Source organism: Ovis aries, chromosome 15 (genome assembly GCF_016772045.2).
Source record: "Ovis aries strain OAR_USU_Benz2616 breed Rambouillet chromosome 15, ARS-UI_Ramb_v3.0, whole genome shotgun sequence".
NCBI classification, from domain to species: domain Eukaryota; kingdom Metazoa; phylum Chordata; class Mammalia; order Artiodactyla; family Bovidae; genus Ovis; species Ovis aries.
The window spans coordinates 77,815,492-77,887,580 of NC_056068.1; the positions used below are offsets into that span (position 1 = coordinate 77,815,492).

Sequence of the window (72,089 nt, forward strand, 5' to 3'; positions counted from 1 at the left end):
TGGATACTTGGGGCTGGTGCACTGGAACGACCCAGAGGGATGGTACGGGGAGGGAGGAGGGAGGGGGGTGTTCAGTATGGAGAAAGAAAAAAAAAGAAAATAAAAAATAAATTTAGTTTTAAAAATCAACCCTCAGAGGTCCTAAAATGGTTGAGGGATAGGATGGGGATACCTCTTTCTCCCCCATGAATTCAGCAAAGGATCATTTGAACGCTGAGCAACTTCCACAAAACAACTTCTGAACACTGCTAGTGGACACCAGACACTCAGAAAGGCAGCCCATTCCCTGCGAATGGAGGTAGGACAAAATATCAAAGAGAGAAAGAGAGGCAAAAGAGTTATGGATGGAGACCCATCCCAGGAAGGGAGTCGTGAAGGAATATAATTTCCAAACAGCAGGAAACCCTCTCACAGACGGGTGTTTGGGGAGTTTGGGAATCTCAGAGGGCAACATAACTGGGAGGGGAAACACACACACACACACACACACACACACACACACACACACACATACAGAATATGCACCAAACCTCAACTCCCAGTGGAGAAGTAGCCCAGGTGCTTGCATCTGCCAGCAGTGTGCAGGGGCTGAACAAGGAGTCACAGGCTGCATTGCTTAGGGTAAGGACTGGAACTGAATGCCCTGAGGACAATCTGAGGAAGCTAACATGAGATAGTAACCCAAACTGTGGAATAGCCATAGAGAGGGAAAAAAATGAGAGAGAGAGAGAGACAAAACTTTCTAACCTAAGGCAAAAATCTCTAACCTAAGGCACAGGCTGGCCCTCTCACAGAACAAAGGACTGAGTGAATACCAGAGGAGAGCTAGCTGGCTGAGGACCAGCCCATTCCCCCTGCTGGAGGCAGAGAGGCAGGCGGGCAACAGCCAGAGCTGGAAGGCGAGGGGCAATCTCAGCCTCAGAAATGCCATCCTCCACCAAACTGTTAGCAGGCTTTCAGCTGCTAACCAAGTCTTCCTGGGATCCTGGACGGTTTACATCTGCTGGGAGAGTCGCAGCCAGGGATCAACTCCCCAGAGGAGACACACAGCACACCTGAGACAGTACTCTTGTTGTGCACCCAGGAAACCAAGCGGCTGGGACCGGGGAGGTTATAAGATGCACCGCACACCTGGGATAGTGCACCCGCCAAGCATCTGGTTGCCTGAGCTGCTTGGACCTGGGAAGGGCACAAAAATGCAGGCCTAACCGAGTCTGTGCCTTTGTGGAGTACCCGAGAACCTAAACCTGAACAGCTTAGACCTGGGAAGTGCACGCAACCCAGGACCCGCTTTAGACAGTTCCCTTGCAGAGTAACCTGGAACCTGAGCACTGTAGACCAGGAAAGCACACATGCCATGATCAGGGGCAAACCCTGTGGCTCAGACACTGTGAGCACTCCCCACACACACCAGTGATATTTGTTTGGAGTGTTCCTCCCTCCCCACAGTACAACTGAACAAGTGAGCCTAAATAAGTGACCACCACCTTCACCCCCTTGTGTCAGGGTGGAAATTAGACACTGAAGAGACTTGAAATCAGAAGAAGCCAAAAGAAAAAGAGGGAACCCAGTTTGGAAGTTGAGAGTCAATTCCTAAGCAGGTTGATAAGAAGTCCAGGAGTCCCCCAAAAGAAAGGGGTGTGGAATTCTCAAGGAGGAGGAAAAGACAAACATTTTTTCCCCTCTACATTCCTTAGTCTTAGTCACATAAAAGTTTTTTTTTTTAATCTTTAAGCCTTGAAATGATGATTACACAACAAAAAACTCAGTTTAAACTCTGTACTAAGGATTATATAACAACAATGTATTCTGACTGAGGACAGTCTGTCCTTCCTGAAAACATTCTGGCTAATTCTGTTATCTTAAAATGTAAAATATGGGAGTGGGTCTAGTAAGATTTTTACAACCTCCAGAGATTCTTTTGATTCACTCTAATAACTAATTCCAAAGTATATAACTCCCTTGCTAACACTAGGAGCGGGTACACTTTTTGCCCTCTTCTGGTGTCTATGTCAGAAGCTTTCTCTATACCTTTTATACTTTAATAAAACTTTATTACACAAAAGCTCTGAGTGATCAAGCCTGTCTCTGGCTCCAGATTGAATTCGTCTCCTCTGGAGGCCAAGAATCCCAGTGTCTTTCATGGTTCAGCAACAACCTTTCATCTTGGGGGCTCATCTGGGATTCTTCAGGAAAAGGTAAGGATGCTTTGAGCTCTAGTTCTTTGTTCTCCTAGCGAACACATTCTCTGCTGTACTTTACTAACTGTATGGTATGCTTGTGTGAATGAATGACATGCCCTGCACAAAGCAAGTGAGGAACCCTGCTCTGCGGTTCCATGGTGACCTCATAAGGCTAATGGCAGAAAACTGCCGTGGGTTTATACCAATCTGCGAATGCCAAGAGGAACCCAATGTCTCCTTCAGGGACTGACCAGAAATGGGCAAAGAGTGTGGAACAAACTCTCCTTTCTCAGTCAAACTTTCTGGTTTCTTTGACCATTTCATAACTTCTTGGGAATTAGAACTACTAACCCACATCCAAGGAGCGGTGGCTGCTCTGGCACAGGAGGGCCTAGAGGAGCTATCCCACATTGAAGGTCAGGAAGCGTGGCGGTGAGGAGATACCCTTCATCCAAGGTAAGGAGCAGAATCTGCACTTTGCTGGAGCAGCTGTGAAGAGATACCCCACGCCCAAGGTAAGAGAAACCCAAGTAAGATGGTAGGTGTTGCAAGAGGGCATCAGAGGGCAGACACACTGAAACCATACTCACAGAAAACTAGTCAATCTAATCACACTAGGAACACAGCCTTGTCTAACAATGAAACCAAGCCATGCCCGCAGGGCAACCCAAGATGGGCGGGTCATGGTGGAGAGGTCTGACAGAATGTGGTCGACTGGAGAAAGGAATGGCAAACCACTTCAGTCATCTTGCCTTGAGAACCCCATGAACAGTATGAAAAGGCAAAATAATAGGATACTGAATGAGGAACTCCCCAGGTCAGTAGGTGCCCAATATGCTACTGGAGATCAGTGGAGAAATAACTCTAGAAAGAATGAAGGGATGGAGCCAAAGCAAAAACAATACACAGTTGTGGATGTGACTGGTGATAGAAGCAAGGTCCGATGCTGTGAAGAGTAATATTGCATAGGAACCTGGAATGTCAGGTCCATGAATCAAGGCAAATTGGAAGTGGTCAAACAAGAGATGACAAGAGTGAACGTCGACATTCTAAGAATCAGTGAACTAAAATGGATAAGAATGGGTGAATTTAACTCAGATGACCATTATATCTACTACTGTGGTCAGGAATCTCTCAGAAGAAATGGAGTAGCCATCATGGTCAACAAAAGAGTCTGAAATGCAGTACTTGGATGCAATCTCCAAAACGACAGAATGATCTCTGTTCGTTTCCAAGGCAAACCATTCAATATCACCATAATCCAAGTCTATGCCCCAACCAGTAATGCTGAAGAAGCTGAAGTTGAACGGTTCTATGAAGCCCTACAAGACCTTGTAGAACTAACACCCAAAAAAGATGTCTTTTCATTATAGGGGACTGGAATACAAAAGTAGGACGTCAAAAAACACCCGGAGTAACAGGCAAATTTGGCCTTGGAATGCGGAATGAAGCAGGGCAAGACTAATAGAGTTTTGCCAAGAAAATCCACTGGTCATAGCAAACACCCTCTTCCAACAACACAAGAGAAGACTCTACACATGGACATCACCAGATGGTCAACACTGAAATCAGATTGATTATATTCTTTGCAACCAAAGATGGAGAAGCTCTATAGTCATCAAAAACAGGAAAGGGAGTTGACTGTGACTCAGATCATGAACTCCTTATTGCCAAATTCAGGCTCAAATTGAAGAAAATAGGGAAAACTGCTAGACCATTTAGGTATGACCTAAATCAAATCCGTTATGATTATACAGCAGAAGTGAGAAACAGATTTAGGGCCTAGATCTGATAGATAGAGTACCTGATGAACTGTGGAATGAGGTTCGTGACGTTGTACAGGAGACAGGGATCAAGACCATCCCCGTGGAAAAGAAATGCAAAAAAGCACAATGGCTGTCTGGGAAGGTCTTACAAATAGCTGTGAAAAGAAGAGAGGAGAAAAGCAAAGGAGAAAAGGAAAGATATAAGAATCTGAATCCAGAGTTCCAAAGTATAGCAAGAAGGGATAAGAAAGCCTTCTTCAGCGATCAATGCAAAGAAATAGAGGAAAAGAACAGAATGGGAAAGACTAGACATTTCTTCAAGAAAATTAGAGATACCAAGGGGACATTTCATGCAAAGATGGGCCTAATAAAGGACAGAAATGGTATGGACCTAACAGAAGCAGAAGATATTAAGAAGAGGTGGCAAGAATACACAGAACTGTACAAAAAAGATGTTCACGACCCGGATAATCACGATGGTGTGATCACTCATCTAGAGGCAGATATCCTGGAATGTGAAGTCAAGTGGGCCTTAGAAAGCATCACTAAGAACAAAGCTAGTTCAGGTGGTGGAATTCCGGAGGAGCTATTTCAAATCCTAAAAGATGATGCTGTGAAAGTGCTGCACTTAATATACCAGCAAATTTGGGAAACTCAGCAGTGGCCACAGGACTGGAAAAGGTCAGTTTTAATTCCAATCCCAAGGAAAGGCAATGCCAAAGAATGCTCAAACTACCGCACAATTGCACTCATCTCACATGCTAGTAAAGTAATGCTCAAAATTCTCCAAGACAGGCTTCAGCAATATGTGAACTGTGAACTTCCTGATGTTCAAGCTGGTTTTAGAAAAGGCAGAGGAACCAGAGATTAAATTGCCAACATCCACTGGATCATGGAAAAAGCAAGAGAGTTCCAAAAAAACATCTATTTCTGCTTTATGGACTATGCCAAAGCCTTTGACTATGTGGATCACAATAAACTGTGGAAAATTCTGAAAGAAGTGGGAATACCAGACCACCTAACCTGCCTCTTGACAAATCTGTATGCAGGTCAGGATGCAACAGTTAGGACTGGACATGAAACAACAAAACTGGTTCCAAATAAGAAAAGGCTGTATATTGTCACCCTGCTTATTTAACTTCTATGCAGAGTACATCATGAGAAACGCTGGACTGGAAGAAAATCAAGCTGGAATCAAGATTGCTGGGAGAAATATCAATAACCTCAGATATGCAGATGATAACACCCTTATGGCAGAAAGTGAAGAGGAACTAAAAAGCTTCTTGATGAAAGTGAAAGAGGAGAGTGAAAAAGTTGGCTTAAATCTCAACATTCAGAAAACGAAGATCATGGCATCTGGTCCCATCACTTCTTGGGAAATAGATGGGGAAACAATGGAAACAGTGTCAGACTTTATTTTCTGGGGCTCCAAAATCACTGTGGATGGTGACTGCAGGCATGAAATTAAAAGACGCTTACTCCTTGGAAGAAAAGTTATGACCAACCTAGATAGCATATTCAAAAGCAGAGACGTTACTTTACTGACTAAGGTCCGTCTAATCAAGCTATGGTTTTTCCAGTGGTCATGTATGGATGTGAGAGTGGGACTGTGAAGAAAGCTGAGTGCTGAAGAATTGATGCTTTTGAACTGTGGTGTTGGAGAAGAAGACTCTTGTGAGTCCCTTGGACTGCAAGGAGATCCAACCAGTCCATCCTAAAGGAGATCAGTCCTGAGTGTTCATTGGAAAGACTGATGCTGAAGCTGAAACTCCAATACTTCACCACGACATGCAAAGAGTTGACTCATTGGAAAAGACCCTGATGCTGGGAGGGGTTGGGGGCAGGAGGAGAAGGGGACGATAGAGGATGAGATGGCTGGATGGTGTCACCATCTCGATGGACATGAGTTTGAGTGCACTCCAGGAGTTCGTGATGGACAAGGAGGCCTGGCGTGCTGTGATTCATGGGGTTGTCAAGAGTCAGACACAACTGAGTGACTGAACTGAACTGACCTATTTTCAAAAATTACAAAAGATAATGATGACATTTTTAAAGTTTAGGGGAATAAATGGCCTTTTAAAATCAATGAATCTAAATAAAAATAAAGAAGTTAAAAATAGTAACAGGAAAAATCAAGAAAAATAGAAATCCTAGGTGTAAATAAGTCCAAAAGCATTAGTAAGGAAAATAAAAATGGACTAAACTCATTATTAAAATTCAAAGATTGTGTATGTGGATTTTATAAATATAAATCACGCCATTTGATATAATAGACAAAGATGGAAAAGAAATAAAACAAGTAAAAATTAAACAAATAATGTCATAGAGAACATCGTGCATTAATGAACATGAATTCACAAGAGCTACATTTTTCAACCCAAATTAAAAGAAATAATATTGAGGGAAGGAGCTTATTATAGTACAGTACAGTATAATACTGAGGCTTTACTGGTACTGGTGATGCTTTATATTTGGTGGTTATATGTGTTGGTTGCATATTCTGCATGTCTTTTGTAATATAAAATATTATTTATACCCCCAAATTGCCTTTAAAGCACAAGTTACAGATATACCACCTCTCTCAGCAAGTCAAAATGCTGCCAGTTTTACTAAATCAAAGTCACATCTCCTTTGCTAGACATTAAAAGGCATTACCATTTTCAAAATTAAAAGACAAGTTCATACTAAAACATATTTGGGATTATATAAACTAGAGATGTGAACAACCAGTCATGGTAACTCCAAACAGGACGCACAGGACTGCTGTCCCACAAAGTAAGGGCAAGAGGCGCAGGCACTCACATGTACAACTATGGAGCGTTGTTCTAACTGGCAGTAATTTCTATATTAATATACAACAGATTTTTCTTATATTTCTTTCAATGATATTCTTTGTTTTCCCAGATTTACTGATATATAACATGTAAGTCTAAAGTGCATAATGTGATGATTTGATACCCAAAAACATTGCCGAATATTTATAGTAAGATTAGTTGACACATCCTTCACCTCACATAACTGCCACGTTGTCTTTGTTATGGTGAGAAGGTACAAAATCAACGTTTACAGCAACTTTCAAGTATATGGTTAACTGTAGGTTAGATCCTCAGAAATCATTCATCTTATAACTGGAAGTTTGTGCCCTGTGACCAACATTTCCTTCACCCTCTGTTCCCTGGCAACCATCGTTCTACTCAAAGATATTCTTAAGTAAGGTAAATTATGGTTCTATAATTTACCCCTTTCCCCAAAGTGTTAACTGGTAACTAAGATGAATTATTTCAATTGCAAAAATTCCAGAGTATTGGCAATATCTGAGGTATTGTTTTAAATACTAATGTTCAAAGTGTTCCCAACTGTCCTGCTCAGCAGATCCTGCTACTCATTTCCACTCCTGATTTTCTGGAAGAGGATTCTTCTGGAGTCTGCAAAGAATCAAAGAGAAAATTCCTGGTATATTTTTCTGATATATAGGCTTGGATTTTCCCTCCAAGACATACAGCACGTGTCTGCTTAGAAAAATTCGACAAGAATTATTATTTTAGGAAGTCCCATTTATGTTAGAATATCCCTCTCTATATGTGTGGAAAAGCGATATTTTGCTTTTTCTACAAATGGGTGATTTATTTTTAAGAGCTGTTGGATTAAGGATCATTCTCATGAGAATCTTAAACACTGGGGACTAAGTTGAACATACCAGTATTGAGCTTCCCAGCTGAGACCATTTAATTTTTTTTTTCCAAGTCTGTCCATTAGGAAATTTGCACTCCTTTACTTCCAAGAGTTTGAGGGCCATCTGTTCCAACATGTAGCTGATCTTGGATTTTGAAACCTTGGCTCTGCATCCTGGATTTTCCACTTACTCTAAATCTCAGTTTCTCCCCTTACGCAATAGAGCTAATGACACCAGACATCCCTGCCTCGCTGTTGCTGAAAGGGCGAGTGTGCAATGCACATACATGTATACGCCTTTTGAACTGTGGAGGGTATTGCCATGAAAGGATTATCAGAATTATTCCTGTTAGAAGACATCTCCAAATCTGGGTGCTCCTCTATCTTCTTTCCCTGAATCTGTCACCTACCTGAATGACTCTTGGGGCCTTACACAGCCAGGATCCTCAACTTGAACTCTGTTCCCATCATGAGGGAGATTCACATGCCTCAGTTTATTAACATGATTAACTTCCTGCCTCACTTTATTAATGTTGCCAAAATCTTGGCACTGCTTCTGAATAGAAATATGGGGACAGGGTTTTGGAGAAAAGACATAGAGTAACTTTATTTCTTTGCCAGGTAAAGAAGGAACATAGAAGGCTAGCACCTCAAAAACTGTGCCTTTCTCTCAGGGAAATAGAGAGAGGTTTTGTAGTCAGGGCTCCTGGTCTGGAGTAGGTGAAAAGGATCAGAGGGATGAGAGCTGCATTTTTCCTCTCTTCTGCAAAATCCATGGTCAAGCCAGCATCAGTAACAGTCTAGTGCCTCTGAGGTTATCTGCCTGTGACCTTTCTGTTTTGAAATACAAGACTGTTACAAGGGAGCTTAGGGGGAGAAGAACGTCAGGTGCAGAACATAATTCATACGGAGTCAGACAATAATTAGCTTTGTTAAAGACTTGTCTACCTACAAGTGTTTGTTAGTAGCAACAGCCAAATAACAACCCAGATTGTTTAACTCTTGCAGACCTGTTTGACTGGTTTGTGCTTAAGGCCGTTTATTCATTTCTATTTTTGCTGCAACATTATTCTTGCGGTGGTCTTTAGAAGAAAGCTCACCAGCATTATTTTATGGTTCTAGATTCACTGAAGAGGGTGAAGCATGGTAAGTAATGCTGGTCACCACTCACTGGTTCAGTGTAAATTATTGGTTAAGTACAGTGAGGATTTGGTCAATCAAATTACGACTACTACAGTGTCTGCTTGCTGCTGCTGCTGCTGCTAAGTAACTTCAGTCGTGTCCGACCCTGTGCGACCCCATAGATGGCAGCCACCAGGCTCCTCCATCCCTGGGATTCTCCAGGCAAGAACACTGGAGTGGGTTGCCATTTCCTTCTCCAATGCATGAAAGTGAAAAGTGAAAGTGAAGTCGCTCAGTCATGTCTGACTCTTCACGACCCCATGGACTGCAGCCTACCAGGCTCCTCTGCCCATGGGGTTTTCCAGGCAAGAGTACTGGAGTGGGGTGCCATGGCCTTCTCCCAGTATCTGCCTACTTGGTAGATATTCAGGCAACAGCTTCACCCTCTCTCACTGAATTCCTTTCATGACTCCTTATTCTTTGGGGATAAAATTCAAACTCATTTTAGCGAGCTGTTTTCATGTTCTTGAGCTCAACTGCTGAGTGATTCTACAGAATTCAAATCCTTTCTCCTCCAGGCATTAGATTCCTGGCAGGGACTCTGGCTGAACAAAGAAGAGTTGTTATACATTCATATTTTATTGCCTCCTCTTCTTACATTTGGTAATCTCCAGGATTAAATGGCTGTATTCATCTTTTACCTAGGTGGATGGGCAATTCTGCATGTCACATGAATTTTTAAAGTAAGAACTCTCAGAGACATTCTGCCTGTGCCCAAAGCCTAGCTTTGCTACCCATTAACCTAGTGAATGTGGGCAAGTTCCTGAACCTCTTAGATACTTTGGGGTTTGTGGGCTTAAGGATTCTATCATACATTAAATGATATAATCCATGTTTACTGAAGCACTCAAGATATTTGAATCTGTTACCTGAATAACTACCAAGTCGGCAGACACTGTAGTAGTTGTGATTTGATTGGCCAGATCCTCACTGTACGTAATGAGTAAGCTACACTGAACCTGCGAGTGGCGACCAGCATCACTCACCACGCTTCACCCTCGTCAGCTGTCCCCCCGCATCTTGATCACTGGCTGAGGCCACACCAAGAGTCAGAGCTTGCCAGGAGGGAACTGATGCTCTCAGTCTGAATAGGAACGAGGCCCACAGTTCCCTTCCATTGGCCATATTTGGGTCCCTCAAAGTGGTCTTTTGTTTGAATGTCTCTTTTAAAGCCCAGTTAATTCTACTTCTCTTCCATAAGCTCCAAACTTTCCATCTTCATATCTATTGCCTTAGTTCATGCCTTTGCTCCATTAGCTCAGGATCACAAGAATAACTTCCTAATTGACCTCCCATTAGCTACTCTCAACTTCCACAAATCCTATCTTTCTTAAAGACACTTCTGGTGATGCATTTTCTCTCACTGAGTTCCTTCCATGACTCTTCATTCTTTCAGGATAAAGTTCAAACTCCTTGGCTCAGCACAAAAGACTCTTCACAATTTGTCCACTAGACCGTGAGGCTCTAGCAGTGAATAAGAAGATAAATTTTTGGCCCATAGGTAGTGGACATTCTGTTGGGGAGATAGATTAAATACTACTGAAAATATTAATAAAAACTTTGAGGGTATGTTAAAGAGTATACAGATAGGTGCAGGATAATCTACCTAGTCATGAAAACTATTAGAATATTAGAGCTAGGTGAAAACTTAAATATCATCTTAACTCCCTCATTTAATTTACCACATGAGTGATTCAAGGAACAAAGGCCAAAGCCCAGTAGACATTATTACCAGAGCTTTATTTTTCTGGAAGACTACACTTACTCCTTAGAGTCTTAATTATTGCTATCTCTATTGGTATTTTTGCTCTATTTTTTAAAAGAATTCTTATATTTTATATATTTTGAAATATTTATGGATAAAATGATATAGTATCTAGGAACTGATTGAAAATAATCAAGGATGGGGAACGGAAAGGGCTACAGAAAACAAGACTGGTTATGAGTTAAGCATTATGAAGCTGAGTGACAGTTACATGGAGGTTCATTATGGAAGCCATTTGCTTCTGCCTGTGGAAAGTTTTCCACAATGAAAAGTAAAAAACAAATAAACAAAAAAGAGTATGAGAATCCTTTGGTAAAACTTCTCTGGGTTCCATACCAGTTCCCGGGATTCTTCCCAGGAGACATCACCCTGTATGTCTTTCAATGAGTCTACAGAAAGCTCTACAGACTCCCTTGAAAAGGAGGCCATGTCTGCTCTGCTGGATTCATGTCCAAGAGGCTTGGAAACAATCAAACCAACAAACCCCTGGAGGTAAAACTGAAAAAGGACCAGAGGATGAAATAGGAATCCCAAAGATGATGTTGGTCCTCGCTTGCTGCCAGACTATCTTCTTAGTGCCAGCGCCTAAGCAGTACTTGGCTAGTCAGTACTTGCGGGCCAGTGGGGGGACCCTTCTCCAGCAGGCATTCTGGTTCTAGTACTACCTCTGTTGCCTACTATCTGTGTGACCTTGAGCAAGTTACTGAACTTCTCTGTGCCTCTGTTTTCTCAATTATAAAATGGGAATACGAGTATCATTTCTTTGGTGAGGATTATGTGTTTATGCCTGGCATAAAGTAAGTGCTAAATAAATGTCAGCTGACATTAACATTATTGCCTGAGCTTACCAATAATCGGAGTGGGAGCAAGAGCAACTGTGAAAATGCAGCCCACCGCCCTGTCCTGAGCACCTCAGCACAGTAACTAACACAAAGGCTCCACTGCTGCTGCCATGGGACATAAGCTGGAGTCCCCAGATTGGAGGGGAGGGCTGTGCTGCAGGGTGGGGAGCAGACGGTTTCCCCCACTGCGGGCCCACCAGGACCTCCCCCACAACCCCCCGGGGGCCAGGCCTCACTGGGTGTGTGGTCACCAGCAGCCCCTCATAGGCAGTGGGCTTCCTCGTATGGGATGTGGTCCTCCCAAAGACCCAGCACCAACCTCAGCTGGACAGGTTTCTGAGGGCTGAAGAGGTTGATGGAGGAGCAGCAGGGACGCCCTGGAAGAGACTCCTTCCATTCCAGTTCAGCCACAGGCAGCAGAAGGTTCTCAGCCAGGTGGCTGGGGCCTGGGGGAGGCCCTTCTCCAGCAGGAGCCCGTCCGGGTCCATGGACAGAGGGTGGAACGTCTCACAGTCACCTGGCAAGGTCTGCTTACAGACTCGCCCTTGGCTTTCTCAGCCTGTTCTTCCGCCAGCTTTTCCTTCTCTTTATCGCGGCGCGCCTCAGGCGGGGGCTTCTCCAGCAGCTTCTCCAGGAGCAGTGAGAGGGAGCCAGGTCGGCCTCTGGCCCTGGCTGCGCACCTGTGGCCTCAGGCGGCTTCTCTTCGCGCCGCCTCCTGGGGACGGAACCCCGGACCCTCCGCTGTTGGCAGGTACTGCGCAGGCGCGGCCTTCCGCCCCTCCCCTCGGTGTGTCCGACGTCGCTCTGGAGTGTTAATTTTATCTTTCCAATAAATGTATTTTAGTCTGGGAATAAAGCTGTCTGCTCTTTGAGGGCAGAACACTAGCGTGTCCGCAGTCCATGTGTCTGCAGTGCACTTTGGCCCCGATACAAGGTTCTCCATGGTTGCACGTTGGTTCTCTGAAGCGGGACTGGGAAGTCCTCCAAGTTCGACTCCCTTGGACAGGGCTGGGATTAAGGAGTCCACGCTTGTTCTGCTTGTTGCTCCAGGCCAACGAATCCGGAGATGAGTTGTTGGAACAAGGGATGAAGACTCTCGTCAGAAAGCTAGCTGACAGGGAAAGGGCAACCTCACCTGTCAGAGAGCCATCTTCCATCCGACAGAAAGTGGGCGCCTTTATTTATAGAAGGGGCGGGGCTTACTCTGGCACTAACCAATGGCCGAGTGGCCACTTAGGGTCGCTGGTCATCAGTTACTCATTAATGGCCTCCTGCCTGGGGGAGGGGTTTACTGAGGCGCCGGCCAACCGTGGAGTCTGGCTACCCCAGCTTGTGCCCGCCTCCTGGCCTCCATGCCCAGAGCAGAAAAGTGCCACAGAAGAAAGCAGCCAGTCAGAAGTACCAGCCGCTCCGGCAGTCATCCTCCAGGCCTCAGTGGAGCAAGTCTTGCAGGCGGGAGAGGCAACAGTGGCCGCTTAGAGACAGCAGAGGTGCCGTCAACTGGGATCACTGTCTGAGGCGGCGGGTGCCAGGGGCTCACCCCACAGCCAGCCTGTGACCGCCAGAGTGGCCCCGGATGGGCAGCGGGAGCAGCTGGCATGCCTGGTGGCAAGGGGGGCTCCAGGCGGAGATGTGCAGGGGAGCGGCCTTGGCCTCAGCGGAAACGAGTAGGACGGTGCAATAGAGGTAAAAGCCCACCACGTCTCAGGTTCGGAGTACGCTGGCCACCGCTACACTGGTGGCTTTTTCCCTCAGAAATTCCAGCCAGGCCTGGACCTTGTACCCTCTGCAGGACTGCTCTGAGTTGTGCTTGGTGGCTTGAAGAGAAGATAAAAACAACAGCCCTTGAAAAACAGGTATTTACTGAACAGGCCCTCAGGGCAACTCTGGTGCTAGAGTTATAACAAAACCACTGCTTTCAAGGAGCTGATGTTATTTTCCGGTTCTCCTTAAATTTTATGAAGAGCAATGATATACTTATTCATTTGGTATGTTTCTGTGTTAAAACTTATATCCCAAAGAAAGGAGATAACAAATGATTTCGGATAGTGTTGAATACTGTGAAGGAAATGAAAGAGGTTAGTGTTTAGGGAACGACAGACTCTCATAGGGAGGGAACAGGGATTTGGTGCATCAGTTCGATTAGATAGCAGGGGGCCGGGATAATAAATAGGTACCCATCGTGCAAATATCTGGGAGATCCAGATAGCTAAGATATCAAGTTCAAAGCTGTTGGTGAGGGGAAGAAGAGGGTAAACAACGAGAACAGTTAGAAAGCTCATGCAGTAGCCCACAAAAGCTGACCATTTCCAGGCCAGGTACTGAATTCCCTAACATATACTGCCTTTTTATAAGCCTCAATAATGTCTTGTATTTAAATCGATATTGAGAGTCCCTTGGACTGCAAGGAGTTCCAATCAGTCCATTCTAAAGGAGATCAGTCCTGAGTGTTCATTGGAAGGACTGATGCTAAAGCTGAAACTCCAATACTTTAGGCACCTCTAGCGAAGAGTTGACTCATTGGAAAATACTCTGATGCTGGGAGGGATTGGGGGCAGAAGAAGGAGATGACAGAGGATGAGATGGCTGGATGGCATCACCGACTCGATGGACATGAGTTTGAATAAATTCCAGGAGTTGGTGATGGACAGGGAGGGCTGGCGTGCTGCGATTCATGGGGTTGCAGAGTCGGACATGACTGAGCGACTGAACTGTACTGAACTGAACCTATGAATAAGAGGTAATCTCTAGAAAGTAAGGAGCAAGCTCATGGTCAGAGAGTAAGTGAGGAATAGATATAGAACTATTAAGAGAATCCAAATCTAGGGCTGAAAACTCTGGTTTAGGGCAGCCTTACTCTCTCATCTCTTCAGCTCTGCCTATTCCTTCCACCAGAAAACATGTATCAGCATGCAAATTCAGTTGGTGTGAGTCAGCATTTGAGTTTGCTCCACTGAGAGATAGACTCAAGTCACTCTTGTGCAGCCTTTTTCAACTGACTGAGCAAAAGGGTTCCAAGTTGCAGGCTTTAACAATTCATTTCACATAGAAGTGTTATTATTATTTTTAAATCTCCATGTGGAACAGAGAACATCAGGATTGCAGCTGGATTCTAGGCAGCAATTACAAGGAATTTTTGGAATGCCTGTCATGAGAAGAACGATGAATTATTCTTGAAAACATTTATTTTTTCAACACATCTCAGAGCGGTCCTGCAGAGGGTACAAGGCCCAGTGCCAAACATTGGACTGGGCCTGGTGATAAAATGATAACAACATACAGGGTGGTCACTACCCTCTGGTGTTTTCAGTTTTCAGTGGTTGCACAGGCAACCACTGAAATAAATTGTATAAGTGAGGCACACAGGACACAGAGCTCATGAAGGGAGATTTAACCTAGTCAGTTAAATCAGGGAAGATTTCCCGAGAAAACTGTTCTTGTACAAATAATAGAAAATACTTTTATTATTTTTTATTGAAGTATCATTGATTCACAATATTAATTTTAGTTCCAGGTGTACATCATGATGATTCAGCATTTTTAAAGTTTATACCCCACTAAAATTATTACAAGATAATGGCTATAATTCCCCGTGCTCTACAATTTATCCTCGTTGTTTATCTGGAAAATTATTTTTGAATGCCTCTGAAAAGCCAAGGCAAAATACACTGAAGAAATGAAGTAATATTGAGGAAAAAACTGGGACACTATTCTACTGTCATTCAGGCCTCCTGCTGTGTTCTTTGAACAGAAGTTGATTCCTGCCTTAGGGCCTTTGCACTTGGCTGATGCTGCCGCTGCTCCTTAGAATCTGATTGCAGGCTCCTTCATATTCTTCTTACGGTCAATTTTCCATGACCCTCCTTATTTTGATTAGTCCCTGCTTATCACTCTCAAAACACCCTTTTGTTTTCTTCAGATGTGATGATCTTGGTTTTTCTTCCATTTATTTATTTAATTTTTTTTTTTCTACTAGATTGTGAGCTTCAAGAACCTGGGCTCCTGGATCTCTTGGTCACATCATCTGGTCCAAGTCTGACACATGGTAAGTGCTCAATAAATATTGAAAGCTCAATAAATAATGAAGGATAAATGTTTGCACAAGAAGGTTTATACTGAGTTAATTTATTTTCCACAACGTTAACCATGTTATATTCCCTTCACATAGCAACATTCTGATAAAACCCCCTTAAAGATGAAGCTGCTACACAATTCTTTATTGAAGATGAGAAATGAACTTCGTTATTTGCATAATCTGAGGTTTAGTTTTATAAATAAGCCCCTGAAAATTTAGAGATAGATTAATGGATAGAGAGACAGATGGATAGATATAAAATAAAACAAACTTACTAAAATGTAACATCAAAATTTGGATGATAGCTGACCAGATAGATGTTCACTGGTAAATGCTTTCAACATGACTGTCTTTATGCAAATTTTCATAAATGAATGTGGGAAAGAAAAAGTACCCGTGTGTATTCCTCCTCTGGGTAGAGTTTACTTTTAATCTATACTTTTTATGTCCTTCAGGTAGATGATTATCAGGGAAATAGTTAAGAAAATACTTTATAGTATATTGTTTAAGCAACAAGTGATATATTTGGTATGATTTCCAGTAGAGAGTTGTACACTCACATGGTTAATTAGAAGTTGGGAAAACTAGAGCCCATGACTCACTATTCCTCTGGCTTAAGATCTGGCTGCTGGTTCCAGGGGACTGAGTAAAGTCAGAAGTGGAAGGTGACTCCCAATTGTTACCTGTTGTAACAGGAGAAATCATTGTCTCACTTGTAACTCATAACTCTCATGTAAGGAAATGTGCCCTTGGGATCATTGAGATGGTTCCCTGTCTTTCTGTCCTGTAAATCTTGTTGACCTTGGGGCCACTCTTGCTTTTGGTGGGTCCAGGATGGGAGGAACCATCATTACATTAATAAAAATAATCAGCATGTGAATGAGTGTTCATGGCTTATGAAAGTATTCTATTTGCCTTACTTTATTTGGTTTTCCCAACAATGCTATGTTGCAGATAAGCCAGGTAATAGTATGTACCCACCTATTTTACAGATTGAGGCAATGTGTGAGAGACATGGGCAATTTCACAGTACAGTATTGAGGAGCTGAAATTAGGACTGAGGCTCCTGACTTCTAATCCAAGCAGTTACCCTTGTCTAATGCCCTACTGAAAATATAGGGAATAGTTCACTACCTGATTTTATGAAAAGGAGGGAGGCTATTACAAGGAATTAGAATATCAGAGAAAAGCCCAAGGAAGGTGAACTCTTCCCAGGCTGAATTCATGCTACATAATTGCAAAGACTCGAATCCAGTTCTCCATTCTGTTCTTCCATGTTTTTTGCAGTGTCTGTCCCTTCTGAAAGGAGAAATCTCTGCTTGATTCTCTCCCAGTGAGTTTCTCTGAGGTAAATAGTACTCTTTTAGGATTAGGGAGTAGAGACTAGCCAACAGGCATCCTTACTATGCTGCTGCTGTGCCTGTCATATGTTCCGTGTATCCTCCCCTCCCCAGGTGGCTGATCCTAGTGAGGTGGAATGATAACTCCTTTAATACTTATTCCATCAGCTTCTGAGAAGCTATTAGAGTTCAAATGTGCCCACTGCTCATGACTTGTAATGCCATTTAATTCCCCTTCACTTTTGGTTTGTTGAAGGTTAATGAGTGTTGACTACGGACTCAGACATCCCTGTCACTGAGACTACACTCAGCTCACCTGGGCCATCAGGCAAGTCGCTCGGCTTCCCTTAAGTCTCATGTTTTTATCTACAAAATGAGATGAATTTTAAAACTTGCCCTTTGGAATTGTTGTGAGGACTAAATGGAATAATACTTATGAAGGGTACAACTCAGTACTTGCTGCTTAGAAGATGCTCATAACTATTGCTAAGAATTTTAATAATTCAGAGTTAGAATATAGAAATGCTCTTCATAAACTTGATAAAATTTATCTTACTCTCTAATTAGAAGGAATGCAGATGATACCACCCTTATGGCAAAAAGTGAAGAGGAACTAAAAAGCCTCTTGATGAAAGTGAAAGAGGAGAGGGAAAAAGTTGGCTTAAAGCTCAACATTCAGAAAACGAAGATCATGGCATCCCGTCCCATCACTTCATGGGAAATAGATGGGTAAACAGTGGAAACAGTGTCAGACTTTATGTTTGGGGGCTCCAGAATCACTGCAGATGGTGACTGCAGCCATGAAATTAAAAGACACTTACTCCTTGGAAGAAAAGTTATGACCAATCTAGATAGCATATTCAAAAGCAGAGACATTACTTTGCCAACAAAGGTCCAACTAGTCAAGGCTATTGTTTTTCCTGTGATCATGTATGGATGTGAGAGTTGGACTGTGAAGAAAGCTCAGTGCTAAAAAATTGATGCTTTTGAACTGTGGTGTTGGAGAAGATTCTTGAGAGTCCCTTGGACTGCAAGGAGATCCAACCAGTCCATTCTGAAGGAGATCAGCCCTGGGATTTCTTTGGAAGGAATGATGCTAAAACTGAAACTCCAGTACTTTGGCCACCTCATGCGAAGAGTTGACTCATTGGAAAAGACTCTGATGCTGGGAGGGATTGGGGGCAGGAGGAGAAGAGGATGACAGAGGATGAGATGGCTGGATGGCATCACGGACTCAATGGACGTGAGTCTGAGTGAACTCTGGGAGATGGTGATGGACAGGGAGGCCTGGCATGCTGTGATTCATGGGGTCGCAAAGAGTTGGACACGACTGAGCGACTGAACTGAACTGATACTTACAGCATTTTGCCAACAAACATCCATATAGTCAAAGCTATGGTTTTTCCAGCCATCATGTACAGATGTGAGATCTGGGCAGTTAAGAAGACTGAGCACCAAAGAATTGATGCTTTTCAATTGTGGTGATGGAGAAGACTCTCAAGAGTCCCTTGAAGATCATGGAGATTAAACCAGTCAATCCTAAAGGAAATCAACCCTGAATATACATTAGAAGGACTGAGGCTGAAACTTCAATATTTGGCTACCTAGTTTTGAAGAGCTGACTCACTAAAAAAGACCCTGATGCTGCGAAAGACTGAGGGCAGGAGGAGAAGGGAGGAACAGAGAGTGAGATGGTTAGACGGCATCCCTGACTCAATGGACATGAGTTTGAGCAAACCCTGGGAGACAGCAAAAGACAGGGAATCCTGGTGTGCTGCAATTCTTGGGTCACAAAGAGAGTTGGACACAGCTTAGAGACTGAACAACAGCAACATTTACACACAGCTTTTTCTTCCTGCCTCCTCCCTCCCTCCCTTCCTCCCTCCCTCCCTCCCTCCCTCCCTTCTTACTATAGACTGAAAGAAAGGCCCAGTATGAGAGCTGTGAGTTAAGTTCCGTTGGGGCAAAATGAGGACTACAGCCTGGGAGACAGGATTTCTGAGAGCTATGAGAAACTACTCCAAAGAGGAACTTCTGCCTGGCTTACAGTTTCGCTCTTTTATCTCTGAAAAAAGTTCAGTGTCTTGTTAGGGGGTAAGGTAAGTGTCGTACATGATTTTAGTGAAGGGGGCACTTGCAGTCATGCACACATTTTGGCAGAGGTTTGCTGCTAGTCATGAGCAAATTCGCCATTAATGAGTTTAGTGCTTTTCTGGATATGAAGAGATGTAATAACTGGGCTCATAAAATCTTCTTCTGCAAATATCTAACGATCTGAAGACCTGCCCTGCCAGTTTTTCCAAGAGTACAGAGTGCCTCATTCCTGTTCTCCACTGTGTATTCCTTTCAGAGGGTATTGAATGTCAGCAGCTGCAGAAGCACTTGATTTATTCCTTGTGGAGGTAGCTGTCAAGTGCCAATTTGTAGTTGACAAACTCCTTCTTTCCCCCTTCCTTTCTCCTCTCCAGCTCCCTCCCTCCCTCCCTTCTGCACGTTGTCATTGAGTGTCTCTGTCATGTTAGGCAGTCTCTACTCTTATGGATATTGCAGGTTACAGTGGAAAACTAAGGAATCACAGAAATGGATGCAAACTTATACCTTTAGTAATTACTACAGAATATATCAAAAGGAGGCCTTGAATTAATGGGGAGGCTTCCCTAAAATCTTTGCCAAGCAAAGGGCTCACTACTTGAAGCACGTAGAAACCAATACTATGGCATCAGCTTTTGAGAAGAGTTCTATTTTGAGGCCAGCTGGCGAGGAGACATGGGGAGGGCTCAAATCTGTGTCTTTGATTTGAGATTCAGTCAAACATTATGAGTTGGTGGAGGATGTATTAGTTGGCAGAAATATTGGTGAAGCAGGTTTAAATTAGTGGATTTTGTAACTTGTCCATTTATGATGGGGTACGGTTGAAGCTTCAACATGGGATCTTTGAGGATGGAGAACCCTTCACTTCTAAAAGGATTCTGGCATTCAAATTCCAGTCATGTCCTGATCCTTTGGTTCCCTGGAGGTGGTATGGAGACTTAGTTTTGGGGTGTTATTTGAGGTCAAAAATTCTTCCCTTGTGCCTACTTTGGCTGCCTGGGGCTGAAGCTGAGGGAGGGAGTATACAAGGTGGGGCAGGGTTCCTGGAGGAGGGCGAATGCTGGTAGTCTGTTGTCAATCACCAGGTTGCAGATTGCAACTTTATTCCAAGAGCAGTGGGAATCCATTGAAGAATTTCAGGTAGGACTGTAACATAACTCTCATGAGTCATTTAGTTTAAATGGAAGTCTGCCCAGTTAAGCCATCTTTATCCATGTGGCCAGTGAGCAGAGGGAAGACATGATCCACAGGATTGATCATCTGAATTCTAACGCCATGCTCAGTGATCTGGGAAATTGTGAAAGTAATAGGCCTTCATGTCTTCCTCTGGGAAGTTTATTGAACAAGCTGTTAAAAAAACTTCAATTGAGTAAATTTGAAGACTTCATTGGCTTTATTCAATGACTTATGAATCAAGCAGTATCCCAGTTATTAAGCAGAAGGGAGTTCTGAGGGGTTGTGCAAATGGAAGGTTTTTATAGGAAGAAAGGAAAGGCAAGGAAGCCATCAGCAAAGTATATTTGGGGCAGACGCCTTTTTTTTTTTTTATGAGGGGGGAGGGATTACAAGGGTTTTATCATGCAGATAAATCTTTCGCTGGGCCAGGGGCAGGAATGGAGAAGGAGTGAAATGCAAGAGATTATCACCACAGTGCCTACCCCCAAAATTCCAGACTAGTTGATTAAGATTGTATTTCTGGGGAAGGCTTTAAGTGCAATTCTGTCAGGTATTATAGAGGTTTGGTATCATGGGCTTTAGCACAAGTGACACTTTTAGGGCCTGTGGTTTTTCTCTTTAGCACCAGCACATCTGGATTATATTTCTGGATGTGTGCAGTAAGCCTCCTTCCAGAGGGCTCCGTACTTCTTCAGGGCCCTGCAAGAGGAGCAGACAAAATCATGAGTAGGTGAGATTCGGGTCAAAGGAGCTACTTCATGGAACATTTGCTCTTTTACTTAAAAGTTTACAACGCTGTCATTTGCAGCTATATCTGAAAGGCCTCTTTCTATTTGCCCAGTGGAGGGAGTCAAATACACTCTGACTTATGTTTTAGAAGGTGAGTTCACATTTTCTATATGGAGGAGATTGAGATTTTCTTTTGTTGCATGCTTTTCTGTACCCCAAAGCATCATTTCCCTTTTTTCCAGTATTAAAAGAAAAAGCTCTGCTGAATCTCTATAAGATAAATCATATAACTATAAACCAACTCATCCTGTACCCACCTACCTCACCTACTTTATAAAGGGAAATATTTTTCTAGGCTCTGGTGATACAGGAGTGAATAGGAGTGATGAGAGTCTTGTCCACCTGGAATTCCTGGTCTGCACTGGGAGACACGTATTACCCAATATGCTATTGAATCATGATTGTGATAAAGGTCAGACATGAAGAGAACCAAGCATTTCTCTTCTTCTCTACAGGTGTAGTCTTGGGGGCAAGGGAGGACTGAGATGAAGAAAAGACCTTTCAGGTGAGCTTTGGAGAGTGAATGGAACTTGAGAAGGTGACAGGAGGCGGGTGGCAAGTTGGAAGATTATTCCAGTAGAAGAAAAGGTGACCAAGGATGGGTCATGGCAAGGGGCAGGGAGTTATGTGTCAACTGTAGGGAGGTCAGATATCTGGAGGGCAGGAAAGGAGGAGGGCAATGTAGAAAGTGAAGATGGATCACTCTTCAGGGATCTGATATGACTAGGTCTAGCCTTGCTGCATTATTTATTCATATTAATAGGATACTGTTTTTCTTTTTCCTAATCTTAAAAAAAAAAAATGCAACCAAGGTTTTGGCAGTTAATTTGACAAGCACAGGATCCTCCAGGGAACTGTGAATGCTTCAGGATGAGTATGGATTCTCAGTTCCTGTAGGAAGAGTCACCCCTGTCTGTCCCACCAGACCCTGCATTTGCAACCCTGGACCAGATGATTTGAGAGTCCCTCCCACCGGATAAGTTCTAAACCTCTGTGGGTGATACAGACAAATAACACAGAACCCTGGTTTATAAGAAGCTTGAAATTTAGTAGGGCATCAAGGTATTTTCGCTAAGAAGTACCCAGAAGGCAGCAGGTAAATGGTAGGAATGACTGTTACCATTTCTGTGTTAGTGTTGTTCCGTACAGAGCCTCATGTCCATGCTGGGCACATGAATACTCCTTAATAAATAGCTATTGGCTGAATGATTCATAAAGCAGTGAAGAGTCTGGTGAGCAACAGTGAAGGGAAATGAGAGCTGTGGGTTGAGGGACTGTTATTACCTGAGAATATCTCCAAATGCCTTCAACATGGGCTTTTTCACATATGGTAGTCCATGCTTGGCACACAGTGACTTCACCAGAGGTGCCACCTTGTGAAAATTATGGCGTGGCATTGTGGGAAATAGACTAGGGAAACAGAGAAAGGAGATATAAAACTTCTCAGACCTAAGGAGAAAGCCAAAGTTCCATTTCCCCTTTTACAAAATAAAATGGTATCAGCCACACAGACCCAGCCTTGACCTTGCACAATACATTTGTTCTGGGAAATTAAACTTGCTGCCAGACTCATCTTATCCCTTAAACCTCTACAAGCCTTGTGGGTGGCAGATGTTTAGGAAGAACGAAGAAAATATGTTTTAGCTCCATCGACTTGTTATTTTTGGCCTGATCCAATGAAAGTAAATCATTTAGAACTTTCTACCATTTAGAACTACCTAGAGAACTGGAAATACTGAACTGCCCACCCTGCCCCTGCTAATCTCTGTCTTAGTCTCTCTTTCTACCTTCCTAGCAAGAATAGATTAATGTTTATTAAGTAATGGGAAATGGCTAAAAGTCCCAGGAAAGGAATAAGAAGTGAGGAGAGATGGATTTTTTAATCCCAAGTTTTCATTAGTCTCCCAGATGATTGTCTTAGATGGAAACCTCTCCTTTAATAAAACTATGAGTAATAATCTTTTTGTTTTGTTTTGCTGAAATTTTTAAGCCCTAATATGAGAGAGAGAATGAAAAAAAATTCCTTCAACAAATAAAGGTCTTGTTCTTTCTTTGACTATCATAGACTCACATGGTTAGACAAAGAGAATGTGGAAAGCCTTTCCCCTGACACTCTGGGGAAATTGACTCTCAGTGTTTTAACTTGCATCAAGGTGTGAACTACCCATTTTCTCTTTGTAACTGACCCCTTGGCAAAGTATTTCCAGATACCATGTATAAATAGCAGCAGGGACTCCATTAATTATTTTGTAAACTTGGCTCTAAAGACACAGATAAATAAATATTTGAATTATAGCATAGTTAAGTTTGAACACAAGTTGGTTACTCAAGTGTCCTGATTTTTCTTAGGTTTTGCCAACAAAGAAGATGCAAGGACATCACCATTTCCTAAGCCCATAGGAATCTGGAAACTGAGTCACTGATACTTTTCCAAGATTTCACTCCATTTACTTGCAATTGTGACACTTCCTTCATTTCTTTCTTCCCTTATCTATCATTGTCGTTAATTGAAAAACAGCATCCTTTAGAGAATCCTGGTTCACTTTTTTCTCTTAAGATTGCGAGTCTACTGCTCCTTTCTGGACTCTATGGAGGGCAGTTATTAGTAACAGCCCTTGCCCTTTATCATAAACTATTTCTCTTACTCACTGGTGCTCAATTTGGAAGTTCACGTGCCCAGTGAACCAGTCATTGAAAAAGGAATGTTCAACATTACAGGTGGCCAAGACCTGCAAAGAAAAAGCTTACATTAGATATAAATGAACCCTTATCAAACAAGATACTAAGTTATTCTTTTGTTTATCCATCATTCAACAAGTGCTGATTGAGTATGTATTTTATGTAACAAACCATGTGGGATAAAAATAAGTCCCAGGTCTCAGGGACCTTACAATTATAAAGGAAATAGGCATTTTGCTAAGAAGTATTGATAAGGCAACAGATATGAAGAAGTGAATAGGATCTGAGAGGACTAAGTCACTATCAGCCCTCAAAATCAGAAGACTAAGGTATCATGAGTAAGGACTTTGGCAGATGGAAGCGGGATTGTAGGACTCATAGAAATTATAGGAGTTTGAATATTATTACCACAGAATAGACTTAAAGGACTTCTAAATGGGGAATAAAGCATGCAAGGGCTTAAATCAAGATTTTTGTGCATAGAAATACATTTATTAATATATACAAGTAGCTTCCTTTTTAATCTAATGTATTTTATTTTGTACAAAGTTCATAGGATTCTTCAGACTACTTAGAATGCTTATGAATGTGACTTTTATTCAGCGCCTTTCTAAGATTTAATTCTTGTTAGGGTTGTTGCCATTTTGAATGGTATTTTTGCAGTTGCTTTATGTCAGGGTTCCTTGAGTGAACTTTAGAGCACCTTGGGGTCCCTAAGACACTTTCAGGGGATCTTCAAGGTCAAAATGATCCCCATAATACTTCTGAGACAGTATTTACCTTTTTTATTCTCATTCATGCACGCTTATAGCATGGCTTTTTCCAGAGGCTATTAAACATGGGATGATGTAATCACTCTGATGTTAACCTTTATTGGCTTTATCATGTTATTTTAAAATTAATTAATAGATATTTAAAAACTCTCAGTTTCAATTTCAAATACAGTATCAGTGGATATAACCTCCAGCAACGAAAGCTCTTTTATGTTCTCAATAAGTTTTAAGAGTGGTTTCTCGACCAAAAAGATTGAGAACCACTACTGTGTGGAATGTCCACTGAATTTGCAAATGCGCGTGGAGAAAGAAGCAGTGTGATGACTGGATTCTCCAGTTAATCACGGCACAGCCAGGGTCAGGCTTAGGAGGCAGTGGTATTCTGCATGGGTCATGAATCTTTTAATCGTTAACAGCATGTTTGCTGAGAATACTGAGTCTCCTCTCTGGGCCCCACTATCTGTACAATGAAATGAGGGGGATTCCAGGGTTCTCCCTTCGGTTATTCTAGGAGTGTGAGATTCATTGAAAGACCGTATCATGTTGAGGCAGGTTTAGTAAACCTTGCCTGTAAAGTGCCGCCCAGTAAATGTTTCAATTCTGCGTCACAGCTACGCAGTTCTGCTGTTTTAGAATGAAAACTATCATAGAGAATACGTAATGTATGAGTGTGGCAGTGTTCCAATAAATCTTAAAAAAATAAAATAAAAACTGGGCTAGATTATCCCTTGGACTGTAGTTTATTAAGCCTTGGTTAAAAGCCAGGGTTCTGAAATCAAACTGCTGAGGTTTTAAACCTGCTTCTAGGGAATTTCCACCGGTCCACTGGTTAAGACTGTGCTCAACACAGGTTTGATCCCTGGTAGGAGAACTAAGACCCTGCCTGCCGCACAGTGTGGCCAAATTGATAAACAAAACCTGCTTCTGCCACTTAGCTGTGTGATCTTGCACAAGCTGTGCAGCTTCTTCATACCTCAGTGTTTTCATTCGCAAAGCGGGAATATTCCGAGCATGTAGGTACATGTAGCTACATCTCATGTAGCTACATGCAAAACAGTTGACAGTGCCTGGCCCCTGGCAAGCCTCCAATGAACGTTATTTGAGGTAAGCAGATAGTAATCAGAGTGCTTTGGTGGCTGTTTTCCCGGAACAGCATTATTACCTGAGAGCTGAACCAGTCCCGGTTCTCCTCTTTGCTTATTTTCATTGATATGTGGCTCATCTGGGTAACATATGCAATCCAGGGACTTTCCAAAATCCTTTAAGAGAATAGGAAGATATGATCATTCCTTGGGGAGTCTAAGTTCCAGTCACTGGGCTTGCGTAGCCACTGGCAGATCTGGCTGAGCAGTAGAGGAAATGGCAGTGACTCAAAGGTTCCATCATGTGGTGGTGGTTTGTTTTTCATCTTTGCAGACCTTTTATGTCTAAAGATGGCATACTAGGTATTCAGTCTCACTACCTGTCTTGCAGCCTACTGGACCAGAGCAGTGTCCCCAGTATTTTCTGTAGGCATTGGTGCCAGGCTCAGAAGATACCTAGATAACTGAAGGTCAGGCTCCCCTGGTGGCTCAGTGGTCAAGATTCCATGTGCCAATGCAGGAGATCCAGGTTTGATTCCTGGGTTGGGAAGATCCCCTGGACAAAGAAATGGCAACCAACTCCAGTATTCTTGCCTGTGAAATCCCCAGAGCAGAGGAGCCTGGCAGGCTACAATCCATGGTGTCACAAAAGAGTCAGACATGATTTAGCGACTAAAGCAACAACAAATTAAAGATATACGCAATGTGATCAACAGCTTGGCTGTTGTCGTCAGATAGAACTGAGTACAAGCTCTGATTTGGCACTGCCACTGGCCCTTATTTAGTCTTGAGTAAGGGATTTAATTTCTCTGAACTTTAGTTCTCTTATCAGAAAAATGAAATTGATACTATCTGCATTGCCTGGTTGTGCATTTTTGATTACATCCAATAAGATAATGCATGTAAAGTGAATGAAGTTGCTCAGTTGTGTCTGACTCTTTGCGACCCCATTGACAGTAGCCCATCAGCACTTCCATCCATGGAATTTTCCAGGCAAGAATACTGGAGTGGGTTGCCATTTCCTTCTCCAGGGGTTCTTCCTGACCCAGGAATTGACCCGGGTCTCCCACAATGCAGGCAGGCACTTTACTGTCTGAGCCACCAGGGAAGCCCACAAAGTAAAGCCTCTAGCAAATTTCCTGATGCATAGTAGCTACTGTTATTTTATTAATAGCAATGCAAATGAACGAGGAATGAATACATTGGGAAGTTGAAGAGGGTTATTCAGTTTAAAGTCATTTTGGTTTGGGGAAAATCTGTAGTTGTAAAATAAATTTAAAAAGATTGGCTTCCTGTTATCTTTGGTAAGAATTATGATGTCCAGCTCGATTACAGTTTGAAGGACTTGGTGATCAGGCAGAATACAGTTGACCTTTAAGAAACATGCAGGTCCACTTAAATATGGATATTTTTAAGAAAACACACAGTACTACAAGATTAGTGGTTGCTTGAATCCACAGTTGTGGAACCACATAAATGGATAGATGACTATGGGGCTTGAATATCTTTGGATTTTGGTAACTGAGGTGGGTCCAGGGACTAATCCTCCTCAGATGCTGAGGGACTACTGTACTGTAATTGGGAATTAATCACGTGGGAAAACAGGCAAGACTGGGCAAATGCAGTTTCCCAGAAACTCATTCAATTATTTCAGCTGTTTTATCCCACATTTTCTTGAAGTGTCTCAGCTACAAGAATGCAGTCTGGTGTCATAAACTGCAAACCTTTGCTAATCATAAATAGATCAAGTAAGAAAGGTAAGAGGACCATCCAGGCAATAAGTGTAGGATAATATTATTGTTTTCTTACTTGACTAAATATATGAGCACCATGGTTCCGAAGATTCCGTAGAAAGGACCGAATGTGATGAAATAGCGGATATAAAAGGAGATGGCCCAGGCAATGTCCTGCAGAAAGAAGTGCTTGAAAGTTAAGCTAGTGGAAATAAAACTGGTTAAGTCTTATATCCTTATACTCAAGGAAGCTGCATCTGGAAAGGATCAAGCATTTACCCTTCCCCTTTTCTACCAGCCTGATCTAGTTCTAGAGAAGGAATCGAGTTACTCACCTCCCAGTGCCTTCTGGGGCACATCTCTAGAATAGACCCCAGGTTGAAATATACTGGTGTGACAAAGGGGGAAACTGAAAAAAAAAGAAGAAGAAGAAGAAAAAAAAACAAGAAGATAGTGAACACATGAGCAGATTGATCCCTAGTGGGAGGTGATCTCCTAACATGCTACCCCTGGAGTATTGCCCCTGAGAAGGATGCACGGTGGAGATCCACAACCACATCCTGGATGCTGCTGGGCTTTCAGAGTCTCTGAGGGTGAACAGGGCCTTTGGTTCAAGCTCCCTTAAGGAGACTAGGGAAGCTTTGAAGATCTGAGTCATTCCATGAAGGCATCCTGGAAGGGCTTCTGCTGTGAGCTTTCAAGGTTTCTCAAGGTCCCTGGATTCCTTCAAGTCTTCATGAACCTTCATGTTGGGCCCTGTCACAATATGTTCAGGTGGCAGATACAGAGCATGCCTGCATCTCCCCCAGGACCAGTGAAGTTGCCTGGAGCAGGTAGGAGTCATATGGAGACCCTTCAGATTTTGACAACTCTCTTCTTAATCAAAATTTAGTCAGATGCTCTGAGTCCCCGTAACTAGGCTTCAAATGTGACCCGTAGATTTTCAGAGTCTGCGAACTGTCAGCACAAATGATTTTCTCCACCCTACACACTAAGAAACTCACACAAATGCTAGAAATAGTTTCTAAGAACAATTCAAGGTCGTGCTCCTGGGATGACACTGACACCTTAAAGTCCCTGCCTGAGAAAGTTCAAGACTGTCTAAAGAACTTACTGCTTGTTCAGTAGGCTTCTGACCTTTTCTTCAATCATTTGTTAGAAAACTTACAATTATAAAATTCTTAATCTGTCCCTCTGAGATGGATCTTCTCTGACCCAGAAATGTTTTTCTCAAGGACTTGGGAGTTATCCCTTTGAAATACAATCTTTGAAGATTTGGCTCTGTCCTGCAGCCTCTGGGAGGGTAGGAGTTTGACTTTGATAAGCACCAGTGAGAAGCCACGGGTGGCTTAACCACATGACCAGCTTCCCCTCCCTTTATCCTCTTTCCCTGATTTCCATTAGCATGTCCCAGTGTTTTAAAAGTCTCCCACCTTTCATTTCTGGAGAGTTGAGCTCAGCCTATACTGAATTACCTTTCCCTACTACAGGAATCTGCATGAAAGCTGTATCGCCACCTTTATGAAGTGTCAAGCCTCATCTCTCTCTGACAGGTTGAGTATGACTCATTTGTACCTGTCATACTACATTGAAGACATTTGAAAGAAAATGACAAAATGAAACAGCTCCTGAGGATGATGTGGTTTGTAAGCTGGGCATTCTGCAGCGAGCTACAGTATTCATCCATTCCTCATAAGCTAAGGCTGTTTACTACACACAGGAGGAGAGTTCAGACAAGAGACTCCAACAGTTTTTTCTTATGTGAATATACATCTGTCTGGGCTGAAAGAGTTCCCTTTCAAACTGGGGCACCAATGTCCTCCACATCCTTTTTGATCATGAAAGGGAATAACTGCATTAGGAGAAGTCCTCAGAATTCTAGCCCTGGAAGAGGCTGCAGTGGTGGTTAAGCCTTGTGTCTCAGAAAATGGACTTACAGGCTATCCCGGTCAGGCACGAGACAGATGACCCTTGGTGGCCAATGTTTGGACAAGCCAGATCGTCTGTAACAGTTTCTGAGTCTTAACACTGTTGGCATTTTAGGGTCAGATAATTCTTTATTGTTCAGGGCTGTTCTGTGTACTATAAGACATTTCATAACATCCCTGGCTTCTGTCCCATGGGTGTCAATACCATTCCTCCCTCTTTGTTGCAATAATCAAAAAAGTATCTATATGCTGTCAAACGTCCCACTGAGGGCAGCAATGCTCTTAGTTGAGAGCCACTGATCTATAGGAAATGTTTGGAATCTTTCCTAATTTGGGTTTCTTTTCCAAATGAGTAAGCGTGTTTCAGATGAGCATATTTTGGGGTCCTAAACTTTTCTTCGTGAGCAATCATGAGTTTGACTTGGTTAAGGGCAAAACACTTTTGCTTCTAATATTTGTATTGTTATTAGCATTATTCAGGTACTCTATTTTCTCTCAAGCCTAGAACATATCCTGACCTGTCTTATTAAATGTGTGCGTGTGTGTATGTGTGTGTGTGTATCTGTCCACTAAAATACCTTCTACAGCTGTATGTAAGCTGTGGGAACAGTCAACTTTCTTCCACACAGAAGCTCTACAGCTGGCTTTTATTCATGAGACTCTGCTTTTCCTGGCACCTACTGTCAGTGCTTGAGCGTTCTTTTCCTGTTTTTCCTCCCTATCCATATACCACTGTCCTTTTCTTCTTGATAAGTATTGCATTTAGTTTATCCAGGACGAGAGTCACAGACGCCAGACCCCTCGATTGGCATCCTGCCTCCCATCCTTCTTGGACCATCACCTTCCCTGTACAGTAGCCAGAGTGATGAGATGCCCATTAAGAATGCTTAATTGCTCTTCTGTTTTCCTCTTCAGATTCCACTGAAGTAAGTCTGAAATAAAACAGGCTGCTTTTTTTGTGGCACAAGGCCTGGGATCGTCTCTCTGTGGGAGCATTTCAGTCATGCCTTCTGGCTCGACAGCTGTTTGCTTCAAGGAAACGGGGTGATAAGGATTGTGGCTCTCTGGTGACTTACCCAGGCAGAAGATCAGGTGCTGCTTCTCGTAGTCGAAGAATTTGATTCTGTTCTTGCCATACTGAATGGAGAGAGAATAGAACGCAAGTAAGAACAATATAGACTTCTGTTACTATACTCAAGGTTGTGTGTGTGTGTGTGTGCACACATGTGTGTGTCTGTATGTGTGTCTGTGTGCATGCATGTGTGTATGTGTGAGTGCCCGTGTGTGTCTGTGTATGTCTCTCTGTGTGCATGTGTGTGCATGTGTGTGCATGTGTGTGTGCATGCATGTGTGTCTGTGTGTGTGTGTGTGTGTCTCTGTGTGCGCGTGTGTGTGTGTGTGTGTGTGTGTGTGTGTGTGTGTGTAGAATCTCTATGGAAAGAGCCATCTGGTCAGAGTTAATTTACTGTCAAAGTAAAGTCACTGAGGAACCAGAACTGAAGGGGAAGGAAATATTGTGGTGCCTTTTTCTTTATTTAAATGTGGGCAATTCTTGCAGGGATGCTTTATTCCATTTGCAGATGACACCACCCTTATGGCAGAAGGTGAAGAGGAGCTAAAAAACCTCTTGATGAAAGTGAAAGAGGAGAGCGAATAAAGTTGGCTTAAAGCTCAACATTCAGAAAACGAAGATCATGGCATCTGGTCCCATCACTTCATGGGAAATAGATGGGGAAACAGTGGAAACAGAGTCAGAATTTTTTGGGGGTGGGGGGCTCCAAAATCACTGCAGATGGTGACTGCAGCCATGAAATTAAAAGACGCTTACTCCTTGGAAGAAAAGTTATGACCAACCTAGATAGTATATTCAAAAGCAGAGACATTACTTTGCCGACTAAGGTCCATCTAGTCAAGGCTATTGTTTTTCCTGTGATCATGTATGGATGAGAGAGTTGGACTATGAAGAAGGCTGAGCGCTGAAGAACTGATGCTTTTGAACTGTGGTGTTGGAGAAGACTCTTGAGAGTCCCTTGGACTGCAAGGAGATCCAACCAGTGCATTCTGAAGGAGATCAGCCCTGGGATTTCTTTGGAAGGAATGATGCTAAAGCTGAAACTCTAGTCCTTTGGCCACCTCACGCGAAGAGTTGACTCATTGGAAAAGACTCTGATGCTGGGAGGGATTGGGGGCAGGAGGAGAAGGGGATGACAGAGGATGAGATGTCTGAATGGCATCACGGACTCGATGGACGTGAGTCTGAGTGAACTCCGGGAGATGGTGATGGACAGGGAGGCCTGGCGTGCTGTGATTCATGGGGTCGCAAAGAGTCGGACATGACTGATCGACTGAACTGAACTGAACTGATCGTTTATTATTATTCTCATGGGAGCCATTTTAAAATTTTTGTCCTGGTGTAAATAGACTGGTGATGGAGGAGAAATATTTCTGATAAGTTTTCAAGGTCTTCTTCAACCTATGTACTTAGAATTGTGCTTGAAGCTCAGTCTGCTTGTATCCATTCATCCATTTAACAGATATTTGTTGAATAGTTACATTATAAAACACATAGTCATAACTCTGTTATCTACTTCATCTTTCATCCTTTAATTCCATCATGGATCTCATGCTGTGGTTTACTCATTTTAAGGCTTGATAATATATAATCTTACCACTGGGAAATTGAGTCATTTCCTAGGAGTCTTCTTAGTTAATTTAGTCTGTGTCCAAATGCACAAAGACAGCAAATATCTTGAGAGGAGGCATAGAAGTAATGGTTTATCTCTATAACCTAAGAGACACTTAATAAATGTTTAGTTGAAGGAATTAATGAATGAATGATAATTCAAACCCCCTGTATAATTTTACCCTATGTTCAGTTAAAATACTGTAAGCCATGTTTAATTTTTTGCTTTTCCCATTCTTTTGACACCTTCCCTTCTATATATTTCTTCTGTTATTTAGATATTAGACTTGACCCTTGGTTCTCTTAGTATCATAAATAAAAATAAATGTCATGGTGATAAAGTAATGATAGTTATTTGCAGTTACTCCCAAACTTCTGGATATTTAAGTGGTAGGAAACTTGGAAGAGGGAGTTGGTGGAGAATTTTGGAGAGTTGGCAAATGTGGGTGAAGGATTGATTTATGAGTATGGTTCCAAAGGAGAAGTCTAACTTTTCCAGAGTATGAGCACAGGACCTGGCCCTAGACGATTTAAATAATACTTGTTAAAGGAATGAATGTTTGAAGAAAGTGGTAGAAAGACTGACAGTAAAATGGGAAGAACAGAAACATTTAAGGCTTATCAGAATTAGTTGTGTTGCAAAACAGCTGAATTTAGAGATTAACTGATTGTAAGTAATGTGGTGTGCATTGGCTTTGAAATTATAGTAAATAGAAACCTAAGCCTCAAGGGATATGTCTCTCGAATGATGGAGAAGTGATGATGTCTCCATCCTCTGTGAAGAGGCAGCATGTGAACTGGATACAGTTCTACAGAAAGGACTTCTGGAGGGGGCCAGGCTGCCTCAGGAACTCCAGTGAGACAAATCTTCATTGCTGTGAGGGAATGAGGAGAGAATTCAAAGTGTTATAAGTTTAGTGATCAGCCGAGGTGTTCACAGGGATTCCCTGGTGGCTTCAGCCTGTAAAGAGTCTGCCTGCAATGTGGGAGACCCAGGTTTGATCCCTGGAGAAGGAAATGAAGAATACTCCAGTATTCTTGCTTGGAAAATCCCTACAGTCCATAGGGTCGCAAAGAGTCAGACAGGACTGAACAACTTCACTTTAGGAGTTTGCAAACTTCGGAGAGCTCTGACTTGTTTGTGGAGTCATTGTGAAGAACAACTGACTGAAGAATGCAGTCAAGGTTTCTTTCTTTCTTTTGTTTTCTTTATATCTTGGCAGGAGACTTTTCCCTAATTGGAAGAAGGTTGTCTTCCCAAACTGGGAAAACCTATTTTGAGAAAGTTGCACAATTCTGGTTACGACAAAGTCTACACAGCAAGTGACCAAGCTACACTCCTTTGTTTTTAGAAAGCTCCTAAATTCTTCCAGAAGGAAACAGAGCCTCTTCCTAAGCACTTAATTCTCAGGATCCATCATTTCTTCTCAAGGAAAGATACCTTTCTGTGGTTATCCTTCTGCCTTCTATCTTGAAAGCAGACTCTAAAAATCTTGGTAATAATCCTTACATGCTGGTGTTTAAGCTGAGGTTTAAGAAAGTCAACAGCTGAGACATCCTGGAGTTGGCCTTTCTTTTTCTTTTCCTTAAGAAATCTGAGTTAGAGGCGAGGTCCTGTGTATTATGAGGCATTTGAGGTGAGTTTCATGTATAAATGAACCAAAACGAACCTAAACTAAAAATAACAGCTTAGTTTCCTCCAACAGCTAGAATTAGTTGACATAACTAGATATATAGATGTTTCATGATTTAGCACTTGTTGAATGTACTGCCATGCCTTCTATGTGATTTAGCCTGAATGACTTTTAAGATCATTAAGTCATTCCTTCCACATTTTCTTCTTTTCTTACCACACCAGATTCACTTATTTAAAATCTATATCCTGCAGATGAATGGATAAGAAAGCTGTGGTACATATATACAATGGAGTATTACTCAGCCATTAAAAAGAATACATTTGAATCAGTTCTAATGAGGTGGATGAAACTGGAGCCTATTATACAGAGTGAAGCAAGCCAGAAAGAAAAACACCAATACAGCATATTAACACATATATATGGAATTTAGAAAGATGGTAACGATAACCCTGTATGCGAGACAGCAAAAGAGACACAGATGTATAGAACAGTCTTTTGGACTCTGTGGGAGAGGGTGAGGGTGGGATGATTTGGCATTAAAACATGTATAATATCACATATGAAACGAATCGCCAGTCCAGGTTTGATGCATGATACTGGATGCTTGGGGCTGGTGCACTGGGACGACCAGAGGGATGGTATGGGGAGGGACGAGGGAGGTAGGTTCAGGATGGGGAACATGTGTATACTTGTGGCAGATTCATGTTGCTGTATGGCAAAACCAAAACAATATTGTAAAGTAATTAACCTCCAATTAAATAAATTTATATTAAAAAATAAACAAAATCTATATCCTGGGCTTAAAAAGAGATGCTCTGATAACATACTTGAAGCCAGAATCTCCAGCCTGATCTCCTCAAGACAAAGGTGTAGACCTTTCCAAGAAGTACTTCCTGAAACATTTCTCTAGTGCTTAGGATTTCTAAACATACCTCGACAGCTTGTAAATCTCCAATAACAAAAAGTGGGCGTATATCAATATCTGGGTCTTTAGGGTAGATGTTTGTTTTTACATGGTGTTGGAAGTGCCAGTTATTCCACCATTTTGAAGATAAGCCCTGAGGAGAAGAGAACATTCATTAGCTGCAAGATTTCTCTCCTAAAATATCTTTCATTATCAGAGTTTTCCAAAATTAAAGAAAATCAACCCTGAATATTCATTCGAAGGACTGATGCTGAAGCTGAAGCTCCAATACTGACCACCTGATGTGAAGAGCCAACTCACTGGAAAAGACCCTGATGCTGCAAAAGACTGAGGGCAGGAAGAAAAGGGGATGACAGAGGATGAGATGGTTGGATGATATCACCCATTCAATGGACATGAAAAAAGCAACTTTGTGAACTGGTGATGGACAGGGAGGCCTTGTGTGCTGTGTTCATGAGGTCACAATGAGTCGGACCTGACCAGCGTCTGAATAGTAACAATCAGAGTTTTCTGCCTACATCTCCAAAGTTTAATTAGGATATGGATTCCTGGAACATGCCGCCACCCCTCATTCCTGGGTCACAGAATGATTCATTGCCTAGAGGCTCTAGAAGCTTACCAGGAAATAATTATCTTACCCAGGAACACAAATTCCAGGTTAAAACAACTCCTGATAATGAAGAAGAATAAAAACCATTGAAATGAAATGTTTTTCCATCTTTCTTTTTTTTTTTTTTGTCCTCCTTTTAAAAAGAAACATGAAATAGGTAGAGCAGATAGAACATTTCTTATTTTATAAAGAAAGAAACTTCAGCTCTAAAACTAATTAGTTCTGGGGAGGAAATGGCCTCAGGGTTCCTACTTCAATGAATATTTTAAAAAGTCATGGATCTGAAGTCATCTCCTATGGGGGCTTGCCTCTGATCATCACGTGTTCAAGCTTCAATGATCTCATTACATATGAAAGAATAAAAGTATTTTAGTTGATGCTGAGCTCGTATCATCTCTGATTAAGTTGTTTGGGACTTTTTTCTCTTTCAGTGAAAATCTTAAGGTTTTAACAGAGAAAAGGATTTGGAAGCACATCAACTTACTTGCATCCACTGGATGTATAAATGCATCTGTGTGGTTTGGGAAAATTATCTACCCTTTGATGTTCAGTTTCATCTTCAGTAAATATAGTATCATACAATGACATTTACCGGCATGGGTTGTTTAAGGAGACATGAATTGCTGTATGTAGAATACTGGCATATTGAGATATTAAATTTCTCTTCCCTTCCCATATTATGTTAATCATTTATAGAAGAATAAGCAATAGTCATAGCTTTTACTGAATATATGACATCTCTCAAAAAATGATTAATGTGTATTTTAGGTCTCCAGTGCTCAATAGAGTAGCCCTTATCTATGTGTGGCCACGGAGCACTTAATAAGTGACCAGTCAAATTGAGGTGGGCTGTGTAAGGATATAATATATACTAGATTCAAAGCCTCAGAATGAAAAAAGAATTTTTATATTTCTTTTGTGTTAAAATGAAAATATTTGAAATATATACAGGAATAATAAAGTTGGAAGAGGGTATTTGCTGTGACCAGTGTGTTCTCTTGGCAAGATTCTGTTGGCTTTTGCCCTGCTTCATTCATCCCAAGGTCAAACTTGCCTGTTAAGCCAGGTATCTCTTGATTTCCTACTTTTACATCCCAGCCTCCTTTGATGCAAAGGACAGCTTTTTTCAGTTTTAGATCTGGAAGGTCTTGTAGGTCTTCATAGAACCATTCCACTTCAGCTTCTTCGGCATTAGTGTTTGGGGCATAGACTTCGATTACTGTGATATTGAATGGTTTGCCTTGGAAACGAACAGAGATCATTCTTTAATTTTTGAGACTGCATCCAAGTACTGCATTTAGGACTCTTGTTGATTATGAGGGTTACTCCATTTCTTCTAAGGAATTTTTGCCCACAGTAGTAGATATAATGTTCATCTGAATTACATTCGCCCATTCTGGTCCATTTTAGTTCACTGATTCCTAAAATGTCGATGCTCACTCTTGCCATCTTCTGTTTGACCTCTTCCAATCTGCCTTGATTCTTGGGCCTAACATTCCAGGTTCCTATGCAATATCGCTCTTTACAGTGCTGGACTTTACTTCCACCACCAGTCACATCCACAGCTCACCACTGTTTTCACTTTGGCTCTGTCTCTTCATTCTTGCTGGAGTTATTTCCCCACTCTTCTCCAGTAGCACATTGGGTACCTACCGACCTGGGACTTCATCTTTCCGTGTCATATCTTTTTGCCACTTCATCCTGTTCATGGGGTTATCAAGGCAAGAATTCTGAAAAGGAGTACAAAATGAAGCAGGGCAAAGGCTAGCAGAGTTAGCTCGGCTTGGATTACTGTGATTCTAAATGGTTTGCCTTGGAAACGAACAGAGATCATTCTGTCATTTGGTTTCTCACCAAATCCTAGAACATCATAGAAAAGCTGATATCCAGTTGAAGTCCTAGTTTTAGAGATGAGAACACTGAGAGCCAGAGATAGAATCTGACTTGTTCAGGGTTGCACAGTGAGCATAATCAGAGCCTGGGCTAAAACCTACTTTCATCAATCCATGTACTGTTATCTAGCATCTGTCCATCTATCCATCCATCATTCCATCCATTCCTTCATGCATTCAACAAATGCTTATTGAAGGCCTACTGTGTGTTAGGCACTCTGTTAGGCGCTGCATTTCAGGGGTGCATAGGATAGTGTTCCTGTTCTTCTGGAGCATATCTGAGGGGGATAAGACCAACTGCCCCTACTTTTTCCAGCAGTCTGGGTTTTGCAACCCTCAACTCTTAAACCGAGCCATCTAACTTTCCATGGTTTCTCTCTTTTGTTAAACTTTTATCTATTCTGCATCATTTCTTTTATTTGTACATTGTCTTCCCAGGATTAAATGGTTTGCTGGATTCCCCTAGCCTCCTAGAAGTACATGTCCAGACCCCTTCTAAGAATATCTCTACTCATGACTTTGTAGGATATATGTCCTGAGAAGTGGTTCTTTAATGGTGTACCAGGGATTGGGCCAAATAGTTTGTTGGCTAAGAAAAAAAAGAACTTCTTAAATAAAATTAACCATTTCTCCTAAACATTTAAAATTCTAATTTTCGCATATATGTTATAATGTGTGTGTGTGTGTGTGTGTGTGCGTGTGCGCGTATAGTCACTACATTGTTAGTATATTTACATTTACTTGTGGGCTGTGTAGTAACATTTTTTGCTGATAAGTGTATGTAGAAAGCACTGCTTAGTGAAATGACTTTCAGAATCCCATCATACTCCTGGAACATTCTGTACCTTGAGATGACCCATCACAAATTTGTGCATCAGGCGGTTCCACTTGGACTTCTTAAATATGGAAAGGTGTCCCATGTCATGTTGCAGAAATGAACCCTGAGCCTAGAAGAGACAGGATTACTGTCAGAGAAGCTGACAAGTTAAGAAGAAAGTAGTAAGTGAGCCCTCTGGTAGACCTGGGAACCCCTGGGAATATTGAGAGAGCTCTGTGTGCATCTGCCACACTTGCTGTGTTCTTTCCCATCTCTGTGCCTTTGCACAGGTGGTTCTGTTAGCTGACAATACTCTTCTCTCAACTGTCACAATCTCCAGTGTGGAATGGAAGGAGGATGCCTTTGGAGTCAGGTTGACTAGGGCACTAAACTGTCCTTCACCACTTTACAGGTTATACAACTCTTGGCAAGCTAGTCGGTACCTCTGAACTCAGTTCTTTGTTTGAGAAGCAGGGATTATAATATACCTTACTCATTGAGCTGTTTTGCAGCTGAATACACGTAAAATTCCTGATAATGCTAAGCAGTCAAATATTTGTTTCCTTTCTTGATTCCAAAAGTTGCTTTTCAAAGAATAAAGCAAGTTGACTTTTCAATAAAAAATGAGCAGATAAAATTTTGTAATTAACACTGATGTTAATTCTCCATGAAATCATCCCCAGTTGCCTCAATTAGAGTTAGATACCTCTTTCTGCTCCAACAGCACATGCTTGTTTCTTTTCCTTCTGCCTTATATCATGTCTAGATATTTCAATGACCAGCTCCTCCCCTGGAAGACTGTTTCCCAAGTGCAGGGTCAGGTGTGTTTCCCTTTGTGTCCCCAATACAGTGTTGTGGTCATAGAATGCCATCTTCAGAGATCTGTGCTTCGTTCAAAGGATTTATCAATTGCCCTGCTACATGCCAGTTGCTGATTGCCATTTCTGGTAGAATACATGATCCTTCAGTTCAGTTCAGTCGCTCAGTCATGTCCAACTCTTTGCCAACACATGAATCGCAGCATGTCAGGCCTCCCTGTACATCACCAGTTTCCAGAGTTCACCCAAACTCACGTTCATTGAGTCGGTGATGCCATCCAGCCATCTCATCCTCTGTCGTCCCCTTCTCCTCCTGCCCCCAATCCCTCCCAGCATCAGAGTCTTTTCCAATGAGTCAACTTTTTGCATGAGGTGGCCAAAGTACTGGAGCTTCAGCTTTAGCATCATTCCCTCCAAAGAAATCCCAAGGCTGATCTCCTTTAGAATAAACTGGCTAGATCTCCTTGCAGTCCAAGGGACTCTCAGGAGTTTTTTCCAACACCACAGTTCAAAAGCATCAATTCTTCGGCACTCAGCCTTCTTCACAGTCCAACTCTCACATCCATACATGACCACTGGAAAAACCACCCTATTATCATGTAATAATAAATGGACTCTCTTCATAGACTGGTGTATTGATAAGTATTGGTGAAATGAGGCTTTTGGCTAGGGTCTCAGGGAATTTAAAAAAAATACAGATATATAACTTCTTTTTAGTAGAATCTGTTTTTTTTTAAAGTGGAAGCATGTTTAAACAGCATGTATAAATAGTAATATATATATGTGTGTGTATATACACACACACGTATAGGTATAAATTAATGTGGGGCTTCCTTTCTTCGTGGTGGCTAAGACAGAAAAGAATCTGCCTGCAATGTGGGAGACTCGGATTTGATCCCTGGGTCAGGAAGATTCCCTGGTAAAGGGAATGGCAACCTACTCCAGTATTCTTGCCTGAGGAAATCCATGGACAGAGGAGCCAGTTATAGTCCATGGGGTCAAAAAGGTTGGAAACAACTGAGCGATTAAAAAGAGAACAAAATAAGCTCGTGTGTGTGCCTATAGTCTTAACAAAATCACCGAACAACCATGAGAAACGTCGGTTGGTTAATGAACGAAAGACAAAGGTGAAGGTTACGTGGCCTAGAAAGGAACTGCAGTTACTGACATTGTGCGGATAATGTCGGGCAAAGAGCAGCAACTGTCAAGGATATTTACCACATGCCAGTCTCTGTGCTAAGTACTCTACAGAGTAACTTGCTTAGTTCTCCTCAGAATATTTCCATAAAAAATTGTTACCCCATATTACAGATAAGAGAACTGGGGCCCCGTGGGTTCTGATAACTTAGCTTGACAGGAAGTGCCAGGCAGCCACTGATACCAGTGTAAAGAGAGAAGAAAAATTCTGAGGCTTCCCATAGAGCCACTGCCTGGGCTTAAGATACCTACTTACCTGAGCAACCGTGAGAAGAAAAGAAATGAATATTGTGATAAGCCAGCCACTGCCAAAATGCCACACTATTACCCAAGCCAGGGCCTCCAAAATCAAGATCTGGGCAAGGTGAAGGAAGAAGAACCCCAGGTTGGCATTGAACATATTCAAGGTCTCTAATGTCCTCCGCAGTTCTTGGAAATCTTCCACCAACCGGGACTGTGAAATAAGCATGCAAGAAAGGAATTAGTTCCTTCAGTGGAGAGGGAGCACAGATGAGCATATATTATTAATCTATTTTATCAGTGTATGATACCTTAATTTTAAGAATAGACATTTATTTATTTAATAACTTTAATTAGGCATATTTTAAACAAGAAAATGAAACCTTAAAAAATTAACAGAAAGCAACATGCTTAAAACAAGTATATATTTTTTTTTTTTTTGGAGAAGAGACAAATGAGTAGTGATTTGTAAACTGTCCTCACATTGTAATGAGACTTATAACTTACTTCTTTTGGGGGGGATGGGGGAGGTTCAGTGAACAGATATATAACTCTAACAATTCTTTTTAAAACTGATTAATTAAACAAATCTGATACAGATAATTTCTTTTGAGGTCTTTATTGAATTTGTGGCAATATTGCTTTTATTTTATTTTATTTATTTTTTGGGGGGCTGTGAAGCATGTGAGATCTGGATTCCCTGACGAGGGATCAAAGCTGCACCCCCTGCATTGAAAGGAGAAGTCTTAACAACTGAGCTGCCAGGGAAAACCCCTTAAATTAATTTTCTACTTTTTCAAACAAAAAGGTTTATTGAAGTTTAGTTGATTAACAATGTTGTATTGGTTTCAGGTGTACAGCAAATCATACATATATATATATATATATATATATATATATATATATATACACACATATTGTTTCTTCAGATTCTATCCCATTGTAGACCACTATAAGATATTGAATATAGATCCCTGCCAAACAGTAGGTCCTTGTTGTTTGTCTGTTTTGTATGTAGAAGTGTGTAGCTATTAATAATAATTGCCTTTTTAAATCAATGTGTTGTTTGATCTCTGATTATACTTTGGGGAACTTTGCTATCTATATGGATCTGTGTTACTTTCTATGTTATCATCTGTTTAGTGTGTGCAAAAGACTCCTCTATGAAAGATAGCGTTCACTTAGATTAGTTCAAAGGATGAATTTCTTGTGAGATGCTCAGAAGCTCTGCAGGAACGAGACAGGGTGCCCTTGGTATTTGTTGGGTGTCTATTGGCTGAAGGAGTCCTTACTCTGTGTACATGTACTGTGCTTACGTATGTACGTCAAGTGCTAGCATGGATTTATGAACTTGCACATACTCGAGAGTCAGCGGAAGGCCTGGGAAGAAATATCTCCTTAGCTTAATAACTATAGTGGGTTTGAAACTCAGACTGTTGAGAAAGTGACCAGGGTATAAGAATGAAAACTTGATTGTTCAGATGTAAAAGAAAAGAGTAAAATTTGAAATATTAATAAAAAAAAAGCTATGAACAATCCTAGAAGCAAGGAAATTCATTTCAAAATTCACTGATACAACTTTTAAATGATCCAGTACCTGGGAAGGGTCTGGATGGGCTCATCTCTAAAGACCCCATGAACATCAGAATGCTGGTGGCCACAGATAACTTTCACAGATCACACAAGTGTTCTAGTCAACAAAAGGGTTCAAAATATAGTACTTAGGTGCAAAATCAAAAATGAAAGATGATCTCTGTTCATTTCCAAGGGAAACCATTCACTAGCAGAGTAATCCAAGTCTGTGCTCTGATCACTAATGCTGAAGAAGCTGAAGCTGGATGGTTCTCTGAAGATTTACAAGACCTTCTAGAACTAACACCAAAAAAAGATGTTCTTTTCATCATCAGTTCAGTTCAGTCGCTCAGTCGTGTCTGACACTTTGTGACCAAATGGACTACCGCACACTAGGCTTCCTTGTCCATTATCAACTCTTGGAGCTTACTCAAACTCATGTCCATTTAGGTGGTAATTCCATCCAATCATCTCATCCTCTGTCATCCCCTTCTCCTCCCACATTCAATCTATCCCAGCATCAGGGTCCTTCCAAATGAATCAGTTCTTCACATCAGGTAGCCAAAGTATTGCAGTTTCAGCTTCAGCATCAGTCCTTTAAATGAATATTCAGGACTGATCTCCTTTAGGATGGACTGGTTGTATCTCCTTGCAGTCCAAGGGACTCTCAAGAGTCTTGTCCAACATCACAGTTCAAAGGCATCAATTCTTCAGTGCTTAGCTTTCTTTCATCATAGGGGATTAGAATGCAAGGGAAGTCAAAGGTACCTGGAGTAACAGGCAAGCTTGGCCTTGGAGTATGAAATGAAGCTCAGCAGAGGCTAACAGAGTTTTCCCAAGAGAACAGACTGGTCATAACAAACACCCTTCTTCAACAACATGATAGATGACTCTACACATGGACATCACCAGGTAGTCAATACCAAAATCAGATTGATTATATTCTTTGCAGCCAAAGATAGAGAAGCTCTATACAGTCAGTGAAAACAAGACCAGGAGCTGATTATGGCTCAGATCATGAACTCCTTATTGCCAAATTCAGACTGAAATTGAAGAAAGTAGGGGAAACCACTAGGCCATTCATGTATGACCTAAAGTAAATCAGTTGCAGTTATACAGTGGAAGTGAGAAATAGATTCAAGGGATAACATCTGATAGACAGAGTGCCTGAAGAACTATGGACTTAGGTTCACAAATTGTACTGGAGGTGGTGATCAAAATCATCCCCAAGGACAATAACTGCAAAATGGCAAAGCAGTGTTTGAGGAGCCCTTACAAATATCTGAGAAAAGAAGAGAAGTGAAAGGCAAAGGAGAAAAAGAAAGATATACCTATCTGAATGCAGAATTCCAAAGAATAGCAAGGAGAGATAAGAAAGCCTTCCTCACTGATCAATGCAAAGAAATAGAGAAAAACAATAGAATAGGAAAGACTGGAGATCTCTTCGAGAAAATTAGGGAAAATTTCATACAGAGAGGGGCACAATAAAGGACAGAAACCATATTGACCTAACAGAAGCAGAAGATATCCAGAAGAGATGGCAATAATACAGAGAAGAACTATACAAAAAGATCTTAATGAACCAGATAACCATGATGGTTTTGCGATCACTCACCTAGAGCCAGACATGCTGGAGTGTGAAGTCAAGTAGGCCTTAGGAAGCATCACTACCAACAAAGGTAGCAGAGGTGATAGAATTCCAGCTGAGCTATTTCAAATCCTAAAAGATGATGCTGTTAAAGTGCTGCATTCAATATGCCAGCAAACATGGGAAACTCAGCAGTGGCCACAGGACCTGAAAAATCAATTTTCATCCCAATCCCAAAGGGAATGCCAAAGGATGTTCAAACTTCTGCACAATTGTAGTCACTTCACACGCTAACAAAAGAATTCTTAAAATTCTCCAATGTAGGCTTCAACAATACGTGAACCAAGAACTTCCAGATGTTCCAGCTGAATTTAGAAGAGGCAGAGAATCCAGCAATCAAATTGCTAATATCTGTTGGATCATAGAGAAAGCAAGGGAATTCCAAAAGACATCTACTTCTGCTTCAATCACTGTGCTAAAGCCTTTGACCATGTGGATCACAGCAAACTGTGGAAAATTCTGCAATTGCTGGGAATACCAGACTGCCTTACCTGCCTACTGAGCAACCTGTATGTAGGTCAAGAAGTAACAGAATTGGACATGGAACAACTGAGTGGTTCCAAATTGGGAAAGGAGTACATCAAGGCTGTATGCTGTCACCCTGCTTATTTAACTTCTATGCAGAGTATATCATGAGAAATATTGGGCTGAATGAAGCAGAAGCTGGAATCAAGATTGCCAGGAGAAATATAAAAAACCTCATATATGCAGATGACAGCACCCTTATGGCAGAAAGTGAAGAGGACCTAAAGAGCCTCTTGATGAAGGTGAAAGAGGAGAGTGAAAGAGCTGGTTTAAAATTCAAGATTCAAAAATGAAGATCACGGCAACTGGTCCCATGATTTCATGACAGATGGGGTAAACAATAAAAACAGTGACAGACTTTTATTTTCTTGGGCTCCCAGATCACTGCAGACTACGACTGCAGCCATGAAACTGAACCTGGCTTGCTCCTTGGAAGAAAAGACAAAACTAGACAACATTTTAAAAAGCAGAGACGTTACTTTGCCAACAAGTGACTGTCTAGTTAAAGCTATGGTTTTTCTAGTGGACTTTATAGTCTATTGGACTATAAAGAAGTCTGAGCATCGAAGAATTGATGCTTGAACTGTTGTGTTGGAGAAGACTCTTTTGAGTCCCTTGGACTGCAAGAAGATCAAACCAGTCAATCCTAAAGGAAATCAGTCTTGAATATCCATTGGAAGGGCTGATGTTGAAGCTGAGGTTCCAATCCTTTGACCACATAATAGGAAGAGCTGACTCATTGGAAAAGACCCTAATGCTGGGAAAGATTGAAGGTATGAGGAAAAGGGGACAACAGAGAATGAGATGGCTGGATGGCATCACCGACTCAGTGGATATGAGAGTTTGAACAAGCTCTGGGAGATGGTGAAGGACAGGGGAGCCTGGCGTGCTGCAGTCCATGAGGTCACAAAGAGTCAGACACACCTAGCAACTGAACAACAGCAACAGGGTGTTTCCAAGCTTGGCTGATTTTACCATCACAGTCACTGTACTGTTGGGGATCACTAAAGCCCAGAAGAGTGATTAATGTGAAATCCTCAGCAAGTGATGGAAGCTGGACTTTAGCCTGTACTTCCTGACATTCAGTTTTGTGCTCAAACACTAATTGTCTATATACATATCTCCAGGTAATCACAGATGCACAAAGAAAATTCATGTCATCTCTTTACCCTCAGGGATCAACACTGTTTTAGATAATGAACAATTATAGCTCTCAACCATGAATGGGATTATGTTTTCCTTAGAGAAAATATTTAGGGAAAACAACAAAGCTCTGCATCATTTCCTCTTTTTGCCCTAGTGCGTCCTGCCCTAAATGACTCTGTAAACTTAGAGGCTTGCAAGTTACTTGCGTGACTGCTGAGTTTATGATAATTGTAGTCTCTAAATTTTATTGAACATTTTCTACATTCTGGGCAGTGTTCTAAGCACTTTAAATGCCTTTAACTCTTTCAGTAATCTCCCAATAACACTTATATGGTTGATTCTATTGTTGCTATTTTACACAGAGAGACACTGAACCACAGACAGGTTTGGAAACTGGCCTAGACTCATATCCCACAGTCTCAAGCCCTTCAAAGTCAGGGTTCCAAGACGGATGGGCCATGATGGAAAGTTGTGACCAAACATGGTCAGAAGGGAATGGCAAACCACTTCAGCATTCTTGCCCAAGAATCCCATGAACAGTATGAAAAGGCTAAAGCTATGACACTGAAAGATGAGCGCCCCCCATCCAAGTTAAGTAGAGGTCCAATATACTACTGGGAAACTGTGGAGAAATAGTACCAGAAAGAATATAAGACTAGGCCAAGGCAGAAATGACACCCAGTTATGGATGTGTTTAGTGGGGAAAGTAAAGCCTGATGATGTAAACAACAATATTGCATAGAGACCTGGAAAGTTAGGTCCATGAATCAAGGTAAACTGCACGTGGTCAAGCAGGAGATGGCAAGAGTGAACATCAACATTTTAGGAATCAGTGAACTACAATGTAAGGGAATAGGTGAATTTAATTCATATGACCATTGTATCTACTACTGTGGTCAAGAATCCCTTAGAAGAAATGGAGTAGCTCTCATAGTCAACAAAAGAGTCTAAAATGTAGTACTTGGGTGCATTCTCAAAAATGAGAGTATGATCTGTTTGATTCCAAGGCAAAGCATTCAGTATCACAGTAATCCAAATCTATGCCCTGACCCCTAATGCTGAAGAAGCTGAATTTGAATGGTTCTCTGAAGTCCTACTACACCTTCTAGAACTAACACCAAAAAAAGATATCCTTTTCATCATAGGGAATCGGAACACAAAAGTAGGAAGTCAAGAGATACCTGGAGTAATAGGCAAGCTTGGCCTCGGAGTACAAAATGAAACTAGGCAAAGGCTAACAGATTTTTGGCAAGAGGATGCACTGGTTAAAGCAAACACCCTCTTCCAACAACACAAGAAACGACTCTACACATGGACATCACCAGATCGTCAGTACTGAAGCCAGATTGATTATATTCTTTGTGGCCAAAGATGGAAAAGCTCTATATATCAGCAAATCAAGACCGGGAGCTGATTATGGCTCAGATCACAAACTCCTTATTGCCAAATTCAGACTGAAATTGAAAAAAGTAGGGAAAACCATTAAGCCATTCAGGTAGGAACTTGCAGTAATACAGTGGAAGTGACAAATAAATTCAAGGGATGGGATCTGATAGAGTGCCTGAGGAACTACGGACAGAGGCTCACAACATTGTACTGGAGGTGGTGATCAAACCCATCCCCAAGGAAAAGAAAAGCAAAATGGCAAAGTGGGATCTGAAGAGGCCTTACAAATATCTGAGAAAAAAGAGAAGTGAAAGGCAAAGGAGAAAAGGAAAGATATACCCAACTGAATGCAGAGTTCCAGAGAATAGCAAGTAGAGATAAGAAAGCATTCTTACGCGAACAAAGCAAGAAGTAGAGGAAAATGATAGAATGGGAAAAACTAGAGATCTCTTCAACAAAATTGGAGATGTCAAGGGAACATTTCATGCAAGGATGGGCACAATAAAGGACAGAAATGGTGAAGACCTAACAGAAAAGAAGATAGTAAGAAGATGTGGCAAGAATAAAGAGAATTATGCAAAAAAAGCTCTAATGATGCAGATAACCACAATGGTATGGTCATTCACCTAGAGCCAAACATTTTGGAATGTGAAGTCAAGTAGGCCTTAGAAAGCACTGATATGAAAAATGCTAATGGAGGTGACTTAATGCTAATGGAGGTGCTGTAATTCCAGCTGAACTATTTGAAATCCCAAAAGATAATGCTATTATAGTGCTACACTCGATATGCTAGCAAATTTGGAATACTCAGCAGTTGTCACAGTACTTGAAAAATCAATTTTCATTCCAATCCCAAAGAAAGGCAATACCAAAGAACATTCAAAATACCACATAATTGCTCTCATTTCACATGCTAGCAAGGTAATGCTCAAAATCTTTCAAACTAGGCTTCAACAGTGCATGAACTGAGAACTTCCAGATATACAAGTTGGATTTAAAAAAAGGAAGAGGAATCAAAAAGTCAAATTACCAATATCTGTTGGATCATGGAAAAAGTAAGAGACTTAAAAAAACAAAAACAAAAACAAAACCTGCTTCACTGACTACTCTAACATTCCTCTGGGTTTATTGTTTCTTCTGACCCTTTGTGGATCGCAACAATCTGTGGAAAACTCATAACAAAATGGGAGTACTAGACCATCTTTCCTGCCTCCTGAGAAACCTGTATGCAGGTCAAGAAGCAACAGTTCGAACCAGACTTGGAACAATGGACTGGTTCCAAATTGGGAAAGGAGTATGTCGAGGCTCTATATTATCACCCTGCATATTTAAATTATATGCAGAGTATATCATGTGAAATGCTGTGCTGGATGAAGCAGAAGCTGGAATCAAAATTGCTGGGAGAAATATCAACTTCAGATAAGATCATGCCGCTCTAATGGCAGAAAGCGAAGAGGAAATAGTCTGTTGATGAAGGTGAAAGAGGAGGGTAAAAAAGCTGGCTTCAAACTCAACATTGAAAAGATGAAGATCATGGCATTCAGTCCAATCACTTTATGGCAAATAGATGGGGAAAAATAGAAACAGTGACAGACTTTATTTTCTTGGGCTCCAAAAGTCACTGAAGCTGGTGACTGCAGCCATGAAATTAAAAGATGCTTGCTTCTTGGAAGAAAAGCAGTGACAAACCTAAATAGCATGTTCAAAAGCAGAGACGTTACTTTGCCAACAAATGTCCATATAGTCAAAGCTATGGGTTTTCCAGTAGTCAGGTTTGGATGTGAGAGTTGGACATGAAAGAAGGCTGAGCATCAAAGAATTGTTGCTTTTGAATTGTGGTGTTGGAGAAAACTCTTGAGCGTCCCTTGGACGGCATGGAGATCAAACATATCAGCCCCATAGAAAATCAACCCTGAATTTGCATTGAAATGACTGATGGTTAGGCTGAAACTGCAATACACTGGCCACCTGATGGAAAGAACCAACTCATTGTAAAAGACCCTGGTGCCTGGAAAGATTGAGGACAGGAAGAGCAGAGGGTGACAGAGGATGAGATGGTTGGATGGCATCATGGACTCAATGGAAACTCAAGCAAACTCTGGGAGATAGTGTAGGAACATGTAGGCCTGGTGTGCTGCAGTTCACAGGGTCGCGAATAGTCAGGCATGACTTACTGACCGAACAACAATATCTCGGCTCCTACACCTTGTCATAGGAACCGGGCTGTGTCCAGGCTGTGTGCCTGATGGCCCACTCGTCTCAGTACAGTGCGTTGCTTCCTGACACACAGCCTTGAGGGATGCACATGGACCTCAGGAGTCAGCCTAAGTATTCGTCTTGGGCCTGCCCTTAACCAGTCCTCTTTCCTCAGATTCCTGCTATCCCCTTGTGAGTTTGTTTCTTCATTTCTTAAAATGGAAATATAATTCATATTCTTTCTGCTGCACAGTGATATCTGGATCACCACCTTGTACAAAGTATTTCAAAAGAATGGTACAATTGTAAGCTGTTTTAAAACATGCAGTGCAAAATAAATAAATAAATAAATAAAAACAACCAAAGAAGTGCTTAATATTACTAAAATCCCTTTAAGCTTTATGTGCAACCATTCTAGTGAATTCTAGTCTTATGGAGGCCCTGCCCTTTGAAGACAGTTTTTCAGTCAACCAAAGTCTTGGTGAAATAAAAAAGTGGTGATTTTTGTGGGGAATACCCAAAGGTCTGGAGCCAGGAAGAGGTGAACTGGAGTTCCTGTCTTTGCTTTACAGAAGGTAGTTTATTCTCCTGGAACTGTAATTTTTTCAATTGTAAAAAGAACTATAATTAGGATATAGTCACATCATTGATTCAACAGCTATTTATGGAATTCCTACTACAGGTCCAATCCTGCACCGGTAGGTACTGAGGACTGAGGGATGAGCAAAATTGACATAGTCTCTGCTCTCATGGAAACTGGTTTAACAGGGAACATCAAACAATTATAAACAGTCATGGAAAAAGAAGTTACTTGTAAGTTGTGTGGCAAGAAGTAGGTAGAAATCATGGAATTACTGTTTGGCACAGGGCCAAGCATCCCATTCCTTTGTTTCTCAGAGGTTTAAGAATTCTGAGGACCTCAGGAGGATGTCATTATTTGGAAATATTTGGAATCCATTCATTTATGCTATTTGGAGAAGGCAATGGCAACCCACTCCAGTACTCTTGCCTGGAAAATCCCATGGATGGAGGAGCCTGGTGGGCTGTAGTCCATGGGGTCACTAAGAGTCAGACATGACTGAGCAACTTCACTTTGACTTTTCACTTTCATGCACTGGAGAAGGAAATGGCAACCCACTCCAGTGTTCTTGCCTGGAGAATCCCAGGGACAGGGGAGCCTGGTGGGCTGCCGTCTATGGGGTCGCATGGAGTCGGACATGACTGAAGTGACTTAGCAGCATTTGTGCTATTGCAGGTCCTCCCAGGCAGAATGGCTGGTTTTCCACGGAAAATGATAAGTTGGCCCTGAAATATACCTCTTCCTCATCCCTCCACACACTTTTTGGTCCCAAGACCTCACTCACATTTTTGTTTCTCTCCTGATTGGGCTCTTCTGGAGCAAGCTCTCCGATGAGCAGTGGTTTAAGGTACAACCGCACAATGTCAGGGTCCGGATGCATGGCTCTGAAGACGTCCTGTGAATCAGAGAGAACTGTTAGAGGCTTAAAAATGACATGCTTACACACAGATTATCTCCCCTTTCTTACCTCGTTCTGTACCGACCTTAGGAATCAGCACAGACTATGTTATAGAGCATTTACTTCTAACTCTAGGTTGACACTTCAAGTTCACTGATCAGAGTTACCCTTGAAATTCTTCTATGAGAGCCTCACACTGGAGATCCACCCACTGAGTGCATGGCTTACTAGGCAAGTCCTGTAAAGTTGATCCCCAAGCATTGGAAGAGATCGTTGTTTATTTTATTGAGCATGAGAAGAAGTAGTTGGCTTTGAGATTGTGGGCCACTGTGAATCTTTAGAGACAAACCTCAGGCTTGGTGTGGAAGTTGCCCACATTGTTTGGAGCGTGCAGCAACCAAGACTGCCTATACAAACCACATCTATCAGTTTCTCTTTTAGTTCTTGGTCAAGGACCAGGGGACAGAGGCAATTGAATTGAGTTATTTCTAAGGAAAGACAAGTTAAAGTTGATGATAACAAATGTCTAAGAGAGCATGGGAGCAAAGCCCTCAAACCCTTAGTTGTCTAAAGTGGCACTTTCTTGGCTAAGTTTATTACTGAAGAAGCCTTATCACTCTTTCTAAAATAACAACAACAACAACAAATAACACCATAGCATTCTCTGTAGGTGCTGGAGACAGGCACAAAATAGAGCTGACCCACTATATTTTTCCAACTCCATTCCCATGTTCAGTAGTAACTCCAAGTGGCTATGAGAAGCAGTGTTGATTCTCATGTCCTGCTTAAGTTTGGAAATAAGATATAGACTTTTTTTTTTTTTTTTCCTCGAGGGATTTAAACTGCTTTGGGGGAAGGAGCTTTCTCCAAGAGTAAGATACTGGGCTTCTTGCTATTATGGTTTTGAGAATAGGAATGGTCAATATGAAGAAAAATAACCAAGGTTTATTCATTTGAATATGTAGAATCCGCACACAATACCCTGGAGTGGTGGTGTTGCAGAGTGCTGATTTAGAAACTGGATCCCCGAGCAGCCTTCCTACACTTAAGTCTATGCTTGCTGTGTGATTGTGGACAAGTCTCTTAACCAGTCCATGCTCATGTTTTCTCTTCCCTAACATGGGAGTGATGGTAATAGCTATTCAATTTATAAAGTTATTATAAAAATTAAGTGAGTTGATTAGAATCTGAGTGGTTTATAGTAAATTCTCAAACATATTAGCTCTCTTTCCTATACGTGTGCCTCTGGGCTTCCCTGGTGGCTCAGATGGTAAAGAATCTGCCTGCAATGCGGGAGACCCCGGTTAGATTCCTGGGTTGGGAAGATCCCCTGGAGAAGGGAATGGCACCCACTCCAGTATTCTGGGCTGGAGAATTCCATGGACAGAGGAGCCTGATGGGCTACAGTTCACAGCCTTGCAGAGTTGTACATGACTGAATGACTAAGATACACAGGATAAGAGCCACCTGCCTTCCTTCTCTTCAATAAAATATAACAGTTCAGAGATTTTCTTTCCATACTCCACTCGGAGTGAGCTCTGAATTGTTTTAGTGAAGACAATGAATCCTCCATCGTCAAAATCTAAAGCAACTTTAGATACATCTAGAACTACATACAAACCTACACATGGAGCATTTTCATATGTATAAGCTTGTATGTATATATATAACATGAATGAGGCTATTCAGAAGGGTGCAATATCGACTCTTTAGACTCACTCTTCTGGATTCAGTGATGGAAGAAGGGATTTGTGTCCGTGAGAACCAGTCCAGGACCTGCTGCTCCTTCTGCCTTTGCACACTTGCTCTGACCCCCTTGGGAAATGCTGCTTTCAAAGATGTGTTTTCGCTGTCACATTCAACGACCCTAAAGTTAGTTTACCTAACCAGGATGAGAGTCATTCAGTGATTAACCATGTGACTAAAACATTTCAGGGTGGCCCATATTGGAAAATCATGTTCTGCCTGCTGTTAAGGAACAGAGGAGGGCGAGAAACTCTCTGAGGGATCAAGGTCAGGGTGCAGAGCAGGGGTGAGGCCCTGGACTTGCTTCTTACTCTGAGAAGTCACCCAGAGCCCTGGAACAGTGTGCTGATGCTAATATTCCTCTGAGTTCACTGTTTCTTCTGATCTTCAGCAAGATTCACAGGTCAATACTGCGACAACAGAGCCTGAAGACCTACAGAGTTTTCCAGAAGAGTAAGAATTGCCCTGCTGTGTGGAACTCTTTTCATTGCATTAATGGGCAGTGCAAATATGGCTCAGGCAGTCTTAGAATATTCAGTTTGAAGGAATTCACTATTAGAGTCTAGATACTGAGTAAGTTGTGAAATCTTCTCAAAAGACCTTCAAAAATGAGTTGTTTTTTTTTTTAAATTATCTTTATTTGACAAGGATGCTCCTCCTGAAGAAAGTCCAGTGGTAAATGAAGGGGAGAGGGAGTAACACCATGTTTTTAGTGTATCCTGTGTACAAGGCGCTCTGTGGGCCAACTCATCATCATCAGCTTACTTCTGTGAGGTTCCATCATCTTTGTTATACATATAAAGACTCCAAATCTCAGAACATTGCCACAGTAAGTGGGAGAGCCAGGAATTGAACTCAAGGCTATGTGGCTTTACAGCCAGGAAGCCATAAAGGTCCATTCCAGCCTTAACATGTACAGTTCTTTTCCTGAAAGAAGGGTGACACAAGATTGTTTTGGGAGGATGTTAAGATCAGTATGTGCATGCTGGGCAGTTAGTAAAGTGTTTCCCCACCTTAGGTTTTAATCACGTGAGGACAGGACAACCCACTCCAGTATTCTTGCCTGGAGGATCCCCAAGGACAGAAGAGCCTAGTGGGCTATAGTCCATAGGGTTGCCCAGAGTCAGAGGTGACTAAAGTAACTTAGCCCAACTTAGCATGCAGGATGCTTCATACGGACATGTTGTAATCTATGTGATTAATTCCTCTTGTTGGACATATAGGTTGTTTCTGGCTTTTCATAGGTAAGCTTTTCTAGGTGAGAAGGTCTAAGCCTTGACTAGTTATTAGCATTGTGCATTAGTTTAAATCATATATTTTGAAGAAACAATCAAATAAACAATATGTTCTATAATAGGAATTGATGCACTTGTGTCTTGTATAATAGACTTACCCTCTTCCAACAACACAAGAGAAGACTCTACACATGGACATCACCAGATCGTCAACACTGATAAAAGATATATTATATTTTTGCAGCCAAAGGTGGAGGAGCTCTATAGAGTCAGTAAAAACAAGACTGGGAGCTGACTGTGGCTCAGATCATGAGCTCCTTATTAGCAAATTCAGACTTAAATAGAAGAAAGTGTGGAAGACCATTATGCCATTCAAGTATGACCTAAATCAAATCTGTAAGTATTATTAAGTGGAATTGAGAAATAGATTCAAGGGACTAGATCTGGCAGAGTGCCTGATGAGCTATGGATGGAGGTTCGTGACATTGTACAGGAGAAAGGGAGCAAGACCATCCCCAAGAAAAAGAAATGCAAAAAGGCAAAATGGCTGTCTGAGGAGGGCTTACAAATAGCTTTGAATAGAAGAGAAGTGAAAAGCAAAGGAGTAAAGGAAAGATATATCCATATGAATGTGGAGTTCCAAAGAATACCAAGGAGTGATAAGAAAGCCTTCCTCAGCGGTCAATGCAAAGAAATAGAGAAAACAATAGAATGGGAAAGACTAGAGATCTCTTCAAGAAAGTTATAGATACCAAGGGAACATTTCATACAAAGATGGGCTCAATAAAAGACAAAATGGTATGGACGGAACAGAAGCAGTAGATATTAAGAAGAGTTGGCAAGGATACACAGAAGAACTGTACAAAAAAGATCTTCACGACCCAGATAATCATGATGGTATTGTCACTCAGCTAGAGTCAGACATCCTGGAATGTGAAGTCAAGTGGGCCTTAGGAAGCATCACTACGAACAAAGCTAGTGGAGGTGATGGAATTCCAGTTGAGCTATTTCAAATCCTAAAAGACGATGCTGTGAAAGTGCTGCACTCATTATGCCAGCAAATTTGGAAAACTCAGCAGTGACCATGGGACTGGAAAAGGTCAGTTTTCATTCCTATCCCTAAGAAAGGCAATGCGAAAGAATGTTCAAACTAGGGCACAGTTGCACTCATCTCACATGCTAGTAAAGTAATGCTAAAAATTCTCCAAGTCAGGCTTCAGCATTGAGTGAACCATGAACTTGCAGATTTTCAAGGTTGATTTAGAAAAGGCAGAGGAACCAGAGATCAAATTGTCAACATCTGGTGGATCATCAGTAAATCAAGGGAGTTCTGGGAAAACATATTTTTCTGTTTTATTGACTATGCCAAAGCCTTTGACTATGTGGATCACAGTAAACTGTGGAAAATTATGAAAGAGATAGGAATACCAGACCACCTGACCTGCCTCTTGAGAAATTCATATGCAGGTCAAGAAGCAACAGTTCGAACTGGACATGGAATAACAGACTGGTTCCAAATAGGAAAAGGAGTACGTCAAGGCTGTATATTGTCACCCTGCTTATTTAACTTGTATGCAGAGTACCTCATGAGAAATGCTGGGCTGGATGAAGCACAAGCTGGAACCAAGATTGCCAGGCAAAATATCAGTAACCTCAGTTATGCAGATGACACCACTCTTATAGCATAAAGTGAAGAACTAAAGAGCCTCTGATGAAAGTGAAACAAGAGAGTGAAAAAGTTGGCTTAAAGCTCAACATTCAGAAAACGAAGATCATGGCATCTGGTCCCATCACTTCATGGGAAATAGATGGGGAAACAGTAGAAACAGTGTCAGACTTTATTTTGGGGGGATCCAAAATCACTGCAGATGGTGATTGCGGCCATGAAATTAAAAGACATTTACTCCTTGGGTGAAAAGTTATGACCAACGTAGACAGCATATTAAAAAGCAAAGAGGTTACTCTGCCAACAAAGGTCCATCTAGTCAAGTCTATGATTTTTTCCCAGTAGTCATGTATGGATGTGTGAGTGGGCTATAAAGTAATCTGAGTGCTGACGAATTGATACTTTTGAACTACGGTGTTGGAGAAGACTCTTGAGAGTCCCTTGGACTGCGAGGAGATCCAACCAGTCCATCCTAAAGGAAATCAGTCCTGGATATTCTTTGGAAGGACTGATGTTGAAGCTGAAAGTCCAATACTTTGGCCACCTGATGCGAAGAACTGACTCATTTGATAAGACCCTGATGCTAGGAAAGACTGAAGGTGGGAGGAGAAGGGGATGACAGAGAATGAGATGGTTGAAGGGCATCACTGACTCAATGGACATGAGTTTAAGTAAATTCTGTGAGTTGGTGATGGACAGGGAGGCCTGGCATGCTGTGGTCCATGGGGTGGCAAAGAGTCAGACATGACTGAGCAACTGAACTAACTAACTAACTCTTAGTAAAATTCTTTGGACAAAATGACAACTTATCTCAGAATAACTAAGGAATAATAAATGTCATTTTTGAGTGCTTAATCTGTGCCAGGTATAAGAAGAAAACCTTTATTTTATCTCTGCTGACTTTGACATTCATACTAAGATAGAAGTATCATTATCCCACTTTCTAGATAAAGGAGCTGAGGCTCCAAGACTTCAGCAAGCTCCTCAGGACATTCCTAGTAATTGGTGGAGACCAGATGCAAACCACACCTCTTTCATGCCCAAATTTGTACTCTTAATCATTAGACTGGACACCTCAAAAAGTTTTACAATGATTGACCACATGAATGAATGAATGAATGAATGAGTGGCCCTATGGAACAAGCTACCTTCGTATCATTATGTACTTTTCATGAGAAGGATGGACGCTTGGAGAAGAGTTTCTATGTAAATAAGGAAAGATGCCCCCCTCTGGGCAGGTGCAGCTATGGTCCAGGGCTTGTGCACAGAGAGCATATTTGGTGCACAGTTGCCTTTCGGTGCACCACCTGCAAACACTTTTTAGGCTGTAGAGAGACAGCATCTGACCTCAGGTTCTCTGACTAGAGTCTCGCCGTTTCCCCACCACATACTCCTCTGTTCCCAAAGAGTTGGCAGCAAACAATCAGTGTTTCTAAGCAGGTGGTAAACAGGAAATGTTAAGCACACCTCTGAGTCTATGGAGGTGTGATACGAATAACAATAGCTATGGTTTAATGAAAAGTGTGTCTGGCAGTATGCTAAACACTTTACAAGCTTTAGTCTCATTTTCTAATTAGATGGGTAAGGTTGTTCCCATTATGCAGATGATGAAGCTGAGTTCCAGAGCATTTCAGGGACTTTCCCAGGCTTATCTAACCAGCATACCGTAACTCAGGCTCCATGGAATCTGAGTGGCCATGGAATACCGCGGTTGTCAGAATTCTCCTGGCACCCTTCCGTCTTCTCTAGCCATCATCCACTGGGGACTTTCCTCTGAACATTCTGGATCTGCCTTCTAAAAGGCTAGGGTACATGACTGACCATGCTCAGGGTGCTCATCCTTAAGAAACAAATCCTGAGGTGTCATGGGTATTTTCCCACAGGTTCTGATTGTTTCTATTTTATTAATCAATTCTTCCTTGTTGACTAGAATTGGATGCAGAATCGTGGTCTTTCTCTAACTTCTGGGAGATTAAAAACTCACCAGCAAATTGCAAATTCATCAGCTGACCTGCTTTCTGCAAGCTACATCTACCAGTTATATTCAAGGTGGTTGAAGGTACATATTTTTCTAACACATCCTCTGAGCTGATTCTGTGACTTGTGTTAGAAAAGCATCGTCCATATTTTCTTTGTGTTGTGGAGATGAGATCTGTGGTATTTTTTCCCCTCTTTTTTTGCCACTTTATTTTTTTAATTGAAGTAGAATTGCTTTACAGAATTTTGTGGTTTTCTGTTATTCATCAACAAGTATTTTTTCCCTTTATTTTTGTTAATTTTTCTCTCAATTCTTACACAAGTGCCTGTCACTTGGCTTCTTCTATCTTCAGCTCTCTGGCTTCCTAGGGTTTTCCTGACACATGTGAGACTCCCATCATGGACTACAAGCTCATGCACACTTTCCCAGGAAAAGGTTGAGCTTTGCTTTGAAAATATCAGATCAGACTGGAGTGGTGGAAATGTGGAAGGGTCTGTTCATAAAGGCATTCCTCTGACTACAGAATCAAGACAAAAAGACGGTAGAAGACCCTGATTAGACAGAGAAGTTGAGACATTTGGAGAAAATGAGAATTGGGGAAAGAAGATGTTGCTAGTGTCAAAACCCAAAATCTTTCTTACTTTGCAAACTTGCCGATGCTTGTGTATTCTGTTTTTATCAGTGAGGTAACACTCACAGAGCAGAGCTTCATGAATCAATATTTTTAGTCCTATGCTTTGAAACCAGTTGGAAAAATTATATACTAACATGAAAACAATAAGGGTAACATAAAAATAATCTGTTTAAATTTGTACTTGATAATATGCTAATTTTCTGATCTTGAATTAGTTTATTTGACACCTTTTATTCTCCATTTCTTCGTGTGTATAATATGGAGAAAAAGTTCCTAATTGGGCTAAAACCAACTTTCTTATAGAATATTTTAAAAGGGATTCCTAAATATATTTAAGGATGGAGAAACCTCCTTCTTCAATATTAAATGGAAATTTTATTTTTAAGATCAGTTATAAAGGGCTTTATGGTAAAAAACCTATCTGATTTTAAAATTTGTCTCTGTTATTTGTGGACTGTGAGATACATTATTTTCATGTGTTAGCATCATTTTTTTTAATCTTTAATATGGGAATAGAATGTGTTTATGGTATCTTAGGGCTTCCCAAGTGGTGCTGATGATAAAGTGGTGCCATTGCTGGAGAGGTAAGAGATACAGGTTCGATCCCTGGGTCAGGAAGATCCCCTGGAAAAGAGCACGGCAACGCACTTCAGTATTCATGCCTGGAGAATCCCAAGGACAGAGGTGCCAGGCAGGATGTGGTCCATAGGGTCGCAAAGAGTTGAATGTGGCTGTATGGATGTGAGAACTGGACTGTGAAGAAAGCTGAGGGCTGAAGAATTGATGCTTTTGAACTGTGGTGCTGGAGAAGACTCTTGAGAGTCCTTTGGACTGCAAGGAGATCCAACCAGTCCATTCTAAAGGAGATCAGTCCTGGGTGTTCTTTGGAAGGACTGATGCTAAAGCTAAAACTCCACTACTTTGGGCACCTCATGCGAAGAGTTGACTCATTGGAAAAGACTTTGATGCTGGGAGGGATTGTGGGCAGGGGGAGAAGGGGACAACAGAGGATGAGATGGCTGGATGGCATCACCAATTCAATGGACATGAGTTTGAGTGAACTCAGGGAGTTGGTGATGGACAAGGAGGCCTGGCATGCTGCAATTCATGGGGTCGCAAAGAGTCAGACATGACTGAATAGCTGAACTGAACTGAAAGCTACTTAACATACATGATGTTAGGCATCCATTGAAAGTCCATTTTTTTCAGCTATTTTGGTGGTGGAGAGTCATGAGGAAAACCAGTGAAGGAAAGTGGTTAAGACTGAAGTTAAGAAAGATAAGTGTTTTCAATTTGAGATCTGCTGGCTTGGTGAATTTGAGTCAGTCACTTAACCAATCTGATTTCAGTTACTTATTCCATAAAAGTGGGCTGTATCACCTGTATCCCACTGAATGAACTGCACGACTAAAAAGAGCTCTACAAAGTCTAAAAGCCTGTGTCACTGTACGCTTCAAACTGCGCTCAACATTCTGATGCTCGCCAGATGGACTGCTGTCTACTTCACGCACTCCAGTTGTAGGAGTCTGAGAAATTTCTACTTGGGTCACGACCTTTTTTCCAGAATTTACTCACCTATTTGTAATTTTCTTCTTATAAGACAATAACTACATTTCAAAACCAAACAAATAAAACAAAAAACATAATGCCAAGAACAAAAACCAACGAAGAACCAAAAAACAAACAAAAACCAATACACATAGTATCTACTGTCAGCATCTGAGCCCACCCCAAAGCCAGTGCAAATAATAGCTAGACCTTGAGGCTTAATTAGCTTTCAAGTTTTTGCTGGATAGGAATACTGAAAAGTTGGTTTGGGAGGAGATGAGTGATCATGGAGCTTGAACAGGTACTTGAAATGGTTTTGGAAAGACAGCCAAGGTCCCAGCCACCCAGCACCTGGAAGAGAGAGAGAGAGGGCAGGCTTTGAGCTCCTTACCGTGGCATCTTCCCCAGCGTAGTGCATGAGGACTTGCCGCCCACCAGGATGCCTGTCCGCCCAGCCAGTAACATCGTAGACCTTGCGATTGATCACCAGCCACTGATCAGTCTTCTGATTGTGTCTCTGGATCTCCTGCCAGGTGTACCTGTTGAGGCTTTTTCTGGGCAAGTCGCACTTCGCATATGCCTCTTGCCTTGCAGAGAGCTTGGCTTTCCCACTTGCTCCTGGTTTCCCGTTTGCCTGATGCTTCTCACCTAGGTCCAGCTGGTTCTCACCTACAAGGCTCCCACTGCCCTCAGGCTTTTCTTCAAACTCCATTGTCTTTGTACTTTTAGAATTTCTGACTTGACACCTGGAATTTCTAATTCTCACCTGATTGAACTACAGAATGACCTTTTCCCTCTCCTGTGAAGTAAGAAGCCTTCAAAGAAAACTGTTTAGCCTACTTGACTCTTGGCAAACCTGATAGTGAGTTCCTTCCCAGCCTCTCACCTCTCTGTCCTGAGTCTTTTTTGTCCTGATGAAGAATTTCCCCGCACTCCAGAACGTTGGTCTACCTTTCTCTCTTCTCTCTGCTGGCTGATCTTTTAGCAGAGTTCTTATTCGTCATTAAGTGTCCCTTAGTCAAGAGCTGGAGCCAATCACAGCCCAGGGAATGGTGTGGCCTGACCCCTGGGAGGAGGGGCTGGGCTCCTTCTTTGCTGTCTGCCCTGGCATCATGCTGGGTCAGGCTCATTAGCTCTCCCCCATTGAAAGGAAGAGTTGTTTTAACTCAACACATGAGCAGAAGCTTGCAAAACCTCTAGGAGGCTATGAACGCCTCCTGGAATTGGGAAATGTTCTTTCTCTGTTGTTGTTAAGATTGGAAATTTTCCTTTTCTTCTGCTTTTCTCAGATTACTTAAAAATTTTATTTTAAAAAATCTGAACTGAAGGATAATTGCTTTACAGAATTTTGTGGCTTTCTGTCATACATCAACAAGAATCAGCCACAGGTACGACCATATCCTTTGCGTCTCCCTCCCCATCCCACCCTTTCAGACTGTCATAGAACCCCTGTTTGAATTCCCTCAGTCATATAGCAAATTGTTCTTTTGACAGCTGTTATTTCTCCCTAAGGGTTTTAAATTTCTGAAAAAAGCATTTTTGACTTTAAAATGTTTGTAACACCCTATTAAGGTTACATGGTTTACAACATTATATAAATTTCAGGTGTGGGAAATTATAATTCAACTTCGGAAGCAGTACAGCATGCTCACCACCAAAAGTTTTATTTTCCATCAGTCGCCATGCAGTTGACCTTCTTTACCCATTCTACCATCCTCCCAGCACGCCCACTCGAGGAGCCACTGCACTGTATGTTTGTTTTTAACATTTCACGTTTGTATCCAGAAAGGAGTGAAGTCATATGGTAGCTGTCTTTCTCTGCTTGGTTTTTCTCACTTAGTATAATATTCTCAAGAACGTGAAGTTGCTCAGTGGTGTCCAAGTCTTTGCAACCCCATGGACTGTAGCCTGCCAGGGTCCTCTGTCCATGGGATCTTCCAGGCAAGAATACTGGAGTGGGTTGCCATCTCCTTCTCCAGGGGATTTTCCCAATCCAGGGATTGAACCTGGGTCTCCCCCACATTGTGGGCAGATGTTTTGCCATCTGAGCCACCAGGGAAGCCCAAATTCTCAAGAGCCATCCCTATTTCCAAAAGTGTGAAGATTTCATCTTTCAATCATTTTAATTATCTTTTAATGATTTCTGATAATTTTCGTCTGTTTTGTTTTCTTTGCTTTATTCTTCAGTTGGCACTCTACTTTGGTTTTGTTTTATTTATTTATTTATTTTTAGCTTTTAAAAAATTGTTTGATTTTTTTTTTTTTTTGGTTTCTTTAGTTTCTTTAGTTCTCTTGTGTTTTGTTTTGTTTTTGGTTCTGTTTTCGTTTCTTTTGTGTATATGTTACTTTGTTCTTATTTCTATTTACAATTTGAGGTTTTGTCTTTTCTTTCTTTTTTCCTTTTCTTTAATCCTCATTGTGGTTTTCATTTGCATTTCCTTGATGACTAACGATGTTGAACATGTTTTCATATATCTGTTGGCCACCTGCATATCTTCTTTGGAAAAATGTCTATTCATTTCTTCTGGCCATATTTTAACTGGGTTGTTTGTTTTTTGGAGGTTGAGTTGTATGAGCCATTTATGTTGTTTGGATCCCTTTTTGCTCATATCATTGACCAATATTTCCTTCCATTCAGTAAGTTGTCCTTTTTGTTCTGTTGGTGGTTTCCTTTGCTGTGGAAAGCTTTTACGTAGGCCCCGTTTGTTTATTTTTAGTTATTTATTTATTTTATTTTCACTGTGCTTGGTCTTCATTGCATAGCACGGGCTTTCTCTAGTTGCAGTGAGCAAGGGATGCTCTTTGTTGAAGTGGCCTCTCTTGCTGTGCAGTATGGACTCTAGGCACACAGGCTTTGGCAGCTGTCTTGTTGGCCCTAGAGTGTGGGCTCAGTAGTTGCGGTGTAGCTGTGGCTTAGTTATTCCATGGCATGTGGGATCCTCTTGGACAAGGGATTGAATCTGTGTCCGCGGCATCGGCAGGCAAACCCCTAACTGCTAGAGCACCAGGGAAGTCTCCTATGTGTTCAGTTTTTCTTCTATGCTGTTCAGTTGCTCAGTCATGTCCACCTCTTTGTGACCCCATGGACTGCAGCACACCAGGCTTCCCTGTCCTTTGATGTCTCCTGGAGCTTGCTCAAACTCATGTCCATGTACATGTGTACATGTATGCTCACCCAAGTTCATGCCCAAGTGCAAGAAGAATGAAAGCAGAGAAGCCGGTTAAGAAGCTCCTGCAGTACTCCAAGGGAGAGGTGATGATGGATTGCACATGAGGAGTGGCAGTTAAAGTGGAGAAATTGTGCAAATGAACTTATTCTTTAAGATTCTTCTCTGATATATTGCTTTTCTAACAAGGAAAAAAGTTGAATTTTTAAAAGCCAGGGCTTTATTCCATGTAGCTATTTCCCTATACTCCAACAATACCCAATGATTAATCCCATCAGAATGCTGATTAGGTTAAATCATATATAATTGCTATTTTTTTAAGATCAAGCCAGTCACATATAATTAGTGTCTTATGGAGCAGTGTAAGAGACAAAATTCATCCGAACATGCTCACATTGAGCATCTATCTTGTGCCAGCCTTGTGCTGGTTCCTACAATGTTGTATGTGTTCATTTTAATCACCTGAGTTTCACCCAGGGACACTTATTAAGGATCATGACCTTTATATCTGCATTCTAACCACCTAGACAGTGACTGGCAAATTTTAATACAAAGAACCCTATTTGTACAGGAGAAGCAAGATTAGGGTCCTTGGCAAAGCTAGAAATAAAAGAATCCACAAAGATAGTGGTTTGGGGATGGATTTTTCTGGTTCAAAATGATAATGTCCTCATGGCTGGTAACTGACTGAAGAGATAAACGATTAACAGGAAGAGAAACAATTCTAACTCCTACCAAAACCTAAGGGAGCATTGGTCTCATCCCTTGAGCCAAAGTCTTAAGAATAGGCAGGAAATAATACTCAATTTGGAACTTCGCTATCTCTGTGGTGTGGAGTTGTGTTTTTGAGATTGGTTCGTGCTTTGGAGTATTATTCTGAAAGAATGAAGTTGGATTCTGGTTTATGGACTCCATGGTGGGGACTGGGCTGAATGACAGAGCCAGCAGAAATCTTTTATGGCACCAAGTAGAATTGGTAATTCTTGGTGGGGGAGTATATGGTTATGTAAAAACAGCATGTGGTATTTTGAAGAAAGGAATTTCCTCAGCTAAGCCTATGACATCTACCATGACCTTATCAGAAACCTAATGTACGTGATCTTTGAACTTACTCCTTGGCACCTGGGCCATATCCGAATCACGATATTTGTGGTATGATGATAAACGAAATGAGCTCTCCTCTCACAAGTAAAAGAAACACTGCCAGGAATAGCACTTTTGTTCGAAATAATGGTGATGATGATTTGACAGTGGTAACAATAAGAAAACGTTTATTAAGCACCAAAGATGTGCCAGTAGTATTCTAACTAACTAACCCTAACCCTAACCCTAACCCTTCACGTGCATTAGAAAAGTTAATCCTCACAACAATCCTATGAGACAAGCACTAAATGCTTTAGTAACTTGCTCTTATTTTCACAGCTCACAGTGGCAGGACAGGCAAATCACTTTCACAATGACTAGTCTTCTAGACATAGTTACACTTCTCAGCCGTGAAACTTCCTTCTGCTGCACAAAAACTTTGATTCTACAGTATACTTTGTTTGGGAACCTTCTCGCTTTACCTGGCCAGGACAACGTCTATATAGACATTAAGACTCATTTAAGGAGTCATGTGAAGGTTTCTTTAACTCTCTTGTATTTTCTTCGTACTTAGTATATTTCATTACACACTAATGTTCGTTATGTGCCTGTTTGGTGGCTCAGACGGTAAAGCGTCCACAAGCAATGCAGGCAACCCGGGTTCGATCCCTGGCTCAGAAATGTGCCCTGGAGAAGGAAATGGCAACCCACTCCAGTACTGTTGCCTGGAAAATGCCATGGACAGAGGAGCCCTGTAGGCTACAGTCCATGGGGCCGCAAAAGAGTCAGACACGACTGAACGACTTCACTTCACTTCACTTCAGGGACTACTGATGAAAGGATCATATGTATGTAAAGAACAGCACAAACTGATTGCTCTGCTTTTACAATTTCCTGGTGAAAAATCAGTTACCACCATCCTTCAATCAAGAAAATAACAATTCTTACTTTTGGCTCAGAAGTTTCAAGGTACTATCTAATCAGAATGTAAGACAAACCCCACTTTTATGTGTGAAGGCACGAATCAGTAATATGACAAGGCCAAGGAATGCGGGTTTTTTTAAAAATGTTGTTTTTATCATTGTAAGCTGGCCAGTTTATCCTGACCCTTTCTGTTTGCTTTCCACAGACTTAGTTTTAGTTCAAGATAAACTGGAAGCTGAAACTCTGACCGTAAACATAAATTGGACCATTGTGAATTATGAGTGGGTCTGTAATTAGAGATTCTGAAAGTCGTGGTACTGGTAGCTGCCTATTCAAACAGGTGGTGCCTAAACTGTGACAAACAGAGTTCCTTGGACTGCAAGGAGATCCAACCAGTCCATCCTAAAGGACATCGGTCCTGGGTGTTCATTGGAAGGACTGATGTTGAAGCTGAAACTCCAATACTTTGGCACCTGATGGGGAAGGGCTGACTCATTTGAAAAGACCCTGATGCTGGGAGAGATTGAGTGCAGGAGAAGGGGATGATAGAGGATGAGACGGTTGGATGGCATCATTGACTCAATGGACATGGGTTTGGGTGGACTCTTCCTAGAGATGAGTCAGGGAGGCCTGGTGTGCTGCAGTTCATGGGGTCGCAAAGAATCGGACATGACTGAATGACTTCACTTTCACTTTTCACTTTGATGCATCAAAGAAGGAAATGGCAACCCACTCCAGTGTTCTTGCCTGGAGAATCCCAGGGACAGGGGAGCCTGGTGGGCTGCCAACTATGGGGTTGCACAGAGTCAGACACGACTGATGTGACTTAGCAGCAGCAGCAGCATGTCCATTGGGCCAGTGTTGCTATCCAAACATCTCATCCTCTGTTGCCCCCCTCTCCTGCCCTCAATCTTTCCCAGAATCAGGATCTTTTCCAATGAGTCATCTCTTCACATCAGGTGGCCAGAATATCGGAGCTTCAACTTCAGCATCAGTCTTTCAAATGCATATTCATGGTTAATTTCCTTTAGGATTGACTGGTCTGATCTCCTTGCTGTCCAAGGGACTCTCAAGAGGCTTCTCCAACACCACAGTTCAAAAGCAGCAATTCTTCAGTGCTCAGCCTTCTTTATGGTCCAAATCTCACATCCATACATGACTACTGGAAAAATCATAGTTTCAATATATGAACCTTTGCTGGCAAAGTGATGTCTCTGCTTTTTAATATGCTCTTTAACAGGTTTCTCATTGCTTTTCTTCCAAGGAACAAGTGTCTTAATTTCATGGCTGCAGTCATCATTTGCAGTTATTTTGGAGCCCAAGGAAATAAAATTTGTCACTGTTTCTAGTTTTCCTCCTCTATTTATCATGAAGTGATGGAACTGGATGCCACGATCTTTGTTCTTTGAATGCTGAGTCTTAAGCCAGCTTTTTCACTCTCTTTTTTCACTTTCATCAAGAGGTTCTTTAGTTCCTCTTCACTTTCTGCCATTAGAGTGATATCACCTGTGTGCATGAGGTTGTTATTCTCCTGGCAATCTTGATTCTGGCTTGTCGTTCACCAAGCCCGACATTTCACATGATGTACTCTGCAGAGAAGTTTAACAAGCAGGGTGAAAATAAACAGCCGTGATGTACTTTTTCCTATTTTGAACCAGTGCATTTCTCCATCCCGTTCTGTTATTTCTTGTCCTACATATAGGAAGCAGGTAAAATGGTCTAGTATTCCCATCTCTTTAAGAATTACCCACAGTTGTGATGCACATAAAGGCTTCAGCGTAGTCAATGAAGCAGAAGTAGATGTTTTTCTGGAATTCCCTTGCTTTATCTATGATCCAACACCTTTCGATAATTTGATCTCTAGTTCCTCTGCCTTTTCTAAATCCAGCTTGTACATTTGGTCCTTCTTGGTTCACATACTGCTGAAGACTTGCTGGAAGGATTTCGTGCATTACCTTGCTAGCTTGTGAAATGAGTGCAACTGCACGGTAGTTTGAACATTGCTGATTAGCTGGATGCATTGCGCAACCATTTTTCTTTTTGGGGTCTCCATGTCCTTATCTCACGTTGAGTGATGCATTAATGTTGTTCTCAAGGACTCAGGGATCCCAAAGAATACTGAATTAGAAATCAAAAGCTATTTTTTGGCTCATCGTTGAACAGTGCATTGGATAATATCTGAGATTCCTTCTGGCTCTTAAATAAAACAGAAGCCCTGTCTGTTTTCCTTGCTCTGGTAAAGTTGGGTCTTTACTGTTCTACCTTAACCATAGAAAAAGTGTACTTATGATTCTGCTCTATTGCATATGGGATTAAATCCTCAGATAATATGATATTTCATAATAAATACTTGTCTCTGTTACATATGGAATTAAATCTTCAGATGAAATGAGATTTCATCATAAATATGTGTGACTGTTATATATCAAATTAAATCTTCAGATAATATGACATTTCATAATAAATATTTATCTCCTGTAGACATATGTGCTAATCATCCTGCTCGGCCTTCTTAGAGGATACACAGGAAAGGCAGGGTGTGTGATCTCTGCTCACAGTGGTTTCCCATCTGCCCCCCTCTTAGACTTTCTGCACTCCTGTTAAGGTCTATGTGTGACGTCACAAAGAAGTCACCACGCCCAGGTTAGTCCCCACCACCCTGCCTTTCCAGGGTACTTCTGCTCATTCTTCAGAGTTCGGTTGAAGCACACGCTTCTGCTGCCTCGTGCTCAGCCTCGATGGAGCTGAAGCTCCTCGTTTGTGCCCCGCTATCCCTTCCCGCGTGAGGTCGCCGCTTTGGTCGCGTCTTGTTCGTGTTGCCGTCACCTTGGTTGTCTCTCTCCTCCTCTAGATCAGCGATGGTTTGAAGGCAGGGAGCATGCCTTTCTCACATCTGCATTTTTCAAAGCAGGCACTAACTAGTGTTCAGTATTTGCTTACAGAGAGAATGACTGGTTCAGTGGAAAGCTAAGACCCAGCATTGTGCACGCTCTACTCTGTCATGTATACTTTCTGTGATGGTGATGAAGGGGGTGAGTGCAAGTCCCACTCAAACTAACCCCCCAGCTCCTATCTCACCTTAGCAGTGCCAAGCCTTGTGACTGATGTCAGTGTTATCCCTGATTGTTCTTTCTCACCTGATGAGGAGTGTCCTTAGGTCTTTAACGCTAGGTGCACTCATTTATCTTTTGATGTGCTATTAACATTCTTGCATCATTTACATAATCTTTAAGTCTGATGATAATTGCAAAATCTACTAAGTAAATTCTCATGAAGGGCAAAAGGTGATTTCTGACGGCCTAACAAACTCTTCAGGTGACAAACTAAAAAGACCCAAACTGTGGTTTTCTCAGAAGCATTTGCTGTTTCAAGTGGCAGATTCATGCCTTTGCATTCAGCACTGCAGTTGACCTTCTGATTCTCATAGTTGTTTTTACCTTTTGTTGCACAACTGCTATGTTTCAAAATGTTAATTGCAGTTTCTCAGCCAGTCTTAACAGTTGATCCTTAGCCCCATTGCAGATGAGTTTCAGAATAGATATGAACAGCTCAAAGTAACATAGTTGGAAAGTGACTCAACTAGGATTTGAACTTGGTTGTGGTTGGCTTCATAGCTGAAGCTTTTCTGTTTCGATACAGTGTAATTCCATTATGACTAATTTTGTTCATACCAGTTTATTGTCAACCTGCATCCTAATGACCCTCTGACTTTTCCCCTGAGTTTGAGCAGAGCCATTGGATATTTCAGAAAGGAATCCTTCTTCAGTTGAGACTTCCAGAAAAACATCTATTTCTGCTTTATTGACTATTTCAAAGCCTTTGACTGTGTGGATCACAATAAACTGAGGAAAATTCTGAAAGAGATGGGAATACCACACCCCCTGACCTGCCTCTGGAGAAATCTGTATGCAGGTCAGGAAGCAACAGTTAAAACTAGACATGGAACAACAGACTGGTTCCAAATAGGAAAAGGAATACGTCAAGGCTGTATATTGTCACCCTGCTTATTTAACTTATATGCAGAGTACATCATGAGAAATGCTGGACTAGAAGAAACACAAGCTGGAATCAAGATTGCCGGGAGAAATATCAATAACCTCAGATATGCAGATGACACCACCCTTAGGACAGAAAGTGAGGAAGAACTAAAAGCCTCTTGATGAAAGTGAAAGAGGAGAGTGAAAATGTTGGCTTAAAGCTCAACATTCAGAAAACGAAGGTCATGGCATCTAGTCACATCACTTCATGAGAAATAGATGGGGAAACAGTGGAAACAGTGTCAGACTTTATTTTTTTGGGCTCCAAAATGACTGCAGATGGTGACTGCAGCCATGAAATTAAAAGACGCTTGCTGCTTGGGAGAAAAGTTATGACCAACCTAGACAGTATATTCAAAAGCAGAATACTTACTTTGCTGACTAAGGTCCGTCTAGTCAAGGCTATGGTTTTTCCTGTGGTCATGTATGGATGTGAGAGTTGGACTGTGAAGAAGGCTGAGCACCGAAGAATTGATGCTTTTGAACTGTGGTGTTGGAGAAGACTCTTGAGAGTCCCTTGGACTGCAAGGAGATCCAACCAGTCCATTCTGAAGAAGATCAACCCTGGGATTTCTTTAGAAGGAATGATGTTAAAGCTGAAACTCCAGTCCTTTGGCCACCTCATGTGAAGAGTTGACTCACTGGAAAAACTCTGATGCTGGGAGGGATTGGGGGCAGGAGGAGAAGGGGACGACCGAGGATGAGATGGCTGGATGGCATCACTGACTCGATAAAACATGAGTCTGAGTGACCTCCGGGAGTTGGTGATGGACTGGGAGGCCTGGCATGCTGCAATTCATGGGGTCGCAAAGAGATGGACATGCCTGAGCAACTGAACTGAACTGAACTGAACCACATTAACCATTAGTTTTACTCCTGGGTATATACCCAAGGAAAACAAAACCACTAATTCCAAAACGATATATGCACCGGAATGCTCACTGCAGCATTGTTTATAATTGTCAAGCTATGGAAGCACCCTATATGCCCATCCATAGGTAGATGAATAGATGAAAATGTAGCATATAGGGATGTTGTATAATCATAGTCTCAGTTTCAACACTTTGCTTGGTCTGTTTATATTTTCTGTTTCAGCATGCTTCAGTCTTGGGAGATTGTTCATTTCTAAGAATTTGTCCAGTTTCTCTAGGTTGTCCATTTTATTGGCATGTTGTTTGTAGTTGCTTGCAATAGTCTCTTATGATTCTTTTTATTTCTAGGATGTCTGTCGTAACTTCTTTTTCATTTATCTTTTCATCAGTTTGAGCCCACTTCCTTTTTTTCTTGGTGAGTCTGGCTAGAAGTTTATCATTTTTGTTTACCTTCTAAAAGAACCACTTCTAGTTTCACTGAGTTTTTTTTTTTTTCCTATCATTTTCTTCCTATGTCATTTATTTTTGTCCTGATCTTTTTGGTTTCTTCCCTTCTGCTAACTCTGAGTTTTGCTTGTTATTTCTCTAGTCCTTTAAGTATAATGTCAGGTTTTCTCAGGTCTGTGATTTTCCTCCCTTCCTGAGGTGAGACTGTGTCACTGTAGCTTTTCCTCTTAGAACTGCTTCTGGTGCATCCTATAGGTTTTGGATGACTGCGCTTTCATTTTCATTTGTCTCCAAGTGTTGCTTGATTTTCTGGTTATTTCTTCTGTGATCCACTAGTTGTTTAGTAGCATATTATTTAGCCTCCACCTGCTTTACATTTTTTTTTTCCCTCTTGTAGTTCATATCTAATCTCATAGTATTGTGGTTGGGGCAGATGCGTGATGTGATTTTGATTTTCTTAAATTTACTGAGGTTTGCTTCGTGGCCCAGCATGTGGTGAATCTTGGAGAATGTTCCCTTGTGCACATGAGAAGAATGTGTATTCTGCTACTTTTGAGTGGAACGTTCTATAAATATCAATTACGTCTATCTGGCTTAACAAGCTACTTAAGTTGTGTGTTTCCTTATTTGTTTTCTGGATGATCTGCCTATTAATGTGTTACTGTCATTTCCCCTTCTCCTTTTCTGGCTGTATTTGACCTATGTATTGGGATGCTCTTATGGTGGGTGTGTATATGTTTACAATTATTGTATCTTCTTCTTGGGTTGATCACTTGATCATTATGTAGTGTCCTTCTTTGTCTTTTTTAATGGTCTTTATCCTAACGTCTATTTTGTCTCATGTGAGTATTGCCACTGCACCTTTCCTTTGATTCACATGTGCGTGGACTCCCCTTTTCCATTTCTTCACTTTCCGTCTGTATCTGTCCCTAGGCCTGAAGTGGATCTCTTAAAGACAATGTGTATACAGGTCTTGTGTTTTTATCCATTCAGCCAGTCTGTGTCTTTTGGTTGGAGCAGTTAATCCATTTAAGTTTAAAGTAATTATTGATATCCATGTTCTTATTGCCATTTTTGGTATTCGTTTTGGATTGTTTCTGTAAGCCTTTCCCCCTCCTTTCCTCTTTTTTCCTCTTCTCTTGTGATTTGATGGCTAACTTTAGTGTCATGTTTGAGTTCCTTTTTCTTTATTTGTGTGTGTATCTGTTGTATTGGGTTGGCCAACGTGTTCATTTGGATTTGTCTGAAGACCTGAATGAACTCTTTGGCCAACCCAATAGATTTTTGGTTTCAGGATACCATGAGGTTTTGATATAGCAGTCTATATATGAACGAAGTTGCTTTCAGTTGTTGGTCTTTTAATTCTAAATGCATTTCCAATACTGCGTTTCTGCTCTCCTCTATCATAGTTGCTGCTTTTTATATCATATTTGTGTGCAAATGATTTCACACCTTTCCAGTAGTCATGCAGAAATGTGGAGTTGGACCATAATGTAGGTTGAGCATCGAAGAACTGATGTTTTCAAACTGTGGTGTTGGAGAAGACTCTTGAGAGTCCCTTGGACATCAAGGAGATCAAACCAGTCAATCCTAAAGGAAATCAACTCTTTGGAGGGGAATGGAGAGGAAATTCTTAAGGAAATCCCTCATTGGAGGGACTGATACTGAAGCCTAAACTCCAATACTTTGGCCACCTGATGGAAAGAGCCAAGTCGTTGGAAAAGACCCTGGTGCTGGGAAAGATTGAAGGCAGGAGAAGAAGGGGGAACAGAGGATAAGATGGTTGGATGGTATCATTGACTCAATGGACAGGAGTTTGAGCAAAGTCTGACAGATAGTGAAGGATAGGGAAGCCTGGTATTCTGCAGTCCATGAGGTCACAAAGAATCAAGCACAACTTGGCAACTAAACAATGGCAACAACTCTATGTTTGCGTTTACTGGGGAACTTTTCATTTGTAATTTTCTTGTTTCTGGTTGTGATCATTTGTGTGTGTGTGTGTGCTTAGAGAAGTTCCTTTAACATTTGTTTGCAAAGCTGTTCTGGTGGTGCTGAATTGCCTTAGCTGTTGCTTGTCTGTAAATCTTTTGATTTCTCCATCAAACTTGAGTGTGAGCATTGCTGGTTAGAGTATTCTTTGCTCTAGGGCCTTTGATTTCATTATTTTAATATGTCATGCCACTCCCTTTTGGCCTATAGAGTTACTGCTGATAAATCAGCTGATAATTTTATGGCATTTCCCTTGTATATTATTTGTTGCTTTTCCCTTGTTGCTTTTAATAATTTTTCTTTGCCTTTAATTTGGTCAATTTGCTTACTGTGTGTCTCAGTGTGTTCCTATTTGGGTTTATTCTGCCTGGGACTCTGCTGCCTGTACTTAATTGAATGTTTCCTTTCTTATGTTAGGGAAATTTTCAGCTATTATGTCTTCAAATACTTTTTTTCAGGTCCCTTCTCAGGTTATTTGTTTAACCTTAACCGCATAACTTGCCTCATATAGGAAACATTTGAAGTTGTTTTTCAGTCACATTTGGAGTAAGAATTAAATAAAATTTAAAAACTGTTTCAAAGAAAGGCCACTTTCCTGCTCCCTAGATTGACCTTCTACATTTAATAAGACTTTCAGTGTTTCCCCTGCCTCTTTGCAATCTCACTCTGGTTTTGTTCCACAACAGACAGAAACCAAAGAACCATGGCCTCTCTAAGATGCAAGCTCAGGGGGAAAGCAGCTCTGCAGCTGCTTGCACCTTGGTGTCAGATAATCACTCATAATTCATCTGCATATCGTATCAGAAAGGAGTCTAATTATCTTCTCCCTCTAAAAATTCTCTGGAGAGAAATCTTTCCCCACCCCCCCCCACCCAAGGAAAGTAGTAACTTTGAGCTTAATTTTACCTTGGGGAAGC

The 72,089-nt window shown here is 41.6% G+C and overlaps 1 protein-coding gene and 2 long non-coding RNA genes across 3 annotated transcripts; 2 read left to right on the top strand and 1 right to left on the bottom strand.

Annotated features, from left to right (window-relative positions):
- Positions 1-12,800: 12,800 nt before the first annotated feature.
- On the top strand, positions 12,801-24,833 carry LOC121816651 (uncharacterized). Its single transcript, XR_006056299.2, has 3 exons — positions 12,801-13,266; positions 15,387-15,455; positions 17,082-24,833. It is a non-coding gene; the product is annotated as an uncharacterized LOC121816651 (long non-coding RNA).
- Positions 20,287-59,592, bottom strand: LOC101117875 (fatty acid desaturase 2-like protein FADS2B). The gene is made up of 12 exons (XM_042232624.2): positions 59,045-59,592; positions 49,733-49,843; positions 39,912-40,109; positions 37,669-37,770; positions 34,329-34,454; positions 30,153-30,213; positions 27,484-27,557; positions 27,225-27,322; positions 25,496-25,592; positions 23,531-23,610; positions 22,166-22,291; positions 20,287-20,791 (listed from the first exon to the last, which is right to left on the bottom strand). Exons 1-12 carry the CDS (start codon positions 59,363-59,365, stop codon positions 20,731-20,733), a joined length of 1,455 nt encoding a protein of 484 aa, XP_042088558.1. The 5' UTR covers positions 59,366-59,592; the 3' UTR covers positions 20,287-20,730.
- On the top strand, positions 27,302-35,328 carry LOC132657839 (uncharacterized). The gene is made up of 2 exons (XR_009596556.1): positions 27,302-30,239; positions 30,657-35,328. It is a non-coding gene; the product is annotated as an uncharacterized LOC132657839 (long non-coding RNA).
- Positions 59,593-72,089: the final 12,497 nt, after the last annotated feature.

Coding starts and splice junctions, on each gene's coding strand:
- LOC101117875 (XM_042232624.2), bottom strand. CDS start 59,365: ATGGAGTTTGAAGAAAAGCCTGAGGGCAGTGGGAGCCTTGTAGGTGAG. Junction 34,455..37,668: donor TTGTGATGGGTCATCTCAAG/GTACAGAATGTT, acceptor TCTTCTCCTCAG/GGCTTATCTTCAAAATGGTG. Junction 30,214..34,328: donor GAGATTTACAAGCTGTCGAG/GTATGTTTAGAA, acceptor CTCTCCATTCAG/TATGGCAAGAACAGAATCAA.